The following is a 72,089-nucleotide window of genomic DNA, read 5'->3' as shown; positions in this document are numbered from 1 at the left end:
CCCTACTAACAGACATCTCGAAGGAGATAGCTAAGTATGCAAATGAATGCAGCATAAATCAATGACATATAAACCATGCAGTCACATAATACATGCATACTCAGTCAGAATATCTCGAACAGTACTTCTGTACCTCAAATCAGTGCAAGCTCTACCAACTCTAGGTCCACGCCTATAGTCTGCTCTACACTGCCAAATGATACTACTATCATTATAGTGCTCTAAAAGCCTTAACTAAGCTATTGCATACTCCTAAATATTTATAGGAAGCAAAAGCTATACCTTCGTCCGTCGTTAGCCTTTTGCTATCGAGTGCCTCAAAACTAGGCCACAGCTTTGCTACAATGCCTGGATCGCTATGCCACTTCCGGATTCCCCACCGGACGCCTATAAATCCCTAGATCTGAGTTAGAAGACTAAGCAATCGAGAGAGAAGAGGTGATCGGTGCACTTCAAAAATGAGCTCGGCACCCCCTATTTATAGACGGAGTTCGGATTATCCGAACTAGACTTCGGGTCATCCGAACACGTTCGGGTCGTCCGAACCCGATATTACGTCATTTCTGTAAGAGTGGGTGCCCAGTGAGCCAACTGTGTGGCTATGGGCTTTGTTGACTCTTTGTATAAACAATCTTTTGTTTAATATTATTTACACTTTTATGGCAATGACTTTATATTACTTCATATTGTTATATTGTGATATACTATTGTTGTTTTGATAAAGACCTTGAATATACTATAGTGTATGTAAGATGTGGTAGAACATGGAGATGTCTATCATGAAATACATCTTATAGTCACTGTATATTCTAAAACCGTTCCTAGTCGATTGAGCCGTCCGATAATAAGGATAAGGATCGCTCGAGTTTGAGACTAGCATTTGCGATGCGGAGTACCACGTTTCATTGGTAGGGAACATGGAGATGTTCGAAGCATGCAAATGGATATTCATAGGATGAATAGTCGAACTACCCTATCCGGACTTTCCAAGTGGTTATCACTTATCGAGTGGATAAAGTCCGCGGTTTTGGTTGTACACCATTAGTCCTTACGACTTGAAACATCATGGAGACTCTATATGCTAGTGCTGTGCTTTGACTCGTTTACCGACTCTATGGGGGTCATCAGGTGTCGAGATTGGGTACAGTTACGACACATCTAGGAGTCAATGCATTGTTGTCAAGGATTCACCACATACTTGCGAGTGTGGATATCCTATGCGATCTGAGGAGATATTAGTGTGACAAATCTCTGGCCAGAGTACTTGATGTGATTTAAGAAATGGTTTCTTAGTAGCACATGCGATGTCACTAATTTGATCTTCAAGATGTATTGCATAGTTATCGAATCTTGAGCGACTCTCGATATACCAATGGTTGTTGATTCGATCGGGATATTTGGATGAAGGGACCGTACTGTACGCTAACCAAAATCTACTGGTTCTTGTAGGCACTATCAGTGATACCTAGGGAATCATGGGGCGATGTTGCTAGGCGCTTTACCATGATTCGTTGGGCAAGTCGGAAAGTGTTGTTCCGAGTCACAAGGAGTTGTGAGCCCACGGCTAGCTGTATCCCTGAACCATTGAGGGTCACACAGTGTAATGGAGTTTTAATCCCCGTTGAGATAGTTAAATTTAAAGAGTTAAATTTAATGAACTAAGGAGTTGGACTTCTTAAATAAGAGTAAGGGAGTAGGATTTCCTAAAATGACATAGGGATGGACATTTTTGGAAACCACTGAATTCGGATTCAGGAAAATTTATTTTGACTTTAAAACGTGCAGAAATGGTTTCTGTGCACATTGGTGAAATCGTTTCATCAATCGGAGTCACGATGAATTTTATATTAATTTCTGAACGAGTGGGCTTTGCTTGTCGGGCCCCAGCTTATGACTAATGGGCCCTAAGGTGTTAGTGGCCTGCATTATAAATAAGTTATTTCAGTACAGAAATTATACACAACAGGTCATAATTTTTGAGACAGAGCAAAAATCGAACCCTAGCCTCTCTCTCAACAAATCGGCCGAACCCCCCTCCCTCTCTGTCTGAGAAATTCCGGTCTGTGATTTTGAATCGCAGTAAGGAATAACGAATCAAATTCGTGTATTCTCTTCGCAGAAAACTTCTGATAGATTTTCTAGTGCAATCTATCAGAGGGATTAAACCTCTGTTCGTGGACCTGATTGAAGGCGTTCATCGGTTCCAGGGAGAGACAACAAGAGCAGAATTGTTCTGTTGGTGTCCATTAATCTCGTTGCGAGATTTGAGGTAAAATTTATTTAATTGTTATTTAAATTTTACACACAATAATTCAATCGTTGTATGGTTGATACCCACACCATGGAATCGTTCCATGAGAAAATTTTTAAACTTCCGCTGCACCGGGTATCAATCGTAATTGGTCTGGGAACTCGCCAGTTATCCAACAGTGGTATCAGAGCCAGGTTGCTCAGATCAATCGATTGAATTAATCAATTGTACAAAATTTTTGAGTCTCGGTTTTTGAAACAAAATAAATATTTTTAATAAAAAAATTTTTTTTTTTTTTCCGGGGGCGAAACCCGGGCAGCGATTGGATCGCTGCCCGGAGGGGGCAGCGATGGTCGCTGCCCCCAGGGGCGGCGCACGGCGCCGCCCAAAGGGGGCGCACGGCGCCGCCCAGGGCGGCGACCGTCGCCGCCCAGGGCGGCGCACGGCGCTGCCCAGGGCAGCGCTGTGCGCTGCCCAGCGCAGCGCTGGGCGCTGCGCAGGGCAGCGCTCGGCGCTGCCCAGGGCGGCGCACAGCGCCGCCCAAGGGCGGCGCTCGGCGCCGCCCAGGGCGACGCACGGCGCCGCCCAGCGGCGGCGCCAGGCGCCGCCAGGGCAGCAAACGTTGCTGCCCTAAGGGGGCAGCCGGGCTACCCCGGCCCGCGCCCCGGGTGCGGGCCAACCCGGGAGTGTCCCGGGTGGCCCGCGGGAAAAATTAATATTTTATTAAAATTAATTTTAATATGTTAAAATTTTATTTTTGGTCCGGTCAAAAATTGTTTTTGATTGGTTCACGAGATTTCGGATCGAATTGTTCGAGTCCGTAAATTTAAAATTGATTTTGGATAAATTTGAATTTTTGGAAAATTTTAATATTTTATCCGTAAATTGAATTTTGAAATCAATTATTTTGGTACAATTGATGATAAGATATGATCTTATGATATATTGAGTAAAATATGATTTTATTTGTAAAATTGGATTTTATAGATAAAATATGATTTTATTTGATATGGAGATAAAATATGATTTTATATGTGAAATGTGATTTTATATATAAAATATGATTTTATCTTGTTTAAATTTGAAATGCCACAGCATGTTATCCAATAAATTAATTTTGAATTAAATGTTATTGGATAAGGATGATCGATTGCCATGACCAATTTTGTAGGTGTATGTTAGGAATTTACATTTTGTCTTTATTGTTGTTGGTTTTATTAATGGGCCTGGTTTATGGCCCGATATGAATGTCATATGTAATAAAAGTGGGCTTGGTTTATAGCCCGTTCCCACCCCCTAAAAATGTATCCCCTACTTGTCATTGTTATTTATTGTAAATACATTAGATTTAGTGGGAGATCAAGATTTGAAGATGGTGGGCCCAGCAGACAATGAAGACTGAAGAAATGTAAATTGGAAGCATATGTAATAGGATTGCATTTGCATACTGCATATTACCTAGGATTGGACTAAGACCCGTGATTGGCAACCACGGGTCAATTAGAAATGGAATCGATCATCCTATATAATATGTGATATTATGATTGTATGCATGTTTAGACATAAATTGCGTGAATCCGGCAATGCATGCAATAAATTAAATATGATGAGACAAATATTTTTATAAATAAAATCCCTCATTTTAAATATGATTTAAAATTTATATCAAGATAAATAAAGGAAATTTAAATATTGTTTAAATGTTCCTACCTTCCATCAACGGTCAATGTATGTGATGCTACCCGCGGATACGGTCCGGCTCATATTATTGGGGGGGCCCGTCCGTCGGAAAGCTGTACATTGGATCGACAAATGTTGTAAGTTGGGTGGAACTCCCATGGGATCGGCTCATATTATTGGGGGATCCACATGGCGACCGTCCATCACAACTTAATATTGATGGGTCATCTTGACATGTCACTTTAAACGGCGTCATATTATTGGGCCCTTATTGGACATGAGGTAAATACATGGGGGTTGCTTTGGAAGCAATTGGGCTCTACCTTTTGAGAATTATGGTTGGCTGATATTATTCGGGACCATAAGTTTGTCAATTGGACTCCATGTTCTCACTAAGGAAAAAGTTTCCCGTTTTCACTAGAGGGTGGTGAAATCGTTAAAATAGTGGGAGTGAGATTCATAAAATTAAATTCGCCTATTTTATGTCTTAGTAAATTGTTAAACAATCATTGATATATGTCTGTTTTTCCTTTTCAGTATTTCATACAATGAATTCGCGAAATCCTTTATTCTCGATCCTCGAACAAAACAAGCTGACTGGCGCCAACTATACGGAATGGTTCCGGAAGTTGAAGATTGTCTTAACTTCGGAGAAAATGCTCTACGTGTTAGAGAAAGCACCTCCGAAGGAAGCACCAGCTGACATAAGTCCGGAGGAATTGGCCAAACTTGATGCATGGTGTGACCATGACATCAAGACCAAATGCTATATGCAAGCCTCGATGTCTGATGAACTCCAGAGGCGATTTGAGGACACGGTGAATGCTGCTGACATTCACACGCAACTCAAGGAACTTTTTGGGGCTCAGTCGAGGGCTGAAAGGTTCTCTACTGTTAAGGAGTTGATGACGTGCCGCATGCGTGAAGGGACTTCGGTCCGTGATCATGGGGTACGAGTGATTTGGCTCATACAGAAGTTAGCGACCCTTGATTTGGTGTTGGAGCATGAACTCAATGTGGACTTGCTGCTTCTATCTCTTCCTTCTTCATTTGATGGATTCGTGATAAATTTTAATATGAACAAGATAGAGGCCACCCTTGAAGAGATGGTCAATATGCTCGTTACATATGAATCCACACTTAAGAAGGATAAGCCAGCTTTCTTGGTGGGCTCCTCATCTTCTGCTAAGAAGGGGCCAAGTATGAAGGGCAAGAAACGTTCTGCCCCACCCAAGAAAGTGGAACCCGAGAAGAAGCAAAAGACAAAGGCTTCAAACGATGGAAAATCCAAGGATGTTTGCCATTACTGCAAGAAGCCGGGTCATTGGAAGCGCAACTGCAAGGAGTATCTTGAGCAGTTGGGAACTGCAAAGGGTATGTTCTATATCGAAATAAACATGTCACTTAATACAACTTCTTGGGTATTGGATACCGGATGTGGTTCTCACATTTGCAATGATTTGCAGGTGATGACAAGAAGTCGCAGGCTTAGAATGGGTGAGACCCAGCTGAGGCTCGGGAATGGTTCCAGAGTTGAAGCTACGGCCATTGGAGATGTTTGTTTGATTTTGCAGAATGGTTTTAAATTATTGTTGAGAGATGTTTTATTTGTGCCAGATTTAATTAAAAACATTATTTCTATTTCTATGCTTGATAGAGATGGTTATTCTTGTAATTTTGTGAATGGGATTTGCAGTATTTACAAGAATGAATGTTTAATTGGAAATGTACAACTTGAAAACGATCTATATAATTTAAAACTAAAAGACGTTCCAGTGAATTGTATTGACAAACCGGCAACAACAAACAAAAGGAAAATCGATAGTCAAAACCCGGCAAACCTTTGGCACGCTAGACTAGGTCATATTTCCTCAAGGAGGATGAACAAGCTAGTGGGAGAGGGCATGTTTGATATGTCTGATATTAACTCTCTACCTACTTGTGAATCCTGCCTAAAAGGGAAAATGACTAAATCTCCTTTTAAGGGGAAGCCTGAACGTAGTCAAAATCTGTTGGATTTGATCCATACAGATGTTTGTGGTCCATTTAGAGTAGGGACTCAACATGGCCACACCTACTTCATTACCTTTACTGATGATTATTCTAGGTATGGGTATTTATATTTAATGAAATATAAGTCTGAAGCATTTGAAAAGTTCAAAGAATTCAAGGCTGAAGTAGAAAACAAGCTAGGTAAAAGTATTAAAGCACTTCGATCGGATCGAGGTGGAGAATACTTGAGTACCGAGTTTTTGGACTATCTGAAAGAGAATGGGATTCTCTCTCAGTGGACTCCTCCTATGACACCACAGCTTAATGGTGTATCGGAGCGTCGTAATCGAACTTTGTTGGACATGGTTCGATCCATGATGAGCTTCACTGAGCTTCCACCTTCGTTTTGGGGCTATGCGCTTGAAACGGCGATATTGTTGTTGAATAACGTCCACACTAAAGCAGTGGACAAAACACCATACGAGTTATGGAATGGCAAAGCTCCTAAGTATTCGTACTTGAGGATTTGGGGATGTCCGGCTTACGTGAAGCGGACAGTGGGAGATAAGTTGGATAGTCGATCCAGCTTGTGTTATTTTGTGGGGTATCCGAAGAATTCAATCGGATATTATTTCTATTATCCTGCTGAAACAAAGGTGTTTGTTTCACGGAATGCCACCTTCTTGGAGAAGGAGTTCTTATTGGATAAGAAAGGCGAGATGATGGAACTCGAAGAAGTTCGAGAAGAACCCGAAATACAAAATAACGATCCTACACCTCAGGAACCATTGCTGGACACGCCTGCACCTAGAAGATCCGAGAGGACTTCTAGACCTCCAGTTCGATATGGTCTTCTTCTTGAAGAGGGTCAAGATGAACCCGACATTGGATGTGATCCAAGAAGCTTCAAGGAAGCAATTTCTGATGCGGATTCGAATTTATGGCTTGAAGCTATGCAGTCTGAATTGGATTCGATGCATACTAACCAAGTCTGGTCTTTAGTGGATCCTCCCGATGGAATTGTTCCGATAGGGTGTAAATGGATCTACAAAAGAAAGCTTGGGCCTGATGGTAAGATATTGACTTACAAGGCGCGATTGGTGGCGAAAGGTTATACTCAAAGGCAAGGAGTTGACTATGATGAAACCTTTTCACCAGTCGCAATGTTCAAGTCCATAAGAATCCTGATTGCCATAGCTGCATGGTATGACTATGAGATATGGCAAATGGATGTGAAGACTGCTTTTCTTAATGGAGACATTAAGGAAGAAATCTATATGAAGCAGCCTGAGGGGTTCACATCCATGGGAAGCGAGCATAAGGTATGCAAGCTTCAGAGATCAATTTATGGTCTAAAACAAGCATCAAGAAGTTGGAACCAGAAATTTGATGAAACAATAAAAGATTTTGGTTTCATCAAGAACCCGGAGGAACCGTGCGTGTACAAGAAAGTAGTTAAGGATGCTGTGACATTCTTAGTACTTTATGTTGATGACATCCTACTCATTGGGAATGATGTAGGGATGTTGCAGTCAACAAAGATATGGTTATCAGGTAGATTTTCGATGAAGGATTTGGGTGAGGCATCCTACATTCTTGGGATACAGATCTATAGGGATAGATCTAAGAGAATGATAGGACTCACTCAATCAACCTACATCGATACCATATTGAAACGGTTTTCAATGGATGGGTCCAAGAGAGGACATCTACCCATGTGTCATGGAGTTTCTCTATCCAAGTCTATGTGTCCCAAGACTGATGCAGAGATAGAGAATATGACACATGTACCATATGCGTCAGCTATAGGTAGTATCATGTATGGGATGATATCTACCAGACCGGATGTAGCATTTGCTCTGAGTGTCACGAGCAGATATCAGTCTAATCCTGGTCAGATGCATTGGAAAGCCGTGAAGGACATTCTTAAGTACTTGCGAAGGACTAAGAATATGTTCATGGTTTATGGAGGACGAGAACTCAAACTGGAAGGCTATACCGACTCTAGCTTCCAAAGTGATGTGGATGACTCGAAGTCAACCTCTGGATTTGTGTTCATGCTCAATGGCGGTGCTGTCTCTTGGAAGAGTTCCAAGCAGGACACCACAGCAGATTCCACCACTGAGGCTGAATACATTGCAGCGTCAGCTGCTGCTAAAGAGGCCGTTTGGATGAGGAATTTCGTCCAAGAGTTGGGCGTCATTCCTGAATTTGTTGGTCCAGTCCCGGTGTACTGCGACAACACGGGTGCCGTTGCTCAAGCAAAGGAACCAAGGTCTCATCAAAGATCCAAACACGTACTGAGGAAATACCACATAATCCGGGAGATTGTGGAAAGAGGAGACATCAGTGTCGAACGAGTGGCCTCTGCAGACAATATCGCTGATCCACTTACTAAGCCTTTGCCAGGACCATTGTTTGACAAACATCGCGAAGCAATGGGTCTACGTAGTATGACTAGTTGGCTATAGGGCAAGTGGGAGATTGTAAGAGTGGGTGCCCAGTGAGCCAACTGTGTGGCTATGGGCTTTGTTGACTCTTTGTATAAACAATCTTTTGTTTAATATTATTTACACTTTTATGGCAATGACTTTATATTACTTCATATTGTTATATTGTGATATACTATTGTTGTTTTGATAAAGACCTTGAATATACTATAGTGTATGTAAGATGTGGTAGAACATGGAGATGTCTATCATGAAATACATCTTATAGTCACTGTATATTCTAAAACCGTTCCTAGTCGATTGAGCCGTCCGATAATAAGGATAAGGATCGCTCGAGTTTGAGACTAGCATTTGCGATGCGGAGTACCACGTTTCATTGGTAGGGAACATGGAGATGTTCGAAGCATGCAAATGGATATTCATAGGATGAATAGTCGAACTACCCTATCCGGACTTTCCAAGTGGTTATCACTTATCGAGTGGATAAAGTCCGCGGTTTTGGTTGTACACCATTAGTCCTTACGACTTGAAACATCATGGAGACTCTATATGCTAGTGCTGTGCTTTGACTCGTTTACCGACTCTATGGGGGTCATCAGGTGTCGAGATTGGGTACAGTTACGACACATCTAGGAGTCAATGCATTGTTGTCAAGGATTCACCACATACTTGCGAGTGTGGATATCCTATGCGATCTGAGGAGATATTAGTGTGACAAATCTCTGGCCAGAGTACTTGATGTGATTTAAGAAATGGTTTCTTAGTAGCACATGCGATGTCACTAATTTGATCTTCAAGATGTATTGCATAGTTATCGAATCTTGAGCGACTCTCGATATACCAATGGTTGTTGATTCGATCGGGATATTTGGATGAAGGGACCGTACTGTACGCTAACCAAAATCTACTGGTTCTTGTAGGCACTATCAGTGATACCTAGGGAATCATGGGGCGATGTTGCTAGGCGCTTTACCATGATTCGTTGGGCAAGTCGGAAAGTGTTGTTCCGAGTCACAAGGAGTTGTGAGCCCACGGCTAGCTGTATCCCTGAACCATTGAGGGTCACACAGTGTAATGGAGTTTTAATCCCCGTTGAGATAGTTAAATTTAAAGAGTTAAATTTAATGAACTAAGGAGTTGGACTTCTTAAATAAGAGTAAGGGAGTAGGATTTCCTAAAATGACATAGGGATGGACATTTTTGGAAACCACTGAATTCGGATTCAGGAAAATTTATTTTGACTTTAAAACGTGCAGAAATGGTTTCTGTGCACATTGGTGAAATCGTTTCATCAATCGGAGTCACGATGAATTTTATATTAATTTCTGAACGAGTGGGCTTTGCTTGTCGGGCCCCAGCTTATGACTAATGGGCCCTAAGGTGTTAGTGGCCTGCATTATAAATAAGTTATTTCAGTACAGAAATTATACACAACAGGTCATAATTTTTGAGACAGAGCAAAAATCGAACCCTAGCCTCTCTCTCAACAAATCGGCCGAACCCCCCTCCCTCTCTGTCTGAGAAATTCCGGTCTGTGATTTTGAATCGCAGTAAGGAATAACGAATCAAATTCGTGTATTCTCTTCGCAGAAAACTTCTGATAGATTTTCTAGTGCAATCTATCAGAGGGATTAAACCTCTGTTCGTGGACCTGATTGAAGGCGTTCATCGGTTCCAGGGAGAGACAACAAGAGCAGAATTGTTCTGTTGGTGTCCATTAATCTCGTTGCGAGATTTGAGGTAAAATTTATTTAATTGTTATTTAAATTTTACACACAATAATTCAATCGTTGTATGGTTGATACCCACACCATGGAATCGTTCCATGAGAAAATTTTTAAACTTCCGCTGCACCGGGTATCAATCGTAATTGGTCTGGGAACTCGCCAGTTATCCAACAGTTTCTTATGTCAGCATGATGATGTCATCCATGACAACTGTCGGCAGCACATTTGGAGCGTCCGAACCACTCTTTGGATCGTCCGAACCCTGACTTCGGACCGTCCAAACCTTGACTTCGGAGCCTCCAAACTCTTCCCAAGTAATAATGATTAATTCCTTAATTACTGATTAGGGTACGGGCTACTACACGAATGTTTTTAAAGATCGCAACAAAAGTCAGATACTAAATAATACTTAGGTGAATCCAATAGAACACTGCAAGGGAATAGAGTTGCAGAGTGGGAAGCGAATAGAGGTTGAATAAAATAAATCTTAGAGTGATAGATCTGAAGGGACCAAAAATTCAGTAGAGGAAAAAAAGTTCGAAAATAATTGAGAATAAAATTGAGAAGAAATTTGAGGATAAAAAGAGTGAACCTGAGCTGAAACCGATGTATAAACCACAACTTTCATACCCATAGAGGTTCAAGAAAAAGGCATTGGATGAGCAGTTCACAAAATTTTTGGAGATTTTCAAGAAGATACACATCAACATCTCCTTTGCTGATGCTTTGGATCAAATGCCGAACTATGCAAAATTTATTAAGGAGGTGATTTCCAAGAAAAGAAGGCTGCGTGACAATGAGGTATTTAACTTGACTGAAGAATGCGGTGACGTTTTCCAAAATAAGATGCCACAAAAGTTGAAAGATCCAGGGTGTTTTACTATACCTTGTTTTATTTGTGGATCTCATATTAGTAGTGTTTTATGTGATTTAGGGGCCAGTATTAATTTGATGTCATTGCCTATTTACAAGGCCTTGGATCTTGGAGAGATGAAACCGACCAAGATCACATTGTAGTTGGCGGATAGAAGCATCACCTATCCATGTGGTATTGTTGAAGATGTGCTGGTCAAGGTGGATAAATTTTATTTTTCTGGCTCATTTTGTGATTTTGGACATGGAAGAAGATCATGACGCTCCATTGATTTTTGGGAGACCATTTTTGGCTACTGCTGATGCCAAAATAGATGTCAAGAACGATGAATTTAAGATGAGCGTGGAAGGTGAAAAAATAATTTTTAACATATTCAAGAAGGTCAATAATTCATCCATGGAGGAATTATTCATGATTGAGCGAGTCGAGAAGCTGGAATGACGTCGCAAAGTTGTTAGTGAGGTAGAATCTCCAAAGGAGAAAGAGCCGAGCGTACCAAAGAAGAAAAATAAGAAAAAGAAAGCGAAATTTAAAAAGCATTTTGTGGAGTATGTTTGGAGGGTGAAAGAGAAAGGAAAGACCTCCAACAAAGTGGCAACACGCTAAAATTTGAATATAGTTGGGCTATGGACTTTAAACTAAGTGCTTCTTTGGAAGCAACCCATGTTTTATGCATTATTTTAGTTTATTTTATTCTTTGAATTTTTCTTTTAATGTTAGACTTCAATTTGATTACATTTTTACTTGTTTAGTGTAGAATGAAAACAAATGAATAAAGTCAGAATGCGCTTTTGTGCCTCAACATTGTGCATCTGCGCAAATCTTGCGAAACTCAATTACGCTTCTGCGGCTTCAAATCACGCAACTACGTTACTTTTGCGAAAAACAAACATGCTTCTGCACCTTCTCTTTGCGCTTTTGCGCAGCTCTGCGAAGGATTTCTGCGCTTTTGCGCATCTCAACACTTCTGTCCCCTTTGAGAATCTCTAATTTAAAGAACAAGGCTTTCTTTTCTTTACTCTTAAATTGTATATTCAGTCGGTTATTCCTTCAAACTCTAAAGTGGCATTATCTCCTCTGGCATTCCTACATTCCCATTCGTTGTTCGAGCAATATTCCGGTGTCAGAGAGTGATTAGTATACATACATATCTCTCCATTTGAAACTTGCAACAAAGGGGATTAGGGTTCTGATGCGGCCGAGTATATCCCAGATCAATTTGAAATTTTTTTCTTCTATTGAACGTGATGCCTCCGTCTAAAAGAGGTAATTGGCTATCCTTTATGTGGTATTAGAATTGTTGTTTGATATTTGGCAAAGAAGGTTTCCGTAGGAATTGACATATAAGGTGTTTGTTGAATTTTCTAAGTGAGGTGTGTTGATTGTTTGAGTTGGTGATTGTGAATTGTTTGAGTGTGGTACATTGTGTGCGACAATAATAGTGATTAAAGAAGTGATTGAATATGCCACCAAAAACAAAAGTCAAGGGTGCAGCTTCTTCGTCATCAGCACCCGTGTTGTTTGATAAGAATCGTTTTTGGGATGCTGATGCTGCTAAAAATTATATGAAGTTGTTGGAGAAAAATATGCATAAGGAGAGAGGTTTGGATATGAGGGAATATAATGCAACTAGCTTGATCGAAGCTCGACTACGAGGGTGGGCGTATTTAGTAAAACAACCTCAAGATGCTATCATGTCCCTTGTGTGTGCTTTTTATGCTAATTTGTTGATTAAACATGAGAACTACAAGGTCAAGGTGCGAAGGATAATGGTGGCATTTGGTGGCCGAACTATAAATGTTATGTATCGAATACATGCTATTGAGAAGGATGAGTATGTGGAGTTCAAATAGGGCCCCTTCCCAGTTGATGAAGTGCTCAATACGCTGTGTGATGCGGGTGCGGAATGGAAGACAAATTGTAAAGAAGAACCAGTCACTTTCTTGTCCAGATTTCTTTAAAGGGAGGCCAACAATTGGCACGAGTTTTTGGTGGCATTGATGATGCCGTCTGGTCATACTTTTGAAGTTACTGTGGCGAGATTGAAGTTAGTGTACAGATTGGTGACAAGGAGACCGATAGGTGCGAGTCGAGTGCTGCAAGACTCGATTCATGATGTTGTTAAGGGTTCTTCCATCAGTAGCATGCCACATTCATCTTTGATTAATGATCTGTGTAAATATGCGGGTAGTTGTTGGGATGCCCAGGAGTAGCTTTTACCTACTATAGCCCCTACTGTCCTCAATGGAATTCTGAAAAGGGACAAGAAGAAGGCAGGGCAATAATCTGGATCACAGCAGCCCCCACCGCAGCCATCACAGCCTGTTGCATCTGATACTCTTCAATTACCACCTCCAGCATCATTTCATCAGAAACATCCCAAAGGTCGCAGCTTACACGAGAAATTAGATGATATAGAGTACAGGACGAAGAAACAGTGGAATATGATGGTTGAGCATATGACATATATGCATGACTTCCACGCCGCACTCGCTCAGAACTATCCGGCTACTATTTTACCTTATCCTGCTCCTCCCCCATGGCCACACATTGATGCGGATGAGGATGTGACTTCCTATGAAGGGATTTAAGGTGATGACGATGGTGTTGCCGAGTCCTGACGCTCAGTGTCAAAGGTACATGTCCCTTGCTCTTATTTGTTTTAATCATTGGGACAATGATTTTACCTAAGTTTGGGGGTGGTGGATCATTTTGTGCAATTGAGTTAATATGTGTTAATTAGTGTCTGTAGGTTGGTTGTTTGATTTATTCGTGAGTTGTTAATTTGAGTTGTAGTTGAGTTGTTTGTGTGTTTGTAAGTGCAAAGTCAAGAATGAAATAGAAGCATGGCCAATGATGAAACTTTTTTTTTTCTATTGCTTGATCTCCAGGATTATCTGCCCATCTAACCATTTCTTTACTGGAAAGCAAATTGAATAAATAATTTTCTATATACTCTGTGATTTTAACTTAATTCTGAGCTAAAAACATGTGAATATAGATATGATTGAGGCATTGTTTGATGTTTTGGGCCTGTTTTCATTGATTAGAATTTATCTCTAGTTGCCCTTTGAGCTTGCACGATGACGAAACAATTTTGGAGTTGATATATTCCCTCAAAGTTGTTACATTGTTCTTGCACTGATTAAATTCATACAAGTTTATTGTGAATTGAGATTTGTCTAGAACTTGTTCGTACACCATTCGAGGCGAAATACAGGCATATTGTGACTTAGGAATGATTTAGGTAATTTTTGAATCGTTTGAGCCTTTCAAACTACCCATTGATACATTTTATCCCTAGTTACCTTGTTTGAGCTTTATTGAAAACGAATGGCATACGTGAAAGAGTATGGTTAAACCCATTAGGCATCTTTAGCGACCCAACCCAGATCCACTACTAATCAAAAAATTAAAACTTAATTAAGCATGAAATTAACACTAATAAGAAATACACTGCGGAAAACTTAAATAAATGCTGACCGGCAGAATACAACCGGTTAAATAAATCCAATGTACAACCCAAAATAATAATAATAAAATCTATCAGCTAACCCTGCTGACTCTCTGGTCACTGACTACTCCAAGTAACTGGGCGCACTACCTGCACCTGCATTTGCCCCGTCGAATTAGGTTTCCAGACATATAGAAAACACTCGACGTGAGAGACTACGCTCAATACGGAAGAAATGATATATAAACAAATATGATGCATACAGATGAATTTAAAACCCGGTAAAATCAGTTTGCTCAGGGGCGCCAACGAATATACAATACCATGCTGGATTTCTAGTCCGCGGGGTACTCGTATATTCCCCTATCACCATAGCGTCAGTATCCGCCGTCACGACGTCTCCTGGTGATAGACAAAACAATATTGGACTGAGCCTCCCCACCTAACTCACATCTCACGAGATGCTGTCGGATAAATCATGCATGTGCTAAAGCAGTAAAACATGGTATAAACAAAGCACATAAAAATGAAACATATAAGATCATATATCATTCTGGATATTTCGGTCAGTACTTACGTACCTTATTAAGGCAGTCCTAGAATCCTCCATCTAGGTTCCAAGCCTACTATCCAACTCTACAAGTCTACAATGAAAAATAATCATGCATCATCTAACATGCTCTAAAAGTATTAACTAAGATAATAGATACTTCCAAATAATTTTAAGTAACTCGGACCATACCTGCGTCCGTCGTCAGCCCGCTGATAGCGACTGTCCCAAAACTTGGGCACAACTCCGCAATAGCTCCGCTACTGCTCCGAACACTGTCCGCCAACTCTTACTCTTAAATAAGAGCCCCCAAAGCCCCTAAAATGAGCTAGAATAGGATAGAAAGGAACTGGAAATGAGCAAGGAAAATGATCCTCGGACCCTATATGTAGTGACCCGTATCCACAATTTATGATTAATGAGTAACTAATCATGAGATCATGTTAGATTAAACAAAATATGATTAAATAAATTCCAAATGGATTAACGAAGTCCAGAAATGGATCCAGGACACTCAAAATGGCCGGAAAAGTTCTGAGGGTTTTGAGGATCTGAACCTAAGATCGGAGGATCCAAACTTGCATGGCCAGCTGTTCGAGAAAAATACGTCATTGGTGACATCACTGATGGGACTTCGGAGGATCATAAGTCAGGATCGGAGGCTCCAAAGTCAAGAACAGAGGATTAAAACCGGATTGGAGGCTCCGAAGTGGGGTTCGGAGGCTCCGAACTTCGCCTATAAATAGGGGGCCGAGGTTTCATTTTCAAACACACCGAATTCCTTTTCTCTCTGGATTCTTAGATTTCTAACACATATCTAGGAAATTCTAGGCATCCTTTTGGGATTCCGGAAGTGGCATAGAGATCCAGGCATCGTAGCAAAGCTGTGGCCTAGTTTCGAGGCAGTCGCCATCAGCGGGCTGACGACGGACGCAGGTATAGATTTTGCTTCCTAAAAATATTTAGGATTATGCAATAGCTTAGTTAAGGCTTTTTTAGCTTATTGAATTATGCATGGGTATTTGCATTTTAGAGTTGATGATAGACTTGGAACCTAGAGTGAGACTGCTAGGAACTACCTTAGTAAGGTACGCAATAACTGACTGAGATGAACAACATGATATATGATATGTGTGTTGCATGGGCATGTGCTATGTGTTTTCAATGTTTTACTGCTTTAGCACATGCATGATTTTACGTAAGACTGCATCCAGTATGATGTGAGTCTAGACATTTTTCATCGGTGATGAGTTACTCCTTATGGATTCGTGTCTGGGGATGCTCAGCCCCTGGTTTTGATATCACTAGAAGCGACCACGATGGTGGAGTAGACGCTATAGTTGATAGGGGAATATACGAGTACCCCGCGGAGTCGCTGTCTTAGCACGGTACTGTGTATTCATGGCGCCCTGAGCTTACTGGTTTTAAACATTGTTTTAAAGTCATTTACGTGTTGCATATATTTTATATATAATTTCTTCCGTATTGAGCGTATTCGGTCAAGTCTAGTATTTTCTGTTTGTCTAGACACCCCATTCGATGGGGCAGGTGTAGGTGCAGGTTGAGCACCAGGAGCTTGGAGTAGCTGATGGCCAGTGAAGACAGCAGAATTAGCTGTAGGTTTTTGCCCTCTAAGCTTATTATTTGATTGAGTTATATAATCGAATTTGTTTAACCGTTTGTATTCTGCCGGTCTGTTTTTATTTAAGTTTTCCGAAGCAATGTATTTAATGCATGCTTAATTATTCTCTAAACTTTGATTAGGTAGTGGATCCGAGTTGGGTCGCTACACCATATTTATAGAGTGAGATCGGAGCGTACGATCTGCACTTCGGAGCGTCGAATCTCTGCATGCCTGCCACGCGTCCTGCCATTTATGTAGTATGGTTATGTGCTAGATTTGAAGTTGCACCTAAACAGTCACACTACACTGCTGCTAAGCGTATTTTTAAGTATCTCAAAGGCAAGACTAATATTGGTCTTTGGTATCCCAAAGACTCAAATTTTAACCTTATTGGATATTCAGATGCAGATTATGCAGGTTGCAAGATATATCAGAAAAGCACCAGTGGTTCATGCCAATTTCTTGGTGATTGATTAATATCATAGTTTAACAAAATGAAAACATCCACAACCACCTCGACCACTGAAGTTGGGTACCTAGCTTGTAGTGACCCGCACCGTGATGACCTACTAATCAGAAACTTAGGCATGTATTAAACAATAAATAACATAATTTGAGTAACTACGGATTTAATATAAAAACCAAAGCTGGCAGAAATACAACCGATAATTAAATCAAAAGTATAAAACCCAATTGAACTAACTTGATGCAAGTAAGGTAAAACCTAGTGGCTAACCCTGAAATCCTGCCTTGGTCATCACGTAATCTCCAAATCCCTGTGAGATTTACCTGCAACTGCCCCGTTAATGGGGTGTCTAGACAACAGAAAATAACTGGACATGAGCGTTAAAGCTCAGTACGCTAGTACAGGTAGACATACAAATATGATGCATGCAATGTAATGAACGGGTATCATATCTAGGTAACAAATCGAAAATCCACTCAGACTGGAACCTACAATGTGAGCTGTAATCTTGGGGAATCAAAAAACTGGATACGACCACTCATTCCTAACCGGACGTGGACCTAACAAATATCCACTATATCACTAGATTCCGCTCGACCCGTCGGCCACTGTGACTCTCAGTGTCAAAACGTCCTAACAAGGACTGAGCACCTTATAACACTAACTTATCTCAAAGGAGATCTGATATGAATCTTATGTATGAAAGGCAACACGATTTCAATGAATCGCACCTCAATTCGATAACAAAAAAAATAATGTTGTCCCGACTTTGAAACAAGTAACATATTTTGGAATCTCCACCTCTAGTTGAACCTGTAACTAGCAACAGAGAATTCACGATAGAAAACAATCAAAGATTCAATTAGACCTTCAAATGAACCTGTCTTTGACAACCCAATTGAAAATCGATTGACAAACGCCACAAAGCTATTAAACTTTGATAAGTTTTATTTTGGGTAAAGCAAAAGCTTTGATAAAATTCTAAATAGAATTTTGTATTGAATAATCAATAATCTGAAAATCATAGTTATCATTAAAATAATGAATGTTGTAGTATTTATATTACAACCCTAAATATTGAAAGATAACGCAAAATAAATCAAAAAGATATCAAAGATATCTTCTAAAGTTTCCTAGTAGGAATAAAAGACCTAAAATAAACAAAGTAAATCCAAAATATTAAAAATCCCAAACACACACACAAACACCTTCGGTGCATGTAAAATGACATCGGGGCGGGCGCGCTAGGGCTAGGCGCGGGCACGCCATTGTTGCGTAGGACACGGCCCGGGCGCGCGCTAAGGCAGCGCGGGCGCGCCTATAGTTCGTGAAAGAGTAGGTGCCCGGTGAGCCAACTTGTGGCTAAGGGCTTTGATGACTCTTTGTATAAACAATCTTTTGTTTAATATATAATTTAAACTTTTATTAATGGCAATGACTTTATCTTTCTTCATATTGTTATATTGTGATATACTATTGTTGTTTTGATAAAGACCTTGAATATACTATAGTGTATGTAAGATGTGGTAGAACATGGAGATGTCTATCATGAAACACATCTTATAGTCACTGTATATTCTAAACTGTTCCTAGTCGATTGAGCCGTCCGATAATAAGGATAAGGATCGCTCGAGTTTGAGACTAGCATTTGCGATGCGGAGTACCACGTTTCATTGGTAAGGAACATAGAGATGTTCGAAGCATGCAAATGGATATTCATACGATGAATGATCGAACTACCCTATCCGGACTTTCCAAGTGTTTATCACTTATCGAGTGGATAAAGTCCGCGGTTTTGGTTGTACACCATTAGTCCTTACTACTTGAAACATCATTGAGACTCTATATGCTAGTACTGTGCTTTGACTCGTTTACCGACTCTATTGGGGTCATCAGGTGTCGGGATTGGGTACAGTTACAACACATATAGGAGTCGATGCTTTGTTGTCAAGGATTCACCACATACTTGCGAGTGTGGATATCCTATGCGATCTGAGGAGATATTAGTGTGACGAATCTCTGGCCAGAGTACATGATGTGATTTAAGAAATGGTTTCTTAGTAGCACATGCGATGTCACTATTTGATCTTCAAGATGTATTGCATAGTTATCGAATCTCGAGCGACTCTCGATATACCAATGGTTGTTGATTCGATCGGGATACATGGATGAAGGGACCGTACTGTACGCTAACCAAAATCTATTGGTTCTTGTAGGCACTATCAGTGATACCTAGGGAATCATGGGGCGATGTTGCTAGACGCTCTTACCATGATTCGATGGGCAAGTCGGAAATTGTTGTTCCGAGTCACAAGGAGTTGTGAGCCCACGGCTAGCTGTATCCCTGAACCATTGAGGGTCACACAGTGTAATGTATTTTTAATCCCCGTTGAGATAGTTAAATTTAAAGAGTTAAATTTAATGAACGAAGAAGTTGGACTTCTTATTTAAGAGTAGAGGAGTAAGATTTCCTAAAATGACATAGGGATGGCCATTTTTGGAAATCACTGAATTCGGATTCAGAAAAATTTATCTTGACTTTAAAAGGTGCAGAAATGGTTTCTGTGCACATTGGTGAAATCGGTTTATCAATCGGAGTCACGATGAATTTTATATTAATTTCTGAACATGCGGGCTTTGCTTGTCAGGCTTGAACTTATGACTAATGGGCCCTAAGCTGTTAGTGGCCTACATTATAAATAAGTTATTGCAGTACAGAAATTACACACAACAGGTCACAATTTTCGAAAACCTAAGTATTTTCTAACAAGAGTGGCTGCCCCCCCTCCCTGTCTACTCGAGAAAAATCCAGCCTGTGATTTTGAATTACAGTCTGGTTTAACGGATCAAATTCGTTAATCTCTTCGTAGAAACTTCTGATAGATTTTCTAGTGCAATCTATCAGAGGGATTAAATATCCATTCGTGGACCTGATTGAAGAACAGTTCGTCCATCAGTTCCAGGGATATACAACAAGAGCAGAGAAATCTGTTGGTGTCCAAAATCTCGATTCGAGATTAAAGGTAAAAATTTTATAATTGTTATTTAATTTTTACACACACAATTTAATCGTAATGTTGATACCTATTATGGAATCGTTCCATACAAAAATTTTAAACTTCCGCTGCACCGGGTATCAATCCTAATTGATCTGATCGCCGCGTTCTCCAACAGTGGTATCAGAGCCAGGTTGCTCAGATCAAGCGATTAAATTAATCGATTGTACAAAAAATTTTAGGCCTCGGTTTTTTGAAACAAAATAAATATTTTAAAATAAAAAAATATTTTTTTCGGGCAAAAACCCGGGCAGCGATTGGATCGCTGCACGGGGCAGGGGCAGCGCACGGCGCTGCCCTGCGCAGCGCTGGGCGCTGCACAGGGCGGCGCAGCGCTGGGCGCTGCGCAGGGCAGCGCTCGGCGCTGCCCTAGGGGCTGCCCGGCCCGACCGCATTAGGGCGGGAGCAGCCCGGGAATGTCCCGGGCGGCCCGCGTGAAAAAAATTATTTTTAATTTTTAAATTATATTTTAATATGTTAAAATTCTATTTTTGGTCCGATCGAAAATTGTTTTTGATTGGTCCACGAGGCGTCGGATCGAATTGTTTGAGTCCGAAAATTTTAAAATTGATTTTTGGATAAATTTTAATTTTTGGAAAATTTTTATATATTATCCTTAATTTGAATTTTGAAATTAATTATTTTTGGTACAATTGATGATAAGATATGATCTTATGGATATATTGAGTAAAATATGATTTTATGTATGAAATTGGATTTTATAGATAAAATATGATTTTATTTGATAAAAAGATAAAATATGATTTTGTATGTAAAATAAAATTTTATGTATGAAATATGATTTTATCCTTTTAAATTTAAATTGTCATTGCATGTTATCCAATAAATTAATTTTGAATTACATGTTATTGGATAAGGATGATCGATTGCCATGACCAATTTTGTAGTTGTATGTTAGGAATTTACATTTGTTTTTATTGTTGTTGGTTTTATTAATGGGCCTGGTTTATGGCCCAATATGAATGTCATATGTAATAAAAGTGGGCTTGGTTTATGGCCCGTTCCCACCCCTTAAAAATGTATCCCCTACTTGTCATTGTTATTTATTGTAAATACATTAGATTTAGTGGGAGATCAAGATTTGAAGATGGAGGTGGGCCCAGCAGACAATAAAGACAGAAGAAATGTAAATTGGAAGCAAATGTAATAGGATTGCATTGCATACTGCATATTACCTAGGATTGGACTAAGACTCGTGATTGGCAACCACGGGTCGATTAGAAATGGAATCGATCATCCTATATAATATGTGATATTATAGTTTTATGCATATTTTAGACATAATTGTGTGAATCCGGCAAGCATACAAAAATTTTAAAAATGATGAGACAAATTTTTATAATTAAAAATCCCTGATTTTAAATATGATTTAAAATTGATATCAAGATAAATAAAGGAAATTTAAAGTTGTTTAAATGTTCCTACCTTCCATCAACGATCAATGTATGAGATGCTACCCGCGGATACGGTCCGGCTCATATTATTGGGGGGGGCCGTTCGTCGGAAAGCTGTACATTGGATCGACACATGTTGTAAGTTGGGTGGAACTCCCATGGGATCGGCTCATATTATTGGGGGATCCACATGGCGACCGTCCATCACAACTTAATATTGATGGGTCATCTTGACATGTCACAATAATCGGCGTCATATTATTGGGCCCTTATTGGACATGAGGTAAAAACGTGGAGGTTGCTTTGGAAGCAATTGGGCTCTACCTTTTGAAAATTATGGTTGGCTGATATTATTCGGGACCATAAGTTTGTCAATTGGACTCCATGTTCTCACTAAGGAAAACAATTTCCCGTTTTCACTAGAGGGTAGTGAAATCGTTAAAATAGTGGGAGTGAGATTCATAAAATAAATTTCGCCTATTTTATGTCTTAGTAAATTGCTTAAACAATCACTGATATTTGTCTGTTTCTTTTCAGTATTTCATAAGATGAATTCGCGTAATCCACTTTTCTCGATCCTCGAACAAAATATGTTGACTGGCGCAAACTATACAGAATGGTTCCGTAAGTTGAAGATTGTCTTGACTTCGGAGAAGATGCTCTACGTGTTAGAAAAATCTCCTCCGAAGGAAGCACCAGCTGACGTAAGTCCGGAGGAGTTGGCCAAACTTGATACATGGTGGGACCATGATATCAAGACCAAATGCTATATGCAAGCCTCGATGTCTGATGAACTCCAGAGGCGATTTGAGGACACCGTGAATGCTGATGACATTCACGTTCAACTCAAGGAACTTTTTGGGGCTCAATCGAGGGCTGAAAGGTTCGCTACTGTAAAGGAGCTAATGACGTGTCGCATGCGTGAAGGGACTTCGGTCCGTGATCATGGGGTACGAGTGATTTGGCTCATACAGAAGTTGGTAACCCTTGATTTGGTGTTGGAGCATGAACTCAACGTGGACTTACTACTTCTGTCTCTTCCTTCTTCGTTTGACGGATTTGTGGTAAATTTCAATATGAACAAGATAGAGGCCTCCCTTGAAGAGATGGTCAATATGCTTGTGACATATGAATCCACATTAAAGAAGGATAAACCGGCTTTCTTGGTGGGCTCCTCTTCTTCTGCTAAGAAGGGGCCAAGTACAAAGGGTAAGAAACGTTCTGCCCCACCCAAGAAAATCGAACCCGAGAAGAAGTACAAGACAAAGGCTTCAAACATGGAAAAATCCAAGGATGTTTGCCATTACTGCAAGAAGCCCGGTCATTGGAAGCGTAACTGCAAGGAATATCTAGAGCAGTTGCGAACTGCAAAGGGTATGTTCTATATTGAAATAAATGTTTCACTTAATACTACTTCTTGGGTATTGGATACCGGATGTGGATCTCACATTTGCAATGATTTGCAGGTGATGACAAGAAGTCGCAGGCTTAGAATGGGTGAGACCCAGCTGAGGCTCGGAAATGGTTCCAGAGTTGAAGCAAAAGCCGTGGGAGATGTTTATTTAATTTTGCAGAACGGTTTTAAGTTACTTTTAAGAGATGTTTTATTTGTTCCGGATTTGATTAAAAACATTATTTCTGTTTCTATGCTTGATAGAGATGGTTATTCTTGCAATTTTGTGAATGAGATTTGCAATATTTACAAGAATGAATGTTTGATTGGAAATGGACAACTTGAAAACGATCTATACAACTTAAAACTAAAAGACGTTCCAATAAATTATGTTGATAAACCGGCAACAACAAACAAAAGGAAAATCGATAGCCAAAACCCGGCAAACCTTTGGCACGCTAGGCTAGGTCATATTTCCTCAAGGAGGATGAATAAGCTAGTGGGAGAGGGCATGTTTAATATGTCTGATATTAACTCTCTACCTACTTGTGAATCCTGCCTAAAAGGAAAAATGACTAAATCTCCTTTTAAGGGGAAACCTGAGCGTAGTCAAAATCTGTTGGATTTGATCCATACAGATGTTTGTGGTCCATTTAGAGTTGGGACTCAATATGGCCACACTTACTTCATTACCTTTACTGATGATTATTCAAGGTATGGGTATTTATATTTAATGAAATATAAGTCTGAAGCATTTGAAAAGTTCAAAGAATTCAAGGCTGAAGTAGAAAACAAGCTAGGTAAAAGTATTAAAGCACTTCGATCGGATCGAGGTGGAGAATACTTGAGTACCGAGTTTTTGGACTATCTAAAAGAGAATGGGATTCTCTCTCAGTGGACTCCTCCTATGACACCACAACTTAATGGTGTATCGGAGCGTCGTAATCGAACTTTGTTGGACATGGTTCGGTCCATGATGAGCTTCACTGAGCTTCCACCTTCGTTTTGGGGCTATGCGCTTGAAATGGCGGTATTGTTGTTGAACAATGTCCACACTAAAGCAGTGGACAAAACACCATACGAGTTATGGAATGGCAAAGCTCCTAAGTATTCGTACTTGAGGATTTGGGGATGTCCTGCTTACGTGAAGCGGACAGTGGGAGATAAGTTGGATAGTCGATCCAGCTTATGTTATTTTGTAGGGTATCCGAAGAATTCAATCGGATATTATTTCTATTATCCTGCTGAAACAAAGGTGTTTGTTTCAAGGAATTCCACCTTCTTGGAGAAGGAGTTCTTATTGGATAAGAAAGGCGAGATGATGGAACTCGAAGAAATTCGAGAAGAACCCGAAATACAAAATAACGATCCTACACCTCAGGAACCATTGCTGGACACGCCTATACCTAGAAGATCCGAGAGGACTTCTAGACCTCCTATTTGATATTGTCTTCTTCTTGAAGGGGATCAAGATGAACCCGATGTTGGATGTGATCCAAGAAACTTCAAGGAAGCAATTTCTGATGCGGATTCAAATTTATGGCTTGAAGCTATGCAGTCGGAAATAGATTCGATGCATACAAACCAAGTTTGGTCTTTAGTAGATCCTCCCGATGGAATTGTTCCAATAGGGTGTAAATGGATCTACAAAAGAAAGCTTGGGCCTGATGGTAAGGTATTGACCTACAAGGAGCGATTGGTGGCAAAAGGTTATACTCAAAGACAAGGAGTTGACTATGATGAAACCTTTTCACCAGTTGCAATGTTTAAGTCCATAAGAATCCTTATTACCATAGCTGCATGGTATGACTATGAGATATGGCAAATGGATGTGAAGACTGCTTTTCTTAATGGAAACATTAAGGAAGAGATCTCTATGAAGCAGCCTGAGGGGTACACATCCATGGGAAGCGAGCATAAGGTATGCAAGCTTCAGAGATCAATTTATGGTCTAAAACAAGCATCAAGAAGTTGGAACCAGAAATTTGATGAAACAATAAAAGATTTTGGTTTCATCAAGAATCCGGAGGAACCATGCGTGTACAAGAAAGTAGTTAAGGATGCTGTGACATTCTTAGTACTTTATGTTGATGACATCCTACTCATTGGGAATGACGTAGGGATGTTGCAGTCAACAAAGATATGGTTATCAGGTAGATTCTCGATGAAGGATTTGGGTGAGGCATCCTATATTCTTGGGATACAGATCTATAGAGATAGATCTAAGAGAATGATAGGACTCACTCAATCAACCTACATCGACACCATATTGAAACGGTTTTCAATGGATGGTTCCAAGAGAGGACATCTACCCATGTGTCATGGAGTTTCTCTATCCAAGTCTATGTGTCCCAAGATTGATGAAGAGATAGAGAAAATGACACATGTACCATATGCGTCAGCCATAGGTAGTATCATGTATGGGATGATATCTACCAGACCGGATGTAGCATTTGCTCTGAGTGTCACGAGCAGATATCAAGCTAATCCCGGTCAAATGCATTGGAAAGCCGTGAAGGACATTCTTAAGTACTTACGAAGGACTAAGAATATGTTCATGGTATATGGAGGAAGAGAACTAAAATTGGAAGGCTATACCGACTCTAGCTTCCAAAGTGACGTGGATGACTCGAAGTCAACCTCTGGATTTGTGTTCATGCTCAATGGCGGTGCTGTCTCTTGGAAGAGTTCCAAGCAGGACACCACAGCGGATTCCACCACTGAGGCTGAATACATTGCAGCATCAGCTGCTGCTAAAGAGGCCGTTTGGATGAGGAATTTCGTCCAAGAGTTGGGCGTCATTCCTGAAGTTGTTGGTCCAGTCCCGGTGTACTGTGACAACACGGGTGCCATTGCTCAGGCAAAGGAACCAAGGTCTCATCAAAGATCCAAACACGTACTGAGGAAATACCACATCATCCGGGAGATTGTGGAAAGAGGAGACATCACTGTCGAAAGAGTGGCCTCTGCAGACAATATCGCTGATCCACTTACTAAGACCTTGCCAGGACCATTATTTGACAAACATCGCGAAGCAATGGGTCTACGTAGTATGACTAGTTGGCTTTAGGGCAAGTAGGAGATTGAAAGAGTAGGTGCCCGGTGAGCCAACTTGTGGCTAAGGGCTTTGATGACTCTTTGTATAAACAATCTTTTGTTTAATATATAATTTACACTTTTATTAATGGCAATGACTTTATCTTTCTTCATATTGTTATATTGTGATATACTATTGTTGTTTTGATAAAGACCTTGAATATATTATAGTGTATGTAAGATGTGGTAGAACATGGAGATGTCTATCATGAAACACATCTTATAGTCACTGTATATTCTAAACTGTTCCTAGTCGATTGAGCCGTCCGATAATAAGGATAAGGATCGCTCGAGTTTGAGACTAGAATTTGCGATGCGGAGTACCACGTTTCATTGGTAAGGAACATAGAGATGTTCGAAGCATGCAAATGGATATTCATACGATGAATGATCGAACTACCCAATCCGGACTTTCCAAGTGGTTATCACTTATCGAGTGGATAAATTCCGCGGTTTTGGTTGTACACCATTAGTCCTTACTACTTGAAACATCATTGAGACTCTATATTCTAGTACTGTGCTTTGACTTGTTTACCGACTCTATTGGGGTCATCAGGTGTCGGGATTGGGTACAGTTACAATACATATAGGAGTCGATGCTTTGTTGTCAAGGATTCACCACATACTTGCGAGTGTGGATATCCTATGCGATCTGAGGAGATATTAGTGTGACGAATCTCTGGCCAGAGTACATGATGTGATTTAAGAAATGGTTTCTTAGTAGCACATGCGATGTCACTATTTGATCTTCAAGATGTATTGCATAGTTATCGAATCTCGAGCGACTCTCGATATACCAATGGTTGTTGATTCGATCGGGATATATGGATGAAGGGACCGTACTGTACGCTAACCAAAATCTATTGGTTCTTGTAGGCACTATCAGTGATACCTAGGAAATCATGGGGCGATGTTGCTAGACGCTCTTACCATGATTCGATGGGCAAGTCGGAAATTGTTGTTCCGAGTCACAAGGAGTTGTGAGCCCACGGCTAGCTGTATCCCTGAACCATTGAGGGTCACACAGTGTAATGGATTTTTAATCCCCGTTGAGATAGTTAAATTTAAAGAGTTAAATTTAATGAACGAAGAAGTTGGACTTCTTATTTAAGAGTAGAGGAGTAAGATTTCCTAAAATGACATAGGGATGGCCATTTTTGGAAATCACTGAATTCGGATTTAGAAAAATTTATCTTGACTTTAAAAGGTGCAGAAATGGTTTCTGTGCACATTGGTGAAATCGGTTTATCAATCGGAGTCACGATGAATTTTATATTAATTTCTGAACATGCGGGCTTTGCTTGTCGGGCTTGAACTTATGACTAATGGGCCCTAAGCTGTTAGTGGCCTACATTATAAATAAGTTATTGCAGTACAGAAATTACACACAACAGGTCACAATTTTCGAAAACCTAAGTATTTTCTAACAAGAGTGGCCGCCCCCCCTCCCTGTCTACTCGAGAAAAATCCAGCCTGTGATTTTGAATTACAGTCTGGTTTAACGGATCAAATTCGTTAATCTCTTCGTAGAAACTTCTGATAGATTTTCTAGTGCAATCTATCAGAGGGATTAAATATCCATTCGTGGACCTGATTGAAGAACAGTTCGTCCATCAGTTCCAGGGATATACAACAAGAGCAGAGAAATCTGTTGGTGCCCAAAATCTCGATTCGAGATTAAAGGTAAAAATTTTATAATTGTTATTTAATTTTTACACACACAATTTAATCGTAAGGTTGATACCTATTATGGAATCGTTCCATACAAAAATTTTAAACTTCCGCTGCACCGGGTATCAATCCTAATTGATCTGATCGCCGCGTTCTCCAACAGTTCGCAAAAACATCGTCAATTTGGTTTCCGTAAGCGCGGGCGCGCGATCAGGAGGCACGGGCGCGCTTCTTCTTCGCACAATAAGGCACGGGTGCGCGAGCCTTGGCTTCGAGCAAGGTCTTCAATTTCTTCACTTTCTTGACCTCCTTTGACCTCAATAAAATTATAACTTCCTCCAAATTGAATATCAAGAAATCCAACGCCCTCTTGTGTCTTCAACAGTAAAGATTGAAGTGCTTCCTTAAAATTCTGAGCTCGGCCTCTCGTAACCGGTCCTCGTGGTATCTCCAACGGATCCTTAGGCACTTGATCAGCATGCGAGCCATCCATGATCGCATCATCCTTCCCTTCTTGAAAAGGATTTGTCCTCAAATCTTGATCATCACCTACATCAAACGGAGATAAATCAGAAACATTAAAAGTAGCACTAACATTATACTCACCTGGCAAATCTAATTTGTAAGCATTGTCGTTGATGCGCTCCAATACTTGAAACGGTCCATCGCCTCTAGGTAGAAGCATTGAGCGCCGTTTTTCAAGAAATCACTCTTTCCTTAAATGCAAGCACACCCAATCTTCTGGTTCAAACACAACTCTCTTTTTTCCCTTATTTGCTTGCTTTGTATACTGCAAATTCTTTTTCTCAATGTTCGCCTTCACTTTTTCATGCAAATTTCTCACAAATTCCGCCTTTTTCTTACCATCCATGTTAACCCTTTCACTCATAGGCAAAGACATCAAATCCAACGGGGTTAAAGGATTAAAACCATACACAATTTCAAATGGTGAAAAATTTGTAGTAGAATGCACACTACGATTATATGCAAACTCAACAAATGGCAAACATTCTTCCCAACTCTTCAAATTATTTTTAATTATAGCACGCAACAAAGTTCCTAATGTTCTATTAACAACTTCAGTTTGACCATCCGTTTGAGGATGACATGTAGTCGAAAACAGTAGTTTAGTTCCAAGTTTGCACCATAATGTTTTCCAAAAGTAGCTCAAGAAACGAGTATCTCTATCAGACACAATACTCCTAGGCATGCCATGCAATCTAACAACTTCATTAAAGAACAATTCAGCAACATGAGAAGCATCATCAGATTTATGACAAGAAATAAAATGAGCCATCTTAGAAAATCTATCAACCACAACAAAAATTGAATCCCTCCCCTTCTTAGACCTCGGTAGTCCTAAAACAAAATCCATAGAAATATCTACCCACGGTTCACTAGGAACGGGAAGTGGAGTATACAAACCATGTGGTTGTTGTCTATACTTTGCTTTCCTACAAGTCACACATCTTTCGATAATTTTCTCAACATCATGCTTCATATGTGGCCAATAAAAATGTTCATGCAAAGTTTCATAAGTTTTAGCCACTCCAAAATGCCCCATTAAACCACCCCATGTGATTTCTTAACAAGTAATTCACGAATAGATGACTTAGGAATACATAACTTATCCTCCTTAAATAAATACCCATCATGCATGAAGAATTTATCTTTTGGACCATGCAAACATGATGCATATATCTCACCAAAATCAAGATCACTAGTATATAACTCTTTCACATACTCAAATCCTAAGAATTTAGAATCTAGAGTAGATAAAAGCACATACCTTCGTGATAGAGCATCCGCTACCACATTTTCCTTTCCTTGCTTGTATTTGATAACGTAGGGAAAAGTTTCCACAAATGCCACCCACTTAGCATGCCTCTTGTTTAGCTTGTGTTGTCCTTTGAGATGCTTCAATGATTCATGATCCGTATGAATCACAAATTCCTTTGGCCTCAAATAGTGTTGCCATGTCTCAAGTACTCTTACCAACGTATAAAACTCCTTGTCATAGGTAGGATAATTCAAGGACGCCCCACTAAGCTTCTCACTGAAGGAAGCAATCGGTCACCCACCTTGCATGAAGACACCTCCAATTCCTACACCTGACGCATCACATTCAATTTCAAAAGTGTTAGTAAAATCAGGTAAAACAAGTAAAGGAGCATTAATTAATTTATGCTTGATAATATTAAAAGACTTCTCTTGCTCCTCGCCCCAATGGAATGGAACGTTCTTCTTGATTACTGCAGTCATAGGTGCCACCAAAGTACTGAAATCTTTCACAAATCTCCTATAGAAACTTGCAAGACCATGAAAACTTCGAACTTGACCAATAGAAGTAGGCGTTGGCCAATCTTGAATTGCACTTACCTTGTCCTCATCAACTCTGACACCTTGGGAACTCACAACAAAACCAAGAAACACAAGTTCTTTTGTACAAAACACACACTTCTTCAAGTTAGCATACAATTGTTCAACTTTTACTGTGATTAACACAATTCTCAAATGTTCGACATGCTCATCCAAATTTTTGCATATACCAAGATATCATCAAAATATACCACAACAAATTTTCCAATATAAGCACGCAACACATGGTTCATCAATCTCATAAAAGTGCTAGGTTCATTAGTTAGTCCAAAGGGCATAACCAACCACTCATACAAGCCGTATTTGGTTTTAAAAGCAGTTTTCCACTCATCACCTTCTCTCATCCTAATTTGATGGTAAACACTTTTTAAATCAATTTTACTAAAGACACTAGAACCATGCAACTCATCCAACATATCATCTAGTCTAGGAATAGGATGCCTATACTTGATGGTAATGTTATTAATGGCTCTACAATCCACACACATTCTCCATGAACCGTCTTTCTTAGGAACTAACAAAACAGGCACAGCACATGGTGACATGGACTCATGCACAAAGCCTTTATCTAAAAGTTCACTTACCTGTCTTTGCATCTCTTTTGTTTCCTCCGGGTTGCTCCTATACGCTGGACGGTTTGACAACGCACTTCCGGGCACAAAATCAATTTGATGTTCAATCCCCCTCAAAGGTGGTAATCCTTGAGGCAAATCCTCCGGAAATAAATCTTCAAATTCCTGCAAAAGAGAAACAACATTGCTCGGAAGATTTCCGGTTATATCACTTGTGTTAAGGAGAAATTCCTTATAGAAAATCAACACAAGTGGAGTATGCTCATGTAAAATCTCTCGCAACTCACTCTTTTGGGCCATAAATATTTTTTTATCGGCCTCTTTCCTCTCAATTTTTTTTTCATCTTTTTTTCTCTCAATATTTTTTTCTAAGGCGATCTCACTTTTTTGTTCACTCTTTTTTTCGGCCTCTTTTTTATTTTTCTTTTTCAAATGGTCCTCCAAAACTTGCTTTGGAGTCATCGGTAACAATACAATAGGATCCTTTTTCAAAGTAAAAGAATACCGATTTTTAAAACCGACATGTATCACCTTTCTATCAAATTGCCACGGCCTACCCAACAAAATATGACAAGCTTGCATAGGCACCACATCACACAACACTTCATCTACATATTTACCAATGGAAAACGGTACTACCACCTACTTATGCACTCTCACCTCCGAGCTATCATTAAACCACTGCAATTTATAAGGTTGAGGATGCTTTATAACAGGCAAACTCAACTTTTCCACCAACTCATAACTCGCTACATTAGTGCAACTCCCACTATCAATAATAACACTACATACTTTGTTATTCACAAAGCATCTAGTATGGAATAAATTCTCCCTTTGAGTTTCTTCCTCCTCCTTTTGTTGTACATTCAACACTCTCCTGGTCACTAGCAATTCTCCAACCACCGCATCATATCCCTCTTCATCGGGATCCTCCAATGCAGGCATACTATCATATTTCTCATCCTCACTCTCCGACTCAATCTCACCACCAGCATTCATAATCATAATTTTTTTATTAGGACACTAACTGGAAAAATGACCAAGTCCTTGACATCTAAAACATTTAATATCCCTAGAACGAGTATTAGTAGTTCAGGTGTAACTTTACCCACTTGTTTTGGTGCCTCCAATTTGGTGTCAAATTTTGGCTTGGACACCGACTTGTTGTCCTCCCGTTTTGCAACGCTTGGACGCCAAGGAATTGACGATCCTCCACCGGTAGGAAGTCGATCAGCTCCTCTCCTCTTGTGCTGCTGCTCCACCTTCATGGCTGTCTGCACCATCTCATCCAAATCAAAACAGTGGCAAAGCTCCACTTGATCTTGGATTTCTCTATTCAAACCGCACAAAAATCTGGCCATTGTAGCTTCATTATCCTCCTTAATGTTGGCCCGGATCATCGTGGTTTCCAACTCCTTGTAGTAATCCTCCATGCTTCTTGGACCTTGCTTCAGAGTTTGTAATGCCTGTACATGTCACGATAATAATAGTTAGGCACAAACCGCTTCTTCATGACACGCTTCATCTCCTCCCACGTCTCAATAGGCGGCTCTCCACACCTTCTTCTAGTGGTCACTAATTGATCCCACCAGATTAACGCATAGTCTACAAACTCAAACACTGCCAGCCTCACTTTCTTAAGGTCAGAATAGTGATGGCAATCAAACACAAACTCCACACGCTTCTCCCATTCCAAATACGCCTCCGGATCAGACTTCCCATGAAACGCTGGAATTTTCATCTTAATACTACTAATATTTCCTTCCTCCTTACTGCACTCCGTATGTTTTCCTCGTACCGCTTCTCGCCTATGGCTAACCTCATGTACTCTTCTCCCTCCATCCCAATTCTCATCAAAACTCTCCTCATCTCCTTCAAAATTATTTCCCTTCCTATCTTTATTTTTTTTTTCACTACCACTACTCTCCTCCAATCTACTCATCCGCTCATGAAGAGGTCCCAACTCCGACCTCATCACCCTAGTAAATTGACCCATCAACGCATCCATTTGAACCTTGGAAATTCCTTGGTTCACACTTTCACTAGCATCTTTATTAGGATTCATGGTACCTGAAAGAAAAAGGTTAGTAGTAAAATTCTCACACAAGTTCTCACAGATCACTCCAAACGAATCACTCCAACACTCTTTTTCTTTCCACTCAATTTATGTAGGCTTTTGCTTTGTGTAAAAGTCAATCAAACTCTCAAGTTCACAACTTTTAGACGCTTGAAGATCGACTCTTGAAGATTGACAAAAACAAGAAGAAGAAATTTAGGGATGCTCGAATTTTGACTTGCATCCAAGGATGAACAAGAACGAAAATTGTCCACAAGTTATCTTGCTTCTTCTATTATTATTTTTTTTTTGAAGCTTTTTCGGTCTCTACTTTTTTTTTTTAACCGATTTCAAATCTCTATTTTTTTTTTTTTTTTTATTTTTTTTGAATTTTTCGAGATAACTTGAAGAAGGACGAAGAACGCGAAGAACACGAAGAACAGATAGTCACAAAGATGTGAAAACTTACTTGTTTCAAACCTTTGCTTTGATACCAAATGATATGAATCTTATGTATGAAAGGCAACATGATTTCAACGAATCGCACCTCAATTCGATAACAAAAGAATTCAATAATGTTGTCCAAACTTTGAAACAAGTAACAGATTTTGGAATCTCCACCTCTAGTTGAACCTGTAACTAGCAACAGGGAATTCACGATAGAAAACAATCAAAGATTCAATTAGACCTTCAAAAGAACCTGTCTTTGACAACCCAATTGAAAATCGATTGACAAACGCCACAAAGCTAGGAAACTTTGATAAGTTTGATTTTGGGTAAAGCAAAAGCTTTGATAAAATTCTAAAGAGAATTTTGTATTGAATAATCAATAATCTGAAAATCTTAGTTATCATTAAAATAATGAATGTTGTAGTATTTATATTACAACCCTAAATATTGAAAGATAACGCAAAATAAATCAAAAAGATATCAAGAATATCTCCTAAAGTTTCCTAGTAGGAATAAAAGACCTAAAATAAACAAAGTAAATCCAAAATATTAAAAATTCCGAACACACACACAAACACCTTCGGTGCAGGTAAAATGACATCAGGGCGGGCGCGCTAGGGCTAGGCGCGGGCGCGCCTATAGTTCGCAAAAACATCGTCAATTTGGTTTCCGTAAGCGCGGGCGTGCGATCAGGAGACGCGGGCGCGCTTCTTCTTCGCAGAATAAGGCGCGGGCGCACGAGCCTTCGCTTCGAGCAAGGTCTTCAATTTCTTCACTTTCTTGACCTCCTTTGACCTCAATAAGATTATAACTTCCTCCAAATTGAATATAAAGAAATCCAACGCCCTCTTGTGTCTTCAACAGCAAAAATTGAAGTGCTTCCTTAAAATTCTGAGCTCGGCCTCTCGTAACCGGTCCTCGTGGTATCTCCAACGGATCCTTAGGCACTTGATCAGCATGCGAGCCATCCATGATCGCATCAAGATCCAAACTCAATATGAATGCACATGCAGCATAATATTGTATGGAACGATTCCATAATGGGTATCAACCTTACGATTAAATTGTGTGTGTAAAAATTAAATAACAATTATAAAATTTTTACCTTTAATCTCGAATTGAGATTTTGGACACCAACAGATTTCTCTGCTCTTGTTGTATATCCCTGGAACTGATGGACGAACTGTTCTTCAATCAGGTCCACGAACGGATATTTAATCCCTCTGATAGATTGCACTAGAAAATCTATCAGAAGTTTTCTACGAAGAGATTAACGAATTTGATCCGTTAAACCAGACTGTAATTCAAAATCACAGGCTGGATTTTTCTCGAGTAGAGGGAGAAAGGGGGGGGGGCGGCCACCTTTTGAAAATTAACTAGGGTTTTCGAAAAATCCTTGTGACCTGTTGTGTGTCATTTATGTACTGCAATAACTTATTTATAATGTAGGCCACTAACAGCTTAGGGCCCATTAGTCATAAGTTCAAGCCCGACAAGCAAAGCCCGCATGTTCAGAAATTAATATAAAATTCATCGTGACTCCGATTGATAAACCGATTTCACCAATGTGCACAAAAACCATTTCTGCACCTTTTAAAGTCAAGATAAATTTTTCTGAATCCGAATTCAGTGATTTCCAAAAATGGCCATCCCTATGTCATTTTAGGAAATCTTACTCCTCTACTCTTAAATAAAAAGTCCAACTTCTTCGTTCATTAAATTTAACTCTTTAAATTTAACTATCTCAACGGGAATTAAAAATCCATTACACTGTGTGACCCTCAATGGTTCAGGGATACAGCTAGCCGTGGGCTCACAACTCCTTGTGAATCGGAACAACAATTTCCGACTTGCCCATCGAATCATGGTATGAGCGCCTAGCAACATCGCCCCATGATTCCCTAGGTATCACTGATAGTGCCTACAAGAACCAGTAGATTTTGGTTAGCGTACAGTACGGTCCCTTCATCCATATATCCCGATCGAATCAACAACCATTGGTATTCGAGAGTCGCTCGAGATTCGATAACTATGCAATACATCTTGAAGATCAAATAGTGACATCGCATGTGCTACTAAGAAACCATTTCTTAAATCACATAATGTACTCTGGCCAGAGATTCGTCACACTAATATCTCCTCAGATCGCATAGGATATCCACACTCGCAAGTATGTGGTGAATCCTTGACAACAAAGCATCGACTCCTATATGTGTTGTAACTGTACCCAATCCCGACACCTGATGACCCCAATAGAGTCGGTAAACGAGTCAAAGCACAGTACTAGCATATAGAGTCTCAATGATGTTTCAAGTAGTAAGGACTAATGGTGTACAACCAAAACCGCGGACTATATCCACTCGATAAGTGATAACCACTTGGAAAGTTTGGATAGGGTAGTTCGATCATTCATCGTATGAATATCCATTTGCATGCTTTGAACATCTCCATGTTCCTTACCAATGAAACGTGGTACTCTGCATCGCAAATGCTAGTCTCAAACTTGAGCGATCCTTATCCTTATTATCGGACGGCTCAATCGACTAGGAACAGTTTAGAATATACAGTGACTATAAGATGTGTTTCATGATAGACATCCCCATGTTCTACCACATCTTACATACACTATAGTATATTCAAGGTCTTTATCAAAACAACAATAGTATATCACAATATAACAATATGAAAAAAGATAAAGTCATTGCCATTAATAAAAGTGTAAATTATATTAAACAAAAGATTGTTTATACAAAGAGTCATCAAAGCCCTTAGCCACAAGTTGGCTCACCGGGCACCCACTCTTTCAATCTCCCACTTGCCCTATAGCCAACTAGTCATACTACGTAGACCCATTGCTTCGCGATGTTTGTCAAATAATGGTCCTGGAAAGGGCTTAGTAAGTGGATCAGCGATATTGTCTGCAGAGGCCACTCTTTCGACAGTGATGTCTCCTCTTTCCACAATCTCCCGGATGATGTGGTATTTCCTCAGTACGTGTTTGGATCTTTGATGAGACCTTGGTTCCTTTGCCTGAGCAACGGCACCCGTGTTGTCACAGTACACCGGGACTGGACCAACAACTTCAGGAATAACGCCCAAATCTTGGACGAAATTCCTCATCCAAATGGCCTCTTTAGCAGCAGCTGATGCTGCAATGTATTCAGCTTCAGTGGTGGAATCCGCTGTGGTGTCCTTCTTGGAACTCTTCCAAGAGACAGCACCGCCATTGAGCATGAACACAAATCCAGAGGTTGACTTCGAGTCATCCACGTCACTTTGGAAGCTAGAGTCGGTATAGCCTTCCAATTTTAGTTCTCTTCCTCCATATACCATGAACATATTCTTAGTCCTTCGTAAGTACTTAAGAATGTCCTTCACGGCTTTCCAATGCATTTGACCGGGATTAGCTTGATATCTGCTCGTGACACTCAGAGCAAATGCTACATCCAGTCTGGTAGATATCATCCCATACATGATACTACCTATGGCTGACGCATATGGTACATGTGTCATTTTCTCTATCTCTTCTTCAGTCTTAGGACACATAGACTTGGATAGAGAAACTCCATGACACATGGGTAGATGTCCTCTCTTGGACCCATCCATTGAAAACCGTTTCAATATGGTGTCGATGTAGGTTGATTGAGTGAGTCCTATCATTCTCTTAGATCTATCTCTATAGATCTGTATCCCTAGAATATAGGATGCCTCACCCAAATCCTTCATCGAGAATCTACCTGATAACCATATCTTTGTTGACTACAACATCCCTACATCATTCCCAATGAGTAGGATGTCATCAACATAAAGTACTAAGAATGTCACAGCATCCTTAACTACTTTCTTGTACACGCATGGTTCCTCCGGATTCTTGATGAAACCAAAATCTTTTATTGTTTCATCAAATTTCTGGTTCCAACTTCTTGATGCTTGTTTTAGACCATAAATTGATCTCTGAAGCTTGCATACCTTATGCTCGCTTCCCATGGATGTGTACCCCTCAGGCTGCTTCATATAGATTTATTCCTTAATGTCTCCATTAAGAAAAGCAGTCTTCACATCCATTTGCCATATCTCATAGTCATACCATGCAGCTATGGCAATAAGGATTCTTATGGACTTGAACATTGCAACTGGCTAAAAAGTTTCATCATAGTTAACTCCTTGTCTTTGAGTATAACCTTTTGCCACCAATCGCGCCTTGTAGGTCAATACCTTACCATCAGGCCCAAGCTTTCTTTTGTAGATCCATTTACACCCTATTGAAACAATTCCATCGGGAGGATCTACTAAAGACCAAACTTGGTTTGTATGCATCAAATCTATTTCCGACTGCATAGCTTCAAGCCATAAATTTGAATCCGCATCAGAAATTGCTTCCTTGAAGTTTCTTGGATCACATCCAACATCAGGTTCATCTTGATCCCCTTCAAGAAGAAGACCATATCGAATAGGAGGTCTAGAAGTCCTCTCGGATCTTCTAGGTACAGGCGTGTCTATCAGTGGTTCCTGAGGTGTAGGATCGTTATTTTGTATTTCGGGTTCTTCTCGAATTTCTTCGAGTTCCATCATCTCGCCTTTCTTATCCAATAAGAACTCCTTCTCCAAGAAGGTGGCATTCCTTGAAACAAACACCTTTGTTTCAGCAGGATAATAGAAATAATATCCGATTGAATTCTTCGGATACCCTACAAAATAACATAAGCTGGATCGACTATCCAACTTATCTCCCACTGTCCGCTTCACGTAAGCAGGACATCCCCAAATCCTCAAGTACGAATACTTAGGAGCTTTGCCATTCCATAACTCGTATGGTGTTTTGTCCACTGCTTTAGTGTGGATGTTGTTCAACAACAATACCGCCGTTTCAAGCGCATAGCCCCAAAACGAAGGCGGAAGCTTAGTGAAGCTCATCATGGACCGAACCATGTCCAACAAAGTTCGATTACGATGCTCCGATACACCATTCAGCTGTGGTGTCATAGGAGGAGTCCACTGTGAGATAATCTCATTCTCTTTTAGATAGTCCAAAAACTCGGTACTCAAGTATTCTCCACCTTGATCCGATCGAAGTGCTTTAATACTTTTACCTAGCTTGTTTTCTACTTCAGCCTTGAATTCTTTGAACTTTTCAAATGCTTCAGACTTATATTTCATTAAATATAAATACCCATACCTTGAATAATCATCAGTAAAGGTAATGAAGTAGGTGTGGCCATATTGAGTCCCAACTCTAAATGGACCACAAACATCTGTATGGATCAAATCCAACAGATTTTGACTACGCTCAGGTTTCCCCTTAAAAGGAGATTTAGTCATTTTTCCTTTTAGGCAGGATTCACAAGTAGGTAGAGAGTTAATATCAGACATATCAAACATGCCCTCTCCCACTAGCTTGTTCATCCTTCTTGAGGAAATATGACCTAGCCTAGCGTGCCAAAGGTTTGCCGGGTTTTGGCTATCGATTTTTCTTTTGTTTGTTGTTGCCGGTTTATCAACATAATTTATTGGAACGTCTTTTAGTTTTAAGTTGTATAGATCGTTTTCAAGTTGTCCATTTCCAATCAAACATTCATTCTTGTAAATATTGCAAATCCCATTCACAAAATTTCAAGAATAACCATCTCTATCAAGCATAGAAACAGAAATAATGTTTTTAATCAAATCCGGAACAAATAAAACATCTCTTAAAAGTAACTTAAAACCGTTCTGCAAAATTAAATAAACATCTCCCACGGCTTTTGCTTCAACTCTGGAACCATTTCCGAGCCTCAGCTGGGTCTCACCCATCCTAAGCCTGCGACTTCTTGTCATCACCTGCAAATCATTGCAAATGTGAGATCCACATCCGGTATCCAATACCCAAGAAGTAGTATTAAGTGAAACATTTATTTCAATATAGAACATACCCTTTGCAGTTCGCAACTGCTCTAGATATTCCTTGCAGTTACGCTTCCAATGACCGGGCTTCTTGCAGTAATGGCAAACATCCTTGGATTTTTCCATGTTTGAAGCCTTTGTCTTGTACTTCTTCTCGGGTTCGATTTTCTTGGGTGGGGCAGAACGTTTCTTACCCTTTGTACTTGGCCCCTTCTTAGCAGAAGAAGAGGAGCCCACCAAGAAAGCCGGTTTATCCTTCTTTAATGTGGATTCATATGTCACAAGCATATTGACCATCTCTTAAAGGGAGGCCTCTATCTTGTTCATATTGAAATTTACCACAAATCCGTCAAACGAAGAAGGAAGAGACAGAAGTAGTAAGTCCACGTTGAGTTCATGCTCTAACACCAAATCAAGAGTTACCAACTTCTGTATGAGCCAAATCACTCGTACCCCATGATCACGGACCGAAGTCCCTTCACGCATGCGACACGTCATTAGCTCCTTTACAGTAGCGAACCTTTCAGCCCTCGATTGAGCCCCAAAAAGTTCCTTGAGTTGAACGTGAATGTCAGCAGCATTCACGGTGTCCTCAAATCGCCTCTGGAGTTCATCAGACATCGAGGCTTGCATATAGCATTTGGTCTTGATATCATGGTCCCACCATGTATCAAGTTTGGCTAACTCCTCCGGACTTACGTCAGCTGGTGCTTCCTTCGGAGGAGATTTTTCTAACACGTAGAGCATCTTCTCCAAAGTCAAGACAATCTTCAACTTACGGAACCATTCCGTATAGTTTGCGCCAGTCAACTTATTTTGTTCGAGGATCGAGAAAAGTGGATTACGCGAATTCATCTTATGAAATACTGAAAAGAAACAGACAAATATCAGTGATTGTTTAAGCAATTTACTAAGACATAAAATAGGCGAAATTTATTTTATGAATCTCACTCCCACTATTTTAACGATTTCACTACCCTCTAGTGAAAACGGGAAACTGTTTTCCTTAGTGAGAACATGGAGTCCAATTGACAAATTTATGGTCCCGAATAATATCAGCCAACCATAATTTTCAAAAGGTAGAGCCCAATTGCTTCCAAAGCAACCTCCATGTTTTTACCTCATGTCCAATAAGGGCCCAATAATATGACGCCGTTTATTGTGACATGTCAAGATGACCCATCAATATTAAGTTGTGATGGACGGTCTCCATGTGGATCCCCCAATAATATGAGCCGATCCCATGGGAGTTCCACCAAACTTACAACATGTGTCGATCCAATGTACAGCTTTCCGACGAACGGGCCCCCCAATAATATGAGCCGGACCGTATCCGTGGGAAGCATCTCATACATTGATCGTTGATGGAAGGTAGGAACATTTAAACAAATTTAAATTTCCTTTATTTATCTTGATATCAATTTTAAATCATATTTAAAATGAGGGATTTTTAATTATAAAAATTTGTCTCATCATTTTTTTAAAATTTTGTATGCTTTCCGGATTCACACAATTATGTCTAAAACATGCATACAACTATAATATCACATATTATATAGGATGATCGATTCCATTTCTAATCGACCCGTGGTTGCCAATCACGAGTCTTAGTCCAATCCTAGGTAATATGCAGTATGCAATGCAATCCTATTACATTTGCTTCCAATTTACATTTCTTCTTTTTTTATTGTCTGCTGGGCCCACCTCCATCTTCAAATCTTGATCTCCTACTAAATCTAATGTATTTACAATAAATAACAATGACAAGTAGGGGATACATTTTTAAGGGGTGGGAACGGGCCATAAACCAAGCCCACTTTTATTACATATGACATTCATATTGGGCCATAAACCAGGCCCATTAATAAAATCAACAACAATAAAACAAATGTAAATTCCTAACATACACCTACAAAATTGGTCATGGCAATCGATCATCCTTATCCAATAACATTTAATTCAAAATTAATTTATTGGATAACATGCAATGGCAATTTAAATTTAAAAGGATAAAATCATATTTCATATATAAAATCTTATTTTACATACAAAATCATATTTTATCTTTTTATCAAATAAAATCATATTTTATCTATAAAATCCAATTTTATACATAAAATCATATTTTACTCAATATATCCATAAGATCATATCTTATCATCAATTGTACCAAAAATAATTAATTTCAAAATTCAATTAAAGGATAAAATATTAAAATTTTCCAAAAATTCAAATTTATCCAAAAATCAATTTTCAAATTTTCGGACTCGAACAATTCGATCCGACGCCTCGTGGACCAATCAAAACAATTTTCGATCGGACCAAAAATAGAATTTTAACATATTAAAATATAATTTAAAAAATTAAAAATAATTTTTCCCGCGGGCCGCCCGGGACATTCCCGGGCCGGGCAACGATCCAATCGCTGCCCAGGTTTTTGCCCGAAAAAAAAAAATATTTTATTTTTAAAATATTTATTTTGTTTCAAAAAACCGAGGCCTAAAATTTTTTTGTACAATCGATTAATTTAATCGCTTGATATGAGCAACCTGGCTTTGATACCACTGTTGGAAAACGCGGCGATCAGATCAATTAGGATTGATACCCGGTGCAGCGGAAGTTTAAAATTTTTGTATGGAATGATTCCATAATGGGTATCAACCTTACGATTAAATTGTGTGTGTAAAAATTAAATAACAATTATAAAATTTTTACCTTTAATCTCGAATCGAGATTTTGGACACCAACAGATTTCTCTGCTCTTGTTGTATATCCCTGGAACTGATGGACGAACTGTTCTTCAATCAGGTCCACGAACGGATATTTAATCCCTCTGATAGATTGCACTAGAAAATCTATCAGAAGTTTTCTACGAAGAGATTAACGAATTTGATCCGTTAAACCAGACTGTAATTTAAAATCACAGGCTGGATTTTTCTCGAGTAGAGGGAGAGGGGGGGGGGGCGGCCACCTTTTGAAAATTAACTAGGGTTTTCGAAAAATCCTTGTGACCTGTTGTGTGTCATTTCTGTACTGCAATAACTTATTTATAATGTAGGCCACTAACAGCTTAGGGCCCATTAGTCATAAGTTCAAGCCCGACAAGCAAAGCCCGCATGTTCAGAAATTAATATAAAATTCATCGTGACTCCGATTGATAAACCGATTTCACCAATGTGCACAGAAACCATTTCTGCACCTTTTAAAGTCAAGATAAATTTTTCTGAATCCGAATTCAGTGATTTCCAAAAATGGCCATCCCTATGTCATTTTAGGAAATCTTACTCCTCTATTCTTAAATAAAAAGTCCAACTTCTTCGTTCATTAAATTTAACTCTTTAAATTTAACTATCTCAACGGGGATTAAAAATCCATTACACTGTGTGACCCTCAATGGTTCAGGGATACAGCTAGCCGTGGGCTCACAACTCCTTGTGACTCGGAACAACAATTTCCGACTTGCCCATCGAATCATGGTATGAGCGCCTAGCAACATCGCCCCATGATTCCCTAGGTATCACTGATAGTGCCTACAAGAACAAGTAGATTTTGGTTAGCGTACAGTACGGTCCCTTCATCCATATATCCCGATCGAATCAACAACCATTGGTATATCAAGAGTCGCTCGAGATTCGATAACTATGCAATACATCTTGAAGATCAAATAGTGACATCACATGTGCTACTAAGAAACCATTTCTTAAATCACATTATGTACTCTGGCCAGAGATTCGTCACACTAATATCTCCTCAGATCGCATAGGATATCCACACTCGCAAGTATGTGTTGAATCCTTGACAACAAAGCATCGACTCCTATATGTGTTGTAACTGTACCCAATCCCGACACCTGATGACCCCAATAGAGTCGGTAAACGAGTCAAAGCACAGTACTAGCATATAGAGTCTCAATGATGTTCAAGTAGTAAGGACTAATGGTGTACAACCAAAACCGCGGACTATATCCATTCGATAAGTGATAACCACTTGGAAAGTCCGGATAGGGTAGTTCGATCATTCATCGTATGAATATCCATTTGCATGCTTCGAACATCTCCATGTTCCTTACCAATGAAACGTGGTACTCTGCATCGCAAATGCTAGTCTCAAACTCGAGCGATCCTTATCCTTATTATCGGACGGCTCAATCGACTAGGAACAGTTTAGAATATACAGTGACTATAAGATGTGTTTCATGATAGACATCCCCATGTTCTACCACATCTTACATACACTATAGTATATTCAAGGTCTTTATCAAAACAACAATAGTATATCACATTATAACAATATGAAGAAAGATAAAGTCATTGCCATTAATAAAAGTGTAAATTATATTAAACAAAAGATTGTTTATACAAAGAGTCATCAAAGCCCTTAGCCACAAGTTGGCTCACCGGGCACCCACTCTTTCAAATATCTCAAAGAAGTGACATGAATCATGTCATATAATATGCAACACATAAGCATGCAAACCCGCTAGAAATCTCAGTAAGTAATTATATACCTTTCTAAGGTAGTTCCTAGAAGCACCCATCTAGGTTCCAAGCCTATCATGCAGCACTATAATTCATAATAACCGTACATCATCTAACATGCTCTAAAATCCTTAATTAAACTATATCATACTCCTTATTTTCTATAAGGAGCTAGAGCTATACCTTCGTCCATCGTCAGCTCGCTGATGTCGATTGCCCCAGAACTTGGGCACAGCTCCGCTACAATCCCTGGACACCCTGCCAAAGCTCCGTCGCTTGGCTACTATAACGGACATTGTTCGTTATTAATAACAATACTACTGCCTACTCCAACTCTTTATAAAAGAGTCCCAAAGCCCTTAAAATCGATCCATTATGGGAGAGGAGAGGATTTTGAACGATTTGAAAAGAGGAAATCTCTCCCCCACTTATAGAGCACGATTGGAAGCTCTAATCTCCTGATTGAAAGATCCAATCCCTGCATGCATGCCACGTTTGGAACAGCTACGATCAAAAGCTCTGATCTACACTTCGGAAGTTCCAATCTCTTACATGTAGCTATGTGTTCAAGTATCATTGCCACGTGCAGGACACCACAATCGAAAGCTCCAATCTCCCTTCGGAAGTTCCGATCGTCACATTGCTTCCAAACTGCTTCGTTGGTTCCGATCCCTTTCGGAACCTCCGAACCCACTAGACTATGTAGTTCGGACCTTCAAAACTACCCGAGCCCAATTAAGCCCATTAACCATTTTTGGACATTTTGAATATGATTTCTTGGTCCGCTTGATATAATAAACATCCCTTAATCATGTTTAACCATTTATGTTAGAATAGATACCCTGCAAGCCAACTGTTGGCTAGGCATTTTATTGACTCAAGTGTAATAAACAATCTTTATTTTAATATAATTAATCTTTTATTCAATTATGGAATTTACTTTATCTGCATACCTATTAAAGCTGCATAGATAGAGACCTTGAGTATACTATAGAAAATAAATATGAGGTTGTACATGTCATGACAATCATGAAACACATATTTTAATTACTGTATATTATAAATTAAGTTCCTAGTCGATTGCCTGGTGGTCCAAGGTTCTATCCCTGGGGAGGGAAAAAACTCCACTTTCCAGGTGGAGAGAAGACCATGAGTATGGGCCTGGACCGCCCAGAGTAGAAGGCTAGATGGGCCAGAAGCAGAGGGTAAGGGCCCAACCCATTAAAATAGTATTTTGGATAAATTGTTTATTACATGAGATTGTAATAAAGATTGTATAGAACCTGGGTTAGTGGTTCAAGTATTGTAATTGTAATCTTTTGGATTATCTTGATTATATTGAATAAAAAATCAGACATTTGTTTAAACATGTGTATAATTAAAATTTAATTATGCATGTTTTCAGTTGAATAGTTCTAGATGTATTTCCTTGAATATTCTATCGATACATAGTTTTTGCCAAGAATGATGTGTTTTCATCTGGGGCACAGTGATGAATTATACCAAGTGTTGTGGACTGTGTGGATATATGACTAGACATAGAGAAAGTGCGACCCCATGATTGTATTACTCTGGGAGCCTTTAGTGCTTTAGAGGGTTTCTGGGAGCTTTTCTTGCTTCAGATGGTTATTCAAGGGGAGACTACCTCAGTCTGATGTGTTGCAACAGTCACAGCAGGGGTATAGATATTCGATATTTGGATTTTCTCATGAATATTTTGTTGATACTGAGATTTAGTATTCAAAAAAATTAGTTATCATCTGACTTCGTCAGAGATATAGATTAAGGATTTTATGCTGTCAAAATTAGTCTTGGAAGAAATTTTCCTTGACGAGTGATTGTTCTGAGCAGATAAGGTTTTGATCTGATAATGGGGTATTACTAGACAGATAGATCTAGTAAGTCGAAGGATTTATACCAGTAGTTATTCAGAGTATTGTCTGAATTCATCAGAGATTCAATGTGACATTCCTTTGGGACAAATAAAATTTAGGTTATCATACTTGGGAAAATATTCTTTAGTAATTTATTGTTTATGTATCATCTGGTATGTCCATAAGAAGTGGTATTAAGCTCATATTGGTACGGGATTGGTGCCAGTAACTACCCTTAACTATCGTTTGACTCTATCAGAAATAGAAACTTTGAGTTCAGTGCGAATTTTGTAATTCCAAGTGTTAGGAATTAGTGGACTTATGGCAACGAGATCAAAGTTTTTGATCGAGTCATGCAAGTTATCAATGATCATTGGATAATTGTCTGACACCGTCAGAGATAAGAATAGTAAAACTCATGGGAATTTTGTTATTCCAAGTATTTTGGGTTCAGATAGTTCTCGTTGAACAGAACCACAGAGATCATAGTGTTGATCAACAATGTGAGGTTCTGGTAAATTGAGAATTAGTAATGATAGACTTAACTGATTGATCATGTTGGGCTAAGTATGAGCTGCAGTGAATCAAGAATCATTGATGCGGTCGTTTAGACTAAATAAGTGTTGATTTGAGTTGTTGATGAATAGAAAGTATCTGTGAGATATATTCAGAATTTCTCAGTGTTTGGGGAATTTTCAAAAATGTGTTAATTCAGTTTTTTGTTTTCCTTCTTCTTAAGAAGAATTGATAAGAAGTTTTACTTTTAATTTATATGTGGCAGATACAGATGTTGTAACCTAGTAATTGGGAGATGATTGCTTCTTTTATAGAAAGATCACTTTTGGAATGATCATTGTTTGGTGATTAGAAACTGTTAACTCAGTTTTTAGAGACTGAACTGAGAAATTGTTACTCGTTGGGAAAAACTAATAGGATGAGTACAATTGTGATACCTCGGTTCTAAACATCTAATCTCGGATATAAACAATAATTAAGCATACAAGATCCAAGACTAAAGCAAATAAAGAATTTTTTTAAAATAAACAGGGCCTCGCTCGATCGGTAGAACTCAACTGATCGAGCGAGCAAGAAATCCAAAACTTTTTACCTGGGTAAAATCCAGCACCGCTCGATCGGTAAAGTTCAACTGATCGAGCAGGCAAGCTTTTTGCAAAAACAGAGCATAGGCTGCAGCTCTCGCGCTCGATCGGTTAAACTCTACCGATCGAGCGGCCAACTCTAAACAAGAATTTACAGAAGTAAAGCATACCAAATCAACTCCAAAATTCATACAATACATCGCAAAGAGTTTAAAATACATGCAACAATAGCATACAAATTTCAATACTCGCATAAACGTTACAAAGATAATAAGAAGTTCGAGTTCTAAACATGTTACAACATAAACTAGATTGACATGCTGATTCGACTTCTAAACCGAGTCCCACTTCTATCTCTCGCTCTTGATGTGAACTAGGTCTTTGCTGACTCGATCCTGCCCCACCTGTTGCCAAGTACACATAGAAAACAAAGCAACAGCCGGATAACTCCGGTGAGAATGATATTCCCAGTAAAAACAACATAACAAGAAATACAAATAATATATCAACAACATGCTTTCAAGACCACATAATCAAGTCAAGACGAATGATATGCATGTCTTTAAAATCGGGATATCAACTCTGATAAACAAGGGATTGCTGCTATGCTTTTGGGATCCCGAGGATGAGATCACGTAATGACTCACCGACTCTCTCAATCGAGGTGGTGCCATGTATCCCAATCCCCTAGACTTTGGTGTGACTATAAGGAGTATGTTGACACTAGGTGAACTTCTACAACCCAGGCCACTCGAAGTGTAGCCCCCAAAACGTCTAAACAAAAAAGGTCGTTCTGCCCGCTGAAATCAAGGGTTTGGCTCAAGATGAATGCATAAGAAAACATAAAACATTAAGCCATATAACAAAAGATTAAACAAAATACAAGGCCCACATTCTAAAACAAGTATTGATGCAAGTATTTGATTTAAGGGAAAACTCAAGAACCAACTGTCTGGAGTGTGCTATCCCGCTAAACGATGACTGCTTGTACCTTTCGATGCAAAATAGCTCCAACTCTGGATACGCTACAAAAGAGGTTATATCAAAATCTATACAACCTAAACAACAACGACGGCTCAAGGTAAACTCTTTACCGCTCTTCATCCAACTCTTCGGCGATTGACTGCTGCTAACTCTGGGCTCGAAAAACTTCAAACAAATCTGTACGGATGCAAAAGATGATCAACAACGACGAACAAACCCAATGCCAAAGTTATACTACTAAAAAATGGTTCAAAATCCCAAAACTCAAACCGACAGCATAACGGCTATAACTGATCAAACCGGAAACACAGACAACAGTACAACATTGCAAACAACTCAAATCAATGCTAACTACAAAAACAACCCAAATCCATCAAATCACAAAACCAATTTTTTGAAAATGCTTCTAAAAAACATAACATTCCGGACGATGTTCTATTTCAAAACCGACTGAGAATAAACGATAAGAACTTGTTCAAGAACAACATAACCGAAACTCAATCGATTCTAACAACATCCAAAAATAGAAGTTCAACTGATCGGAGAAAAACTTACTATACAATGAAGCTCTCGCTGCTATGATCGCTAATCTGCCTTCATAAATAAATTATAACGGACGGATCGACCGGAAACTGAAATCTGAAAGCTCGAAGAAGAGAAAGGGGCTCAACAATGGAGGGAGATGACTAGCGAGGAGGTGATGGGGATGATGGAGAAGTCAACCCATCTTAAATAATATAACAAACTCCAAATTTGCATTTTAGTCCCTTAAAATCCAAAAATAGCAAAATAGACCCTGATCAAAATCAAGTCGGCTCTTGAACTCTGTAATCTCCGATTATCTTAAATAAACTCAATTAAGGTAAAATTGGGGCGTTACAACAGTACTCTGGTATTCAATCCTCAAGAATGTTTCTGCAGTATTTTTTGGATTTCATTGTCAGAATTTGATCTAGCAAGTGTGTTTGAATTTCATTGTGTAATAACAAGATAGCATCAAGTTTTTTGACGTGGAAAAAATATGGCAGCTAAAATCTAAAGTTACCAGGTCTAGTGGGATTGTTGTCACTGATTTTCCGGGATGTCTATTGGATGCGTTAAACCATTGATGTATATATCATGGGTTAGCTAGATTGTTTTAATTTGAGGACTACACAAGGGAGGGAGGAAGCAGTTTTGTTCATCTAGTAGCGCAAGTCAGAATTCAGCAAGAAATTATTATTATCCATGACAGGATAATTAGCAAAAAAAATTTATCGAAGCTCTACAAAATACTACCTAATTCTGTTCACTAGCCAAATATGTAGGTGCATAGTGCTGAGTGCATCAGTTGAACAGTGTACAATACTTAATTTCTGTAATTTATTTTTAGTTCGTTTATATATATATTTATTTAATTTATATATATATATATAATAATTTATATATATACAGAGTTTCTTTCAGCTGCCCAACGTGAAATCCCCACTTAGTCCGCGTCGCTGACGTAGCATGCCACGTTAGCGGCCACATGTATTTTTTTAAATTTTAAAAAATTAAAAAACAAAGACAAAATAATATATTCAAAAGCTTCTTCTTCTTACGTTCAAAGGCTTCTCCCACAGGCTGCTTCCTCCAAATCCTCCCGCCTCCTCCCGCTGCTGACAGCCTTCAACTACCAAAGACAAAATAATTTCAAGCCATCGTTCCCATTTCCCAGATCTGAAAATCGAACGAAAGAATCTGAAACCATTCTTCTGCTTCTTCAAGTTTCACGTCGTCTTGGTTCTCACCGCCGAGTCAGCCGTTTCGCACCAGCCCTCACCACCGCTACACAGCAACAGCCTCCGCCGCCAGCACACGCCTCGCCACCCCCATGCTACGTGAGCTTTTGTGTTCTTGTTGGTGAGTTTGCTCTTTTTTTGAGTTACCATCACCTTCAAATGTTCTTAAATTTCTGAGCTCTTAGTTTTTGCTGGTTTAATTTCTTGGCAATAAAGATCACCAGTTTCACAATTTTCCTATAATTTTCACAATTACCATCACCCATGATGATTGTTGCACTTATGGTTTAGAGTTTGAAACAGATAGAAAGAATATCAGAGTATTTGTTATTCAAGTCGAGCCAGAGTTATTTATTTTGATCAAAGAAGCACAGAAGTCTGATCCGAGCACTCAAATTTCAGTATAGAAAGTCAGATCTGGGCATCAGTCTGAATTTTAGGTTAGAGATGACGTCTTTTTTGTGAATAACCGTATTGTTGTGCCTGGTATTTCGGAGTTGAGACAGCGTATTCTTCGAGAGGCACATTGTAGTCGGTTTAGTGTTCATCCTGGAGGTCGTAAGATGTACAACGATCTGAAGAATCAGTTTTGGTGGAAGAAGATGAAGAGCGATGTTGCGAGATTTGTATCTCGATGTTTGAACTGTCAGCAATTGAAAGTAGAGAGGAAGCGACTGGGTGGTCTGTTGCACAGTCTATCTGTTCCTGGATGGAAATGGGATCACATTTCGATGGATTTCGTCACGAAGCTACCGCGATCTGTTCGAGGATGCGATGCTATTTGGGTAGTGATCGACAGAATGACGAAGTCTTCTTGTTTTATTCCGTAAAGGATGACGTATCGTCACGATCAGAAGGCTGAGTTGTACGTTAGCAATGTTGTGAGATTGCATGGTGTGCCAAATTCGATCATTTCAGACCGAGACCCTAGATTCACTTCGCACTTTTGGCACAACCTTCAAGAGGCACTTGGTACTCGATTACATCTGAGTAAAGCTTATCATCCTCAAACCGACGAACAGTCAGAGCGGACTATCCAGACGTTAGAGGATATGCTTTGAGCAATAGTGCTAGACATTGGCACTAGTTGGCAGGATTATTTTCCTCTTGTCGTGTTTTCTTACAACAATAGTTACCAAGCTAGTATCGGTATGCAACCTTTTGAGGCTTTGTACGGCAAGAAGTGCTGATCTCATTTGTTTTGGGATGATGTGTCTGAGTCACCTGTTTTGGGACGGGATATGCTTCGAGATATGGCAGAGCAAGTAAAGATCATTCAAATGAGAATGAAGTGAGATCAGGATAGACAGGCTAAGTATTCAAATTTCAGACGTAGACCTCTGAGTTTCGAGCAGGGAGACTGAGTTTTCCTTATGATTTCTCCTTTTAGAGGCACTGTTAGATTTGGAAAGAGAGGGAAGTTATATCCAAGATTCATCGGACCGTACGAGATTCTCGAGAAGTTAGGCGATCTTGCCTACAGGCTGGCACTTCCTCCGTCTTTATCTGGTATTCACGATGTTTTTCACGTCTCTATGTTGCGGAAGTATCATCCAGATCCTTCTCATATTCTTCAGCCTGACGAAGTTGATCTTGACGAGACTCTAAGCTACTTTGAGCAACCGATTCAGATCCTTGATCCGAAGGAGAAATAGCTCAGAACCAAGTTGATTCCTTTGGTGAAAGTGCAGTGGAGCCGCCACGGGGTCGAGGAAGCAACTTAGGAGATAGAATTTGACATGAGACAGCATTTTCCTGAGTTATTCGGATGACGTGAGTTCTTCTTAATGTCTTTTGTTCTTTTTTTCTATCTTATAAGTTGTGATTCTTATTGATTTCGAGGACGAAATGTCTTCTTAGAGGGGGAGAATTGGAACGCCCCAAATTTATCTTAATTGAGTTTATTTGACATAATCGGAGATTACAGAGTTCAAGAGCCGACTTGATTTTGATCAGGGTCTATTTTGAAAATTTTAGATTTTTCAGGACTAAAGTGCAAATTTGAGTTTTTATATATTATCTACACTTGGTTTAAGTTGGAAAAGTCTTTATCCTCTTCCTCTTTTCCTCTCCATCGTTTCCCCTCCATTGTTAAAGCCTCCAAGTCCATTCAAGCTTTTAGATTTGAGTCCGAGCTCGATCTGTCCGTTAGAATTTATTTCTGAAGGCAGATTAACGATCACCGCAGTAAGAGCTCCGTTATATAGTAAGTTTTTCTTCAATCAGCTAGAATTCTATTTTCGGATGTTGTTAGAATCGATTGAGTTTCGAGTATGTTGTTCTTGATAGATTTCTGATCGTTTATTCTCAGTCGGTTTTGAATTAGAGCGTCGTTCGGATTTGTTATGATTTTTGGAAGCCTATTTCAAAATTTGAGTTTTGAGATTTGTTGGGTTTGAGCCTTTATTGTTGTATTAGCACTGATATGAGTTGATATCGATATTATACTGTTGTCTGTATTTCCAGTTTGATCAGTTTATAGCCATTATGCCACCGGTTTGAGTTTTGAGATTTTGAACCGTTGAATCGTAGAATTATGGCTTGTGAGTTTTTTCGTCATTGTTGATCATCTTTTGTCTCTGAACAGATTCGTTTGAAGTTGTCGAGCCTAGAGTTAGCAGCTTTCGATCGTCAAAGAGTTGGACGAAGAATGGTAAAGAGATTACCTTGAGCCGTTGTCGTTGTTAGGTTGTATAGTTTCTGATATAACCTTTTATCGTAACTTATCTAGAGTCGGAGCTAATCGTATCGAAAGGTACAAGAAGTCATCGTTAGCGGGATAGAATACTTGAGACAGTTGGTTCTTGAGTCTTCCCTTAAAATCACATACTTGCATCAATACTTGTTCTAGAATGTGGAGCTTGTATTTTGTTGTTTGAGCTTTTGTTATGTGGCTTAATGCTTTATGTTTTTCTTATGCATTCATCTTGAGACAAACATTTGATTTCAGCGGGCAGAACGGCCCTTTCTATGTAGAGGTTTTGGGGGCTTTCTTGCGAGTGGCCTGTGTTGTAGAAGTTCACCTAGTGTCAGCATACTCCTCATAGTCGCACCAAAGTCTAGGAGATTGGGATACGTGGCACCACCTCGAATGGGAGAGTCGGTGAGTCGTTACGTGATCGCATCCTCGGGATCCCAAAAGCATATCATTAATCTCTTGTTTATCAAAGTTGATATCCCGATTTTAAATATATGCATTTCATTTGTATTAACATGGAATATGTTGTTGTCTTGAAAGCATGTTGTTGTTATTTTACTTGTTATTGCTTGTTATGTTGCTTTTACTGGGAATATCTTTCTCACCGGAGTTAACCGGCTATTGCTTTTTTTGTATGTGTACTTGGAAACAGGTGGGGCAGGATCAAGTCAGCGAAGACCTCGTTAGCATTAAGAGTGAGAGATAGAAGTGGGACTCGGTTTAGAAGTCGAATCAGCATGTCAGTCTAGTTTATGATTTGAAGCATGTTAGAACTCGAACTTCTTGTTGTTCGTAGTTTCTATTATTCGAATATTATGGATTGAATGTCGTCGTTGCATGTACTATGAACCTTGTTATGAATCTTGATGTATTGGAATTGTGCTTTGGCATGTTTTTTGCTGTTTATTTAGCTCTGTTCTGTCACCGCTCGATCGGTAAGATTTAACCGATCGAGCGTTGACAATTGTGCCAAGTTTTTGTTTTGCATTTTAGTAGCCCGCTCGATCGGTTGAACCTTATCGTTCGAGCAGAGCTGGTGTTCTTCGGGCAAAAACTTTTTCATTTGTTGCTCGCTCGATCGGTTGGATCTTACCGATCGAGCGAGGCCCTTTTCAAAAAAAAAATTCTTTATTACTTTTAGTCTTGGATCTTGTATGCTTAATCATTGTTTAATCCGAGATTAGTTGTTTAGAACCGAGGTTTCACACTAAAAGTCTTAATTAATACATACTCCCTAATCTTTATAGGGATCCAAATTTATACCTGCGTCTGTCGACAGCCCGCTGATGACGACTGCTTCAAAACTTAGGCACCGCTCAGTTGTTATCCCCGAAGTGCTTCGCCACTCCTGGTTCTCTAGTAGGATGCCTAAAAATCCCTAAAACTGACTATAAGAAGCTAAGAACGAGAGAGAAAGTGAATGGGAGAATAAAAAGTGAGCCTTGACACCTCTATATATAAACCACGATCGGAACCTCCGATGGAACGATCGGAGCTTCTGATCCGATCGGAGCTTCCGATCCATGCTTCCGATCTCTCCCCACCAACCACGTTTATGGCTTCTAAAGGACGCCTACCGATGGTAGATCGGAGCTTCTGATCTCCTTGATGTCACTGCTTACGCATTATCTCCGACAGTTGGAAAATCGGGACGTTCGAAGCTTCCAATCGCTCTTCGGAGCTTCCGAACGTACCAGATCTTCTGAACCAAAAACTATGGCTCCGATAACTTTGGAGCTTCCGAACTCTGTTCAAAAATTTTGATCCTTCCGTAGCTTAATGCTCTACCGAACCATTATTGATCATTCAGGATCCATTCCTCAATTCCTTAAACCTATTTGAGGATCCCTTAATCATGTTTTTGTTGGAACACGTTCTTGTATCAATCTGATCTCATACCCGGAGCAGCGAAAGTTTAAAATTTTTTTATATTATTCTGATCTGGAACGATTCCAGATCATGGGCATCAAATCCTTACGATTAAAATTAAACAAGTAAAATAATAATAACAATTAATATTTTACCTCTTCAAGCTATGGCTTGATCTATGGACTCCAACAGATTAAATCTGCTCTTGTTGTAAATCCCAGGAACTGGTGACTTGCTCGATCAACTCCTGAATTAGGTCCACGAATAGAAAACTAAAACCCTTTGATTGATTGCACTAGAAATCAATCAGATGTTTATCGAAGAGATTTACAGATTTGATCTGTCAATTCAGAATGTAATTTTCCAAAAATCACATACTGAATTCTCTCACAAAAGGGAGACAGGATTTTCGAAAAATCCTCTTGAGACCTTCTCAAGATTTTCAAAAATTCCTTTTTAATTATGAGGTTGTCTGTCTAATTTCTGTACCGCAGTAACTTATTTATAATGTGGGCTGCTAACAGCTTACGGCCCATTAGTCATAAGTTCAAGCCTGACAAGCAAAGCCCGCATGTTCAGAAATTAATATACAATTCATCGTGACTCAGAATGATAAACCAATTTCATCATTGTTCATAGAAACCTTTTCTGCATATTTTAAAGTCAAAATAAATTTTCTGAATCCGAATTCAGTGATTTTCAAAAATGGCATCCCTATGTCATTTTAGGAAATCTCACTCCCTTTACTCTAAAATAAGAAGCCCTACTTCTCATATGATAAATTTAACTCATTAAATTTAATTATCTCAACGGGGATTAGAAATCTATTACTTGTGTGACACTCAATGGTTCAGATATACAGCTAACCGTGGGCTCACAACTCCTTGTGACTCGAAACAACGATTTCCGACTTGCCCATCGAATCATGGTAAAAGCGCCTAGAAACATCGCCCTATGATTCCCTAGGTATCACTGATAGTGTCTGCAAGAACCAGTAGGTTTTGGTTAGCGTACAGTACGGTCCCTTCATCCATATATCCCGATCGAATCAACAACCATTGGTACATCGAGAGTCATTCGAGATTCGATAACTATGCAATACATCTTGTAGATCAAATAGTGACATCGCATGTGCTACTAGGAAACCAAGTAACCTAAAGCACATCATGTACCCTGCCAAAAATTTGTCACACTAATATCTCCTCAGATCGCATAGGATATCCACACTCGCAAGCGTGTGGTGAATCCTTGACAACAAAGCATTGACTCCTATATGTGTCGTAACTGTACCCAATCTCCCTGATGACCCTCATAGAGTCGGTAAACGAGTCAAAGTACAGTACTAGCATATAGAGTCTCCATGATGTTTCAAGAAGTAAGGACTAATGGTGTACAACCAAAACCGCGGACTTATCCACTCAATTAATGATAACCACTTGGAAAGTCCGAATAGGATAGTTCGATCATCCATCATATGAATATCCATTTGCATGCTTCGAACATCTCTATGTTCTATACCAATGAAACGTGGTACTTGGCATCGCAAATGCTAGTCTCAATCTCGAGCGATCCTTATCCTTATTAGCGGACGGCTCAATTGACTAGGAACTGTTTTCTACTATCACATCTTACATGCACTCTAGTATATTCAAGATCTTTATCTAAACATCATATAGTACGTCACAACATAATAATATGATAAAAGATAAAGTAAATGCCAATATAAGAGTGTAAATTATATTAAACAAAGATTGTTTACACATAGAGTCACAAAAGCCCTTAGCCAGAAGTTGGCTAACCGGGACCCACTCTTTCAATCTCCCACTTGCCCTAAAGCCAACTAGTCATACTACGTAATCTCATTGCTTTGCGATGTTTGTCAAATAATGGTCCTGGCAAGGGCTTAGTAAGTGGATCAGCGATATTTTCTGCAGAGGCCACTCTCTCGACAGTGATGTATCCTCTTTCCACAATCTCCCGGATGATGTGGTATTTCCTCAATATGTGTTTGGATCTTTGATGAGACCTTGGTTCCTTTGCCTGAGCAATGGAACCAGTGTTGTCACAGTACACCGGGACTGGACCACGAAATTCCTCATCCAAACGGCCTCTTCAGCAGCAGCTGATGCTGCAATGTATTCTGCCTCAGTGGTGAAATCCGATGTGGTGTCCTGCTTGGAACTCTTCCAAGAGACAGCACCGCCATTGAGCATGAATACAAATCCAGAGGTTGATTTCGAGTCATCCACGTCACTTTGGAAGCTAGAGTCTGTATATCCTTTCAATTTCAATTCTCTTCCCCCATAAACCATGAATATATTCTTAGTCCTTCTTAAGTACTTAAGAATATCCTTCACAGTTTTCCAATGCATTTGACCGGGATTGGCTTGATATCTGCTGGTGACACTCAGAGCATAGGCCACATCCGGTCTGGTAGATATCATCCCATACATGATACTCTCTATGGCTGACGCATATGGTATGTGTGTCATTTTCTCTATCTTTTCGTCAGTCTTGGGAGACATAGACTTGGATAGAGAAACTCCATGGCACATAGGTAGATGTCCTCTCTTGGACTCATCCATAGAAAACCTTTTCAATATGGTCTCGATGTAGGTTGCTTGAGTGAGTCCTATCATTCTCTTAGATCTATCTCTATATATCTGTATTCCTAGAATATAGGATGCCTCACCTAAGTCCTTCATCGAGAATCTACCTGACAACCATATCTTTGTTGACTGCAACATCCCAACATCATTCCAAATGAGTAGGATGTCATCAACATAAAGTACTAAGAATGTCACAGCATCCTTAACTACTTTCTTCTATACGCACGGTTCCTCCGGGTTCTTGATTAAACCAAAGTCCTTTATTGTTTCATCAAATTTTTGGTTCCAACTTCTTGATGCCTATTTGAGACAATAAATTGATCTCTGAAGCTTGCATACCTTATGCTCGCTTCCCATGGATGCGAATCCCTCGGGCTACATCATATAGATCTCTTCCTTAATGTTTCCATTAAGAAATGCAGTCTTCACATCCATTTTTCATATCTCATAGTCATACCAAGATGCTATGGCAATAAGGATTCTTATGGACTTGAACATTGCGAATGGTGAAAAAGTTTCATCATAGTCAACACCTTGTCTTTGAGTATAACCTTTTGCGACCAATCGTGCCTTATAGGTCAGTACCTTACCATCAGGCCCAAGTTTTCTCTTGTAGATCCATTTACACCCTATTGGAACAATTCCATCGGAAGGATCTACTAAAGACCAAACTTGGTTTGTATGCATCGATTCTATTTCCGACTGCATAGCTTCAAGCCATAAGTTCGAATCAGCATCAAAAATTGCTTCCTTGAAGTTTCTTGGATCACATCCAATGTCGGGTTCACTTTGATCCCCTTCAAGAAGCAGACCATATCGAATAGGAAGTCTAGAAGTCCTTTCGGATCTTCTAAGAGGTCGTGTCAATTAATGGTTCCTGAGGTGTGGGATCGTTATTTTGTATCTCGGGTTCTTCTCGAATTTCTTCGAGTTCCATCATCTTGCCTTTCTTATCAAGTAAAAACTCCTTCTCCATGATGGTGACATTCCTAGAAACAAACACTTTTGTTTCAGAAGGATGATAGAAATAATATCCGATCGAATTCTTCGGATACCCTACAAAATAACATAAAGTGGATCGACTATCCAACTTATCTCCCACTGTCTGCTTCACGTAAGCAGGACATCATCAAATCCTCAAGTGCATAGCCCCAAAACGAAGGTGGGAGCTCAGTGAAGCTCATCATAGATCGAACCATGTCCAACAAAGTTTGATTGCGATGCTCCGAAATGCCATTTAGCTGAGGTGTTATAGGAGGAGTCCACTGAGAGAGAATCTCATTCTCTTTTAGATAGCCCAAAAACTTGGTACTTAAGTATTCTCCACCTCGATCTGATCGAAGTGCATTAATACTCTTACCTTGTTTGTTTTCTACTTCAGCCTTGAATTCTTTGAACTTTTCAAATGATTCAGACCTATATTTCATCAAATATAAATACCCGTACCTAGAATAATCATCAGTAAAGGTAATGAAGTAGGTGTGACCATATTTAGTACCAATACTAAATGGGCCGCAAACATCTGTATGGATCAAATCCAACAGATTTTGACAACGCTCGCGTTTTCCTTTGAAAGGAGATTTAGTCATTTTTCCTTTTAGGCAGGATTCACAAGTAGGTAGAGAGTTTATATCAGACATATCAAACATGCCCTCTCCCACTAGCTTGTTCATCCTCCTTAAGGAAATATGACCTAACCTAGCATGCCAAAGGTTTGCAGGGTTATCATTATCGTTTCTCCTTTTATTGTTGTTGCCGGTTTATCAACATAATTAACTGGAACGTCTTTTAATTTTAAGTTATATAGATCGTTTTAAAGTTTTCCATTTCCAATCAAACATTCATTCTTGTACATATTGCAAATCTCATTAGCAAAATTTCAATAAAAACCATCTCTATCAAGCATAGAAATAGAAATAATGTTTTAATGAAATCTGGCAAAAATGAAACATCTCTCAAAAATAGCTTAAAATTGTTTTACAAAATTTTAAACAAATGTCTCCCACAGCTTTGGCTTCAACTTTAGAACCATTCCCGAGCCTTAACTGGGTCTTACCCATCCTTAGCCTACGACTTCTTGTCATCATCTGCAAATCTTTGCAAATGTGAGATCCACATCTGGTATCCTATACCCAAGAAGTAGTATTAAGTAATACATTTATTTTAATATAAAAGATATCCTTTGCAGTTCGTAACTGCTCGATATATTCTTTGTTGTTGCGCTTCCAGTAACCAGATTTCTTGCAGTGATGGCAAACTTTTTTAGACTTGTCCAGTTTTGCATGTAACATTTGGCCTTGAGATCATGGTCCCACCATTTCTCTAGTTCGGCCAATCTTTCCGAAGTCACATCAGCCGGGGCTATTTTCGGAGGAGCCTTTTCTAGCACGTAGAAAATCTTCTCCGAACTCAGGACAATCTTAACTTACGGAACCAATCAGTATAGTTTGCGCCAGTCATTTTATTTTGTTTGAGAATAAAAACATGTGGATTACTCAAATTCATCATAATTAAATACTGAGATGAAAGCAGATAATTATCAGTGATTGCTTAATTAATTTACTAAGACATAAAATAAGGCGAGATTAATTTTATGAATTACACTCCCACTATTTTAACGATTTCACCACCCTCTAGTGAAAATGAGAAACTGATTTTCTTAGTGGGATCATGGAGTCCAATTGACAAATCATAGTCCCGAATAATATCAGCCAACCATAATTTTCAAAAGGTAGAGCCCAATTGCTTCCAAAGCAACCCCCATGTTTTTTATCTCATGTCAAATAAGGGCCCAATAATATTACGCCGTTTATTGTGACATGTCAAGATGACCCATCAATATTAAGTTTTGATGGACGGTCGCCATGTGGATCCCCAATAATATGAGCCAATCCCATGGGAGTTCCACCCAACTTACAATGTGTGTCGATCCAATGTACAAATTTCCGACAAACGGGCCCCCCCCAATAATATGAGATGGACCATGCCCGCGGGTAGCATCTCATACATTGATCGTTGATGGAAGGTAGGAACATTTAAACAATATTTAAATTTCCTTTTGTTAATCTTGATATCAATTTTAAATCATATTTAAAATGAGGGATTTTAATTTTGAAAATTTGTCTCATCATTTAAAAATTTGTATGCTTGTGGGATTCATGCAATTTAGTCTAAACATGCATACAACAATAATATCAAATATTATATAAAGGATGTTCGATGCCTAGATCTTATCGACCCGTGGTTTTCAATCACGAGTCTAAGTCCAATCTTAGGTGATATGCAAGTATGCAATGCAATCCTATTACATTGAGCTTCCAATTTACATTTCTTCGGTCTTTATTGTCTGTCGGGCCCACCATTGTCTTCAAATTTTTATCTCCCACTAAGTCTAATAAATTTACAATAAATTTCGATGACAAGTAGGGGATACATATTTAAGGGTGGGAACGGGCCATAAACCAGGCCCACTTTTATTACAAATGATAAATCAATTTGGGCTATAAACCAAGCCCATTAATAAAACCCAACAACAATAATAAAAACCAAATGTAAACAACCTAACATACACCTACAAAATTAGTCATGGCAATCGATCATCCTCTTATCCAATAATTAATTCAATAATTAAATCATTGGATAACATGTAATGGCAACATAATTAAAAAGATAAAATCAAATTTTATCTAATATAATCATAAGATCATATCTTATCATCAATTGTACCAAAATAATTAATTTTGTAAAATCTAATTTAACGGATAAAATTTATAAATTTTCCAAAAATTCAAATTTATCCAAAAATCAATTTTAAAAATTTTGGGCTCAAACAATTTTGACCCAATTCCTCGTGGACTAATCAAAAGAATTTTCGATCGGACCAAAAACTAAAATTTTAAAAATTTAAAATTCTTTAAAAAAATCAATTTTTAATTTTCCGGGCTGCCCGGGACGTTCCCGGGCAGCCCCGCCCCCATGTGGGGTAGGGCAACCCCACGTGGGGCCTGGGCAGCCCATCGCTGCCCTGGGCAGCGGCGATCGCTGCCCTGGGGAGCAATCTAATCGCTGACCTTGGGCAGCGATCAGCGCTGCCCTAGGCAGCGACGATCGTTGCCCTGGGCAGCGATCCAATCGCTGCCTTTGTTGGCCATAAAATTTAATTTTAAAAAAAATTTGTTCTGTTTTCCAAAAACCGAGGCCAAAATTTTGTACAATCAATAAATTTTAATCGTTTGATCTGAGAACAACCTGTCTCTGACGCCACTTTTGGAACATGTTCTCGTATCAGTTAGATCTGATACCCAGAGCAGCGGAAGTTTAAAATTTTAATTTTTTCTGATCTGGAACGATTCCAGATCATGGGCATCAAATCCTTACGATTAAAATTAAACAAGTAAAATAATAATAACAATTAATATTTTACCTCTTCAAGCTATGGCTTGATCTATGGACTCCAACAAATTAAATCTGCTCTTGTTGTAAATCCCAGGAACTGATGACTCGCTCGATCAACTCCTGAATTAGGTCCACGAATAGAAAACTAAAATCCTCTGATTGATTGCACTAGAAATCAATCAGATGTTTATCGAAGAGATTTACAGATTTGATCTGTCAATTCAGAATGTAATTTTCCAAAAATCACAGACTGAATTCTCTCACAAAAGGGAGACAGGATTTTCGAAAAATCCTCTTGAGACCCTCTCAAGATTTTCGAAAATTCCTTTTTAATTATGAGGTTGTCTGTCTAATTTTTGTACTGCAATAACTTATTTATAATGTGGGCTGCTAACAGCTTAGGGCCCATTAGTCATAAGTTCAAGCCTGACAAGCAAAGCCCGCATGTTCAGAAATTAATATAAAATTCATCGTGACTCAGAAAGAAAAACCAATTTCATCATTGTGCATAGAAACCTTTTCTGCATATTTTAAAGTCAAGATAAATTTTCTGAATCCGAATTCAGTGATTTTAAAAAATGGCATTTCTATGTCATTTTAGGAAATCTCACTCCCTTTACTCTATAATAAGAAGTCCTACTTCTCATATGATAAATTTAACTAATTAAATTTAATTATCTCAACGAAGATTAGAAATCTATTACTTGTGTGACCCTCAATGGTTCAGGGATACAGCTAGCTGTGGGCTCACAACTCCTTGTGACTCGGAACAACGATTTTCGACTTGCCCATCGAATCATGGTAAAAAATCCTAGAAACATCGCCCCATGATTCCCTAGGTATCACTGATAGTGCCTGCAAGAACCAGTAGGTTTTGGTTAGCATACAGTACGGTCCCTTCATCCATATATCCCGATCGAATCAACAACCATTGGTACATCGAGTGTCATTCGAGATTCGATAACTATGCCATACATATTGAAGATCAAATAGTGACATCGCATGTGCTACTAGGAAACCAAGTAACCTAAAGCACATCATGTACTCTGTCCAAAGATTTGTCACACTAATATCTCCTCAGATCGCATAGGATATCCACTCTCGTAAGCGTGTGGTGAATCCTTGACAACAAAGCATTGACTCCTATATGTGTCGTAACTATACCCAATCTTGACACCTGATGACCCTCATAGAGTCGGTAAACGAGTCAAAGTACAGTACTAGCATATAGAGTCTCCATGATGTTTAAAGTAGTAAGGACTAATGGTGTACAACCAAAACCGCGGACTTATCCACTCAATTAATAATAACCACTTGGAAAGTCCGAATAGGGTAGTTTGATCGTCCATCATATGATTATCCATTTGCATGCTTCGAACATCTCTATGTTCTATACCAATGAAACGTGGTACTTGGCATCGCAAATGCTAGTCTCAATCTCGAGCAATCCTTATCCTTATTAGCGGACGGCTCAATTGACTAGGAACTGTTTAGAATATACATTGATTATAAGATGTGTTTCATGATAGTCATTCAATTCTACTATCACATCTTACATGCACTCTAGTATATTCAAGATCTTTATCTAAACATTGTATAGTACGTCACAACATAATAATATGATAAAAGATAAAGTAAATGCCAATATAAAAGTGTAAATTATATTAAACAAAGATTGTTTACACATAAAGTCACAAAAGAACTTAGCCACAAGTTGGCTAATCGGGCACCCACTCTTTCAGTTTTATCCAATTGAACATAATTAAGAGCTTCATTAACTTAATTTGGAGATGGGTTACTACATTCTCCCCCACTTAAGAGATTTCGTCCTCGAAATCAAGTCTTAGGATAACATAACACAATAATATTGAAAATAACTTGTATCACAATGTTGTAGTTTTTACAATACAACTAAAACTGCTGAAATATAATACGTTCAAAACAACTCCGGATGCTCAGAGCGCATACGGCTCTCTAACTCCCAAGTTTCTTCCTTGGTGCCTCGACGCTGCCACTGAACCATGACTAGAGGAATACGCTTATTCCTAAGCACCTTGTATTTTTTGTCAAGAATTCTGAGCGGTCTCTCCTCGTATGACAAATCAGGCTCCAGCCGTACCTCCGTTGGTTGCAGAATGTGTGACTCATTTGTAACGTATTGACGAAGTAGCGACACGTGGAACACGGTATGAATGCTTGAAAGATACGGCGGTAACGCCATACAATAAGCCACATCTCCAACCTTTTCCAAGATCTCAAACAGACCAAGAATCTGGATGCTAACTTACCCTTTAAACCAAATCTCATCACCTTTCGGGAAGGTGAAACTCGCAAGAAAACATACTCTCCTGTATAAAAATGCAGTGGTCTGCGTTTGGTATTGGCGTAACTAGCCTGCCTAACCTGCACTGTCTTGATTATCTTCTTGATCAACTCTACTTTGTCCACAATCTGTTGGATCAACTCTGGTCCTTCGATCTGACGTTCTCCTACCTCGTCTCAAAACAAGGGTGTACGACAACGGCGACCATAAAGGGCTTCGAATGTTGCCATGCCAATGCTACGATGATAACTATTGTTGTAGGCGAACTCTATCAACGACAAATGATCCTGTCAGGATAATACAAAGTCCATTATTGAAGTTATCAACATATCTTCCAATGTCCAAATAGTCCTCTCAGATTGACCGTCTGTCTCTGGGTGATATGCAGTACTCAAACTCAGAGTAGTACCCAAAGCTCGCTGAAACCTACCCCAAAACAGTGAGATAAATCTCGGATCTCTGTCACTGACTATGCTCAAAGGAACTCCATGTAACCGTAATATCTCTTGGATGTATAACCTCACCATACGATCAAAAGTGAACTCGTGGTTATATGGTAGAAAATGTGTAGACTTGGACAACCTGTCCACCATGACCCAAATAGCAACACACTGTCTGGAAGTCATTGGAAAGTGGATGACAAAATCCATCGTCACATGCTCTCACTTCCATTTCGGAATCTCCAAACTTTGCATCAGACCACCTGGTCGTCGATGCTCTGGCTTAACCTATTTACAAACAAGGCAACGAGAGACAAACTGATACACACTATGCTTCATACCTTTCCACCAAAATCGGGTACGTAGATTCTTATACATCTTGGCACTGCCTGGGTGCATGGTGAACCTACTCCAATGTGCCTGATACAGAACTTCATCTCGCAGGGCTGAGTAATCAGGTATCACGACTCTACCAGACAAACACAACAATCTGTCTGTTTGAAAGTGAAAACCAGACGTATTGTCTCCCTGAGCAATTCTTGTTAATTTCTGCATCTTCGAATCAGAAAACTGCACTTCTCGGATACGAGCAAACAAGTATGGCTCAGTTAGCACTGAGAAAACTCGTATTCCCTGTTGTCTTTTCTTATGCCGAGACAAAAAACCTGAAGAACAACATTCTCGAATGGTACTAGCCCTTGCACTAATACTGAGAGAACTGATACTCACTTTCTGGCTAAGTGCATCTGCCACCAGGTTCGAAGCATCGGGATGGTTCTTGATCTCGAAATCATAATTTTTTAGAAGATCTAACCATCAACGTTGTCGCATGTTCAGCTCTGCCTGAGTGAACAAGTACTTCAAACTCTTATGGACCGAAAAGATCTCAAACCTCTTTCCATACAAATAATGACGCCAAATCTTCAAAGCAAACACGATTGCTGGAAGCTCTAAATCGTGCACTGGATAGTTCCCTTCGTGTTTCTGTTGGGATCGGTTACCTCGTGCCTGGAAGTGCAGCGGAAGTTTAAAATATTTAAGTAAAAACCGAGCACATGTGTAGCATTCAAAAATCAAACATCCATAGGGTGTTTAAGAAATAATTACCTATCAATCTTTAAAAGATTGATTATGTCTCCAACCAAATTTTGAACAATTTAGCGTTTAAGAAATAATTACCTATCAATCTTTAAAAGATTGATTATGTCTCCAACCAAGTTTTGAACAATTTAGCTCTTGAAAAGATGGACACTATCTATAAGCTTCCAAGAGCACACATTGCTCTAAAGTGGAACAAGCTTCCAAGAGCACACCTTGCTTTAAAATGGACTCCTTTCTTCAAATTAGGTCCACGAACAGTCAAACTAGATCCACCCTAAACATGCACTAGAATATTTAGAGCATTTTTCATTGAGAATTTATTTGCCTTTTCTCCCAAGTTGAAAGACAAAAATTGAGATAAAAATGTATGTATGTGTTCGGTCACCATGAGAGAATGAGAGGAGGAATATTGCTTGTTAATAAGTGCATTTTGTATGCATTATTTTGTGTTATTTTTATATTTATTTTGTGTGCATTCATATTATTTTTATTTGTGTTTACGTGTTTTAGTGCATGTGTGTGTATTTCATTCTTTGGGTTCTATTTGTAGGAAAAATGAAAATTAAAAGAGTTTTGAAGGCAAGTGAAAAGAAAAGAAAAGAAAAGAAAAAATATGTAGTGACCCTTACCTGGATCACCTACTAAACAGAACTTAGGCATGCAATTAACTTAATTTAAACAGATATCAGGATAATATTGCGGAAACCATAAACAAATACAATCCCAAGAAAAGGAATCTATAATTTATCTGAATATTATACAACCAAATCGAATAGCTGTAACAACCCAAATCAACAGAAATAAAACCTAGACGAAGCTCCAGCTGGCCAACCACTGACTAGCCCCTCTTGGATCCACCCGCCTCGTCCAATCGCAAACCTGCCCCATGGATGTCCAGAAACACAGAGTACGAGACGTGAGCATAAAACGCTCAGTACGAGAGTATGAGTATACATGCATGCAAAGTGAACTCCCTATAAACTCGAGGTCAAGGATCAGATAACAGAGACAGACCGGGCCCTGGAATGTAGTACGTTGTGCCGTCGCTTCAGGAGGTGGCTCCCATACCATAATACAAGTGGATATGCCAGACCCAAATCGATGGAAGTCCAACCACTAACAGGATAGGGAAAAACCCTACTAACAGACATCTCGAAGGAGATAGCTCAGTATGCAAATGAATGCAGCATAAATCAATGACATATAAACCATGCAGTCACATAATACATGCATACTTAGTCAGGATATCTCGAACAGCACTTTCGTACCTCAAAACAGTGCAAGCTCTACCAACTCTAGGTCCACACCTATAGTCTGCTCTACACTGCCAAATGATACTACTATCATTAAAGTGCTCTAAAAGCCTTAACTAAGCTATTGCATACTCCTAAATATTTATATGAAGCAAAAGCTATACCTTCGTCTGTCATTAGCCCTTTGATGTCGATGCTTCCAGAATATCGGCACAACTCTGCTACGACTATCGAACGCCTCGACGACTCCCAGGTCAAGCCTAGGAAGGCTAGAACAACTCGAATACGACTAGAGTAGAGAGGAAATCCGGAATTGGCAAATGAAAAGGAATTCTCAGCCTTCTATTTATAGACAACGATCGGAGCTTCCGATCCTCGATCGGAACGTCCGAACTAAGATCGGAACGTCCGATCCTGCCATCGGAGCTTCCGAAGATCCTGATCTTCCACGTGTCAAAATATCACTTGTTGACTTCGGATAGGGGTGATCGGAGATTTCGATCCTGATCGGAGCTTTCGATCTTGCCACACGTCATGCCTGATGTAATACCATCGGAGCTTCCGATCCTGCATCGGAGCTTCCGATCCTGTTCGGAACTTCCGAACTCACCTTCGGAGCTTCCGAACTCTATCCAAGTAATTATGATTAATTCCTTAATTACTGATTTTGGTTACGGGCTACTACATTCTCCCCCACTTAAGATATTTCGTCCTCGAAATCAGATCTTAAGTACTGAATGTAATACAGAAATCAGAAACATTCTTTATTCAAATCAAACGTTTACAGAGTTTGCAACTGAATACAACTTAAGAATGAAATCAAAACAACTCAGGATGGTCTTCACGCATCCTGTCCTCAAGCTCCCAAGTAGCTTCCTCAGTGCCTCGGCGCTGCCACTGAACTAAAACCAAAGGAATGACTTTGTTCCTTAAAACCTTATCCTTATAATCCGGGATACGAATAGGTTTCTTAACATAGGTAAAATCCTTGTTCACCTGAACCTCAGACCGTTGCAAAATATGAGATTCATCCGCCACATACCGTCGCAACAGAGATACGTGGAACACGTCGTGAATACTGGATAGATGCAGTGGCAAAGCTAGTCGATAAGCCAAATCGCCAATGCTCTCCAAGATCTCAAACGGACCGATAAACCTGGGAGATAACTTGCCCTTAAGGCCAAATATGAGAATCTTGCGGAAAGGTGACACTCTCAGAAACACTTTCTCCCCGACATCGAACTGCAAAGGCCTACGCTTGATATTAGCATAGCTGGCCTGACGATCCTGTGCAGTCTTAATCCATTTTTTGATCTGATCAACAATGTCTATCGCTTGCTGGATAAACTCCGATCCCTCAGCCTGTCTCTCCCCCATTTCTTCCCAGAAGAGTGGAGTACGACAACGTCGCCCGTACAACGCCTCAAAAAGTGTCATCCCAATACTAGTATGATAGCTGTTTTTGTACGCTAACTCGATCAATGGCAAATGATCCTGCCAGGCTGAACCAAAATCCATGACGCACGCTCTAAGCATATCCTCCAAAGTACGGATAGTGCGCTCCGACTGACCATCAGTCTCCGGATGATAGGTAGTACTCAAACTGAGAGTAGTACCCATCGCACGCTGAACACTCCCCCAGAATCTAGAAGTAAACCTGGGGTCCCGATTGCTGACAATGCTCACAGGCACTCCATGAAGTCGAACGATCTCCTGAATGTACAACCGTGCCATACGATCAACATTGTACTCCCGGCTATAGGCAATGAAATGTGCTGACTTGGTGAGTCGATCCACCACAACCCAGATAGCATCACAATTCCTCGAGGATATCGGCAAATGGGTCACAAAGTCCATTGTGATAAACTCCCATTTCCATTCAGGAATAGGCAGACTGTGAAGCAATCCTCCAGGTCGGCGGTGCTCTGCCTTGACCTGTTGACACACCAAACATCTCGAAACAAACTGATAAACACTGCGTTTCATTGCCTTACACCAGAAACGAGTACGTAGATCCTTGTACATCTTGTTGCTCCCAGGATGAATACTCAACTTAGTGCGATGTGCCTGAGACAAAATCTCCTCTCGCAACTCTTTATCCTGCGGAATCACAAGCCTACCAGACAAACACAGAAATCCATCTAACTGATAATGAAATCCAGACGAGCTACCCTCGTTAGCTAGACGAGCTAAACGCTGGGTCTTCGAATCAGACATCTGAGCATCTCGGATCCGCGAATACAAGGCTGGCTCAGATAATACCATAAATGTAGTGACCCTTACCTGGATCACCTACTAAACAGAACTTAGGCATGCAATTAACTTAATTTAAACAGATATCAGAATAATCTTGCGGAAACCATAAACAAATACAATCCCAAGGAAAGGAATCTGTAATTTATCCGAATATTATACAACCAAATCGAATAGCTGTAACAACCCAAATCAACAGAAATAAAACCTAGACGAAGCTCCAGCTGGCCAACCACTGACTAGCCCCTCTTGGATCCACCCGCCTCGTCCAATCGCAAACCTGCCCCATGGAATAGGGTGTCCAAAAACACAAAGTACGAGACGTGAGCATAAAATGCTCAGTACGAGAGTATGAGTATACATGCATGCAAAGTGAACTCCCTATAAACTCGAGGTCAAGGATCAGATAACAGAGATAGACCGGGCCCTGGTATGTAGCACGTTGTGTCGTCGCTTCAGGAGGTGGCTCTCATACCATAATACAAGTGGATATGTCGTAACCAAATCGATGGAAGTCCAACCACTAACAGGATAGGGAAAAACCCTACTAACAGACATCTCGAAGGAGATAGCTCAGTATGCAAATGAATGCAGCATAAATCAATGAAATATAAACCATGCAGTCACAGAATACATGCATACTCAGTCAGGATATCTCGAACAGTACTTTCGTACCTCAAAACAGTGCAAGCTCTACCAACTCTAGGTCCATGCCTATAGTCTGGTCTACACTGCCAAATGATACTACTATCATTAAATTGCTCTAAAAGCCTTAACTAAGCTATTGCATACTCCTAAATATTTATAGGAAGCAAAAGCTATACCTTCGTCCGTCGTTAGCCCTTTGATGTCGATGCCTCCTGAACTTGGGCACAACTCTACTACGACTATCGAACACCTCGACGACTCCCAGGTAAAGCCTAGGAAGGCTAGAACAACTCGAATACGACTAGAGTAGAGAGAAAATCCGGAATTGGCAAATGAAAATAAATTCTCGGCCTTCTATTTATAGACAACGATCGGAGCTTCTGATCCTCGATCGGAACGTCCGAACCAAGATCGGAACGTCCGATCCTGCCATCGGAGCTTCCGAAGATCCTGATCTACCACGTGTCAAAATATCACTTGTTGACTTCGGATAGGGGTGATCGGAGCTTCCGATCCTGATCGGAGCTTCCGATCTTGCCACACGTCATGCCTGACGTAATACCATCGGAGCTTCCGATCCTGTTCGGAACTTCCGAACTCACCTTCGGAGCTTCCGAACTCTATCCAAGTAATTATGATTAATTCCTTAATTACTGATTTTGGTTACGGGCTACTAAAAAATATTCAAGCGCTAAAGAATTGTTTGCACAACATGTAGTGCAAACGGGAGAAATCAAGCGCAATAGCACTACAGATGGTGCAAACAAGCATGTCTAAAATATTTTGAGAATTATATTTCTTGAAGGAAACAAATTGATACGGGATCCGGGCACTATAAATAGAAAATATTAATTAATTTTAAGGGTTCAGAAGCTCCCGAAGGCAGAGAGATTGCACAAGGGAGAAGGCGGCTGCTATAGGCTTGGGAAAGAAGATTTCTTTTCTCTCTTTTGTTCTTTTTTCTTAATTTTTGTTTAATTATTGTTTTCAATTATTGAGTAGTTTGTTTTTAACCAAGACGGCGTGATTGGGCAGAACACATTTATGTAAAAAAACTTGGATGATTGTTTGGGATTTTTCAGAGTTGATTTTATTTTATTGATTGTCAGATTTATATTTGTCTTGTGAATAGTCTGATCAACTGTTTGCTTGCATGTTAATTGATTCCAAGTCGACAGAGGAGGGATTGATTTTGATCACTCTGATAATCAACACATGGTAAAACCGACTAGAAATAAAATTCGATTTCAGCGTGTGGTTTGGTGTAAACTGAATTTTCACAAATATTTAATGCATTCAAATTTGATTAGAATTACGAAAGATTAATCCGTCAATATTTGAGTAGGTTTGATTGTTCTAGAAATAGACATTTGAACAAGTTAGGATAATTCCCGTAATCTAAGATTAAATTTGAGTCCTGAATCGGCTACATGTTACATGATTTGTTCGGTACCTACGTGTGTCATGGTTGTCTCGTTTTAATTAAATTTTCTTTTCAATTATTTTAATTCTTATTTCTTCAGAAGTTTTTATTATAAATTTTTATTTTATTTAAATCAAATTTCTCTTTATGATTTTGTCTAGATTAAGCTAAATAATTATTTCTTGAGAATTGACTGCAGTCCATGTGAGATCGATACTTGGACTCTCAGTCCACTTTACTATTACTTGACCTGATACGCTTGCCAGTAGATTCATATCACATCGATTTAACCGGTCACTTGTCTTGGTACTTAAAAATTGTGTTATGACAAAAGACAAAGCATGTATAGAAAAAATTAAACCATGCATAGAAAAGTATGAATCTTGTCTTTTATCCTTTCATATTCACTCTCTCTCTCTCTCATATATTGTATGGATTTATATGTCAAACATATACATACATGGCCCATGAACTTAATATTTAATTAATTATTAAATTCAAACTCATTTAAGTTTAATTAATTAATTAAATCCAACTTGAACTCATTCAAGCCCACTAGTAGAATAATTATTCAATAGTATTTCTATTTGGACTCTACAAGACCCAATAGTGTTTAATTAATCCAACACTTGAATTAATTTAATTATTTGGACTCTACAAGGCCCACTAGTATTTAATTAATTCAACACTTGAATTAATTTAATTAAGTTCATAATAATAGTTTTGTAAATTACATTTACAAAAAAACTAATTATTTATTCAAGTCAACTTTTAATCATGGAACATATTCACAAATTAAAAATTACTTTCCTATTTATTCTCTGTTAGAAGTCATACTTCTAATTTATCTCACTTATAAGCTGAAACAACCCTAACTTCTAACTTTTAAATAAATAAAGAAAATACGGAAAATTTAAAAAAATTTCGGCATGACCTATTTGTTTGACGAGTAACCCACCTGTCTCAAACAGCAGTTTAAAATAAACCTCAACCCGAGGTAAACATCCCACAAGGCATACATGAAAAGTAACTGGATTGACGCCAGACAAAAGGAAAAAAAATATAAAGTGTCTACATGCCAACATAATTGCAGGGAATAACACATCCTGCTACTGAAAAGGAAATGACATACGACAGTGTATATTTATTACAATGACATAATGCGGAAAGAAAAGAGCGGAAACGGTCAGGGCGTGCCTCCGAACAACTACGGACCCTGGAAATCCTGCCCCGTAGCCTCGTCTGCATACTCACCTGCACCAAGCATAATAGTGAGCCTAAAAGCCCAGCAAGATTTCAATAATACAGCAAGGGTTCAAAATAATGCATAACACTAAAAATAGTACTCCGTACACTTATGAACCTCACACGAAAGGGGAAAAGTCAAAACATGCCCGAAGTAAGAACAATAGCAATATGCAATGAAAAACACATCCATGAATCATTCATCCTTTACTTTTACTTTTGAATTTGGATCCTTGATTGTGGCTATGGTTTTGATCGATCAATGGCTATAGTATACAATGCCGGCAAAGAAACCGAATTCTTCTCGGCCCCACATTGCCCCTCTAATTGGTAGGAAAGTCGAGATTTCTCCCAACCCCGATCTACACGTCTAATTTGGTAGGGAAGTCGAGATGTCTCCCGACCCGATCTACACGTCTCAATTTGGCAAGTGACCCAGGGCATCCCCTGACCCATCATTGCAAGTCTAAGTCACAATCAACTCACTTCATTCTTTAACTTTTCCTTTCATTCAACATTTTCTCATTTCAACATTAATCTTTACAAGCATTCTTTAAATAAGACTTCGGAACTAGAATAAATGAGTTTGAAGTCACA

Source organism: Henckelia pumila, chromosome 1 (genome assembly GCF_033568475.1).
Source record: "Henckelia pumila isolate YLH828 chromosome 1, ASM3356847v2, whole genome shotgun sequence".
Classification (NCBI taxonomy): domain Eukaryota; kingdom Viridiplantae; phylum Streptophyta; class Magnoliopsida; order Lamiales; family Gesneriaceae; genus Henckelia; species Henckelia pumila.
The sequence above is the reverse complement of the archived record's forward strand: the minus strand, read 5'-3'. Positions refer to the sequence as shown.